Source organism: Manacus vitellinus, unplaced genomic scaffold (genome assembly GCF_001715985.3).
Source record: "Manacus vitellinus isolate BGI_N305 unplaced genomic scaffold, ASM171598v3 scaffold_82_pilon, whole genome shotgun sequence".
NCBI lineage: Eukaryota > Metazoa > Chordata > Aves > Passeriformes > Pipridae > Manacus > Manacus vitellinus.
In genome coordinates, this window is record NW_021940828.1 from 510,219 (window position 1) to 581,473 (window position 71,255).

General features: G+C 47.7%; 1 long non-coding RNA gene across 2 annotated transcripts; it reads left to right on the forward strand.

Annotated features, from left to right (window-relative positions):
- Positions 1–5,016: 5,016 nt before the first annotated feature.
- Positions 5,017–39,658, forward strand: LOC108641840. 2 transcript variants are annotated; one of them, XR_001922309.2, is made up of 3 exons: positions 5,017–5,105; positions 36,944–37,059; positions 39,397–39,658. It is a non-coding gene; the product is annotated as an uncharacterized LOC108641840 (long non-coding RNA). The 2 variants fall into 2 exon arrangements; XR_001922308.1 differs by lacking the exon at positions 5,017–5,105 and adding an exon at positions 12,895–13,063.
- Positions 39,659–71,255: the final 31,597 nt, after the last annotated feature.

Genomic DNA, 71,255 nt, shown 5'->3' on the forward strand with positions numbered 1-71,255 from the left:
TGGCAAGATTTGTCCTCTGGCCCTGAGATGGGCTGGCATAGTGTGGGTGTTTCTGTCGTGCTGAGCCTTCATGGCTTTTGGGAGAGGGTGGCTTTCTGCAGGATGCCAACTGGGAATGGTTCCAGCAGTGCCAAGATGCTGCTGAGGTGAGGGCTGGTAGGTCCCAGCCAAAATTGTGCCAGGGGTGATCCTGTGGTGGTTGAGCCACACAAATAACATCATACCTGCCTAATGGACAAGGAGGAGCCCAGAAGGATGCAACACACTGGAAGGAAAATACTCCCCTTACTTAGGGTTAGTTTTCATTTTTATGAGGATATGGTTGGTTTGGTTTTGGGGTGTTTTTTTGAAGGTGTATCCAGCCTATCACAGTCTCCAGGACACTCCACTTCTAGCTTTCAGATGTGGCCATATAGACCTGTTTGGGTCTATATCCAGTAGTGGGTCCCAGATCCATTCATTGGATTAGATTGTTGATGTCACCTTTGGGAGAGTTACATTCAGTGGGTCACTTTAGTATTAATGCATTAAGGGTGAATCCCAGGTGAGGTGGGGAAAGGAGAAATGCCAAGGCACGTCATAGGATCATGGAATGGTTGGGGTTGGAAGGGACCTTTAAAAGTTATTTCGTTCCAACCACCCCGCCATGGGCAGGGACACCTTCACCTCACCAGGTTGCTCCGAGCCCTGTCCAGCCTGTGCTTGAACACTTCCAGGGAATCTAGCAGAGGCTCAAATGAGTCCACCTAGCTGAGACCCGAATGTTTGTGTCCTTGTGGACTCATCCTGCTTGGATGCTGATGAGGGAGGATGTGGTTCCTTGCTCCTCAGCATCTCTGAGTGCTTTGCTCTGCAGTGAGGACCCAGTGGGGTTAAACTGGGACCATCTTGGGAGCACTGGACAGGCTGCAAGCCAGAAACTCATCACCCAGACCCATCCAACCTTAATTTGGGGGTTGATTTATTTTTAAAGCACACCAAGTAATTAACTGCTTTACTTTAAGACTCCTCGGAGCCCTTCAAACCAGCGCTTCAGAAATGGGTTGATTATTCCGCTCCCTTCAAAGCGCGGGGTATTAGGAAAAGTCGGCTCCCGCAGGCACGTCCCTCTGGCAGCCCACAGGCACTCCAGGGGTGCCACCACGTGTCACACACGCTCAGTGTCACAAATCACTCTCCTGGCAGTGCCACTTGCTCTAAGTGGGGCACGGCGGCTGTCAGAGGGTCGTCGTCCCGATCCGCACGTTCCCTTCGGCATCTCTTCCCGTTTCCCGGCGTGGCCAGGTTTGGGTCTTTGAAGCAGCTTTGCAATTGTGAGCTTTAGATCTGGGATAATAAAACATCAAAGTAAACCAGACTGTTGTGGATATAGAAAAAAAAAAAATCAGGACACTCAGTAGGACTTCAGGGAGTAATAAATTTGTTCTATATTTAATCTCGTATTTATCGCAGTGTCAGTATGAGACCACTTCATTTTACTACTTTAACTGTGTCTAAGAATAACTGAATCCTTGAAATATTGAGAAAGTGGCTGATACCTGGTGGTAGCTGATGGGATCCAGCTTTAATAGTTATTGATTGGTTTCAAAAAGCTCCCAGTAATATCACATCTGAGCTACTGTATGTGGGGAGTTCAAATCCTATCAGTTATTTAAGATTAGAAGTAATTGCAGATTTGCAGCTTAATCATCTCTCAGTAGGTGAATCCAGCCAGGACTTCAGGTGTCATTTATAATTTTGCAGAAAAATTATGGTTGATCTGGTCTGGTTTTATTGTGTGAAAATCTTGACGTCCCTAAGTTCAACTATTCTCAGGCATTTCCTCAACTGCTGTGAAATTGGTGTGGCTTCTCCAAGTGGGATGCAAAGCCCTGTTTGAAATCTGGTTGTCTAACAGGGAACATGAGGGATAAAAGAGCCCTGTAGGGTTGGTCTTAGTGCTTGGTCCTTTCTGGTTGTGCCCCGTGTCTCGGGATGTGGTGAAAAAACCCACACATCCTCTTAGAAAAATAAAAATTAACCATGAGTAAAGGGAATATTTTCCATCCAGAAATTCAGGAGAGCAAAAAATCAGATTAAACACTGCTTTTTAGTACTAAACCTCTGCCTGGGTAACCTGGCATTTACCTGTGCTTCGCTGGAGTGCTTCAGAACACCACCATAAATGATGCTTTATTATCATTTGTGTTCTTAGCCTTTGTTTTACTGCTCTGGAGTTTAATAATTCCATTTATCAAAACATTTGGGTTTTTTTCTTTTTTTTCTTTTTTCTGGTATGGCTTGTTGCACAATTAGAGGCTCATTATTTTTCTTGGTTGTGATCAAGCTCTGCCTGCAACGAATTTCCTATTTGAACACACAGATCTCCTGGAATTCCCCGCTGCTCCTTTCACCAGGAACCGGCTCTTTGCAGTTCCTGGGAAGTGACCAATTTTTTAGCAGGCAGGGCAAATTATTTCTAATTTTTATTGTTGGTGTTTCAGTGTGTTCTCAGAGGAAGTAAAAAAGAGACCACAATTGTTGGGAGCTGCGAAGCTGCGACGGGAGTTTGAATTCAGGGTTTAAATTGAATTTCTGATGTCTGTGCCGACTTCTTTGCCTGGGATTGGATTATTTCCCCCTTTCTTTCAGGGGATTAGGGGATTTGTAAACTAGCACTCCTAACAAAGGTGTGTAAAAACACTGGGAGGGTCAAAACTCTTCTGTTTGCATTGAATGAATTATTTTTACCGTCCTGAAACTGTGGTTTGGGGGGAAATGGTGAGGAAAGGCAAAACCATCCTGTTATTTTGGAGGGGAGCTGCTGAAGAATTTCACGTAGGAATTAATGAATGAGGAGGTATCAACTGAAAATTTGTTATTTTGTGCCATTTCCCATGTGGAATGTGGGTCTCACTAGAACAGAAAGCTGTTCAAGGCTCCTGACTGCTCAGGGAGCCAGGCTGGGATCAGGGAAGTGTTTCTGACTGGGACTCGATGCTGGATGCTTGTGTGCTGCTCATAAAGGACCACAGCCCTAATAAAGAGTTAAAATGCACATATTTATGGTCTTTAAGTCCCTTCCAACTCAAACCATTCCATGATGTGATATTTAGACTGGATATTTTGCCTTATGGTCAAGGAAGGTCCTTGCCTTGCTCCCATGTTCCACTGGGTGTGGTATTAATTGGTTGTGTGAATTAACTGAGGACTAAGCTTCATTAGGCTGCCATTATGATTCCATTTGTATTCTTCCTGTCCTAAATCCTCAGTGAAAACATCTGTTAGTCACTCAAAATAGAAGTCTGCATCCTTAGGAGCAATTTCCCCATCATAAAACTGGAGATTTTTACCCATCAGACACCTTTAATGGTACTTATTTTTCTTCCAGTGCCGGAGAAAACCTTTCAGTAAGACAGTTAATCTGTGTTAACTCCAGCTGCGAGTGTGTGTCTGTGTTTGTGAGGCCAGTGGGATTCTCTGATATCTGTAAAGAGCTCTGAGATGGGCAATGTCCTGTCCTCCCTCCTTGGCATTGCCTGTCCTTTACCCAGTTTCCTTCTGTAGGAGTGTGTTCAACTTTTCACAGAATGATTGAATCACTGAGGTTGGAAAAGACCTCCAAGGTCATCGAGTCCAACCTGTGCCTGATCCCCACCTTGTCACCCAGCCCAGAGCACTGAGTGCCACGTCCAGTCATTCCTTGAACTCCTCCAAGGATTGGGACTCCACCACCTCCCTGGGCAGCCCCTTCCAATGTCTGACCATCCCTTCAGTGAAGAAATTCTTCCTGCTGTCCAACCTGCAGCTCCCTGTGGCACAGCTTAAGGCCGTTTCCTCTTGTCCTGTTGCTTGTTCCCTGGGAGCAAAGCCTGATCCCACCTCACTGCCCCCTCCTTTCAGGGAGTTCAGGTTTCAGTGTTTCCTTTGATCCACACAGACTTTGTTGGGTCACTGAGACATGTTCTGAGGAAGCTCCTACCTGTCCCAGGCTGACTCTCCTTGCCCTTCAAGCATGAGCTGCTGGGTTCCCATCCAGCCAGGGACCCTCAGGAAGTCTCAAGTTTTTGGAGCTTGGGTCCCTTTGCCTTATTAATGAAAGAGAAGTTCGTAATAGAAATGCAACCTCAAAGCCTGACAACTTAAGGCTGGTTTTACTGAGAGTGCTGTTAAGCTCTGTATTAGATTTCAGAGCAGCTTCTTTGTAGGAGCAGGGAATGTCTGGGAAAATTTACCATCCCAGACATGGAATTTGCTCCTGCAGCCTTTGCCTGATGAATCTAATGATGACACCAAAATTATTTGCCCATTAAAGGATCTATATCGCTCTTCCTAATCATCTGAGTAGAATTATAAAAAGAAATTGCAGCTTTAAATTAGGCTGTTTTACCCACCTTTAAATTAGAACTGTTTACCAGCTCTGTGTGTAGCTGTTCCATTCCCCTGCACACCGTGTCCCATTCAGCCCACAGCAGAGGGGCTGATGTGCAGCCCTGAAGAGTTGGATACATCTAAACCCTCTGGATTCAGTCAGCAAAGTCAGCCTTTGTGGGTTTATGAGCTCATGCTCTTTTTTCCCCCCCCAGGGGAGTTCTGTTATCTGCTAAAGTTGTATCGCCTTGGGTCAAACCAGTGGGATTATCTAAATGAGGCTGTTTGCTACCAGTCCTTCCCGACTCAGCTCTTCTCCAGCTTTGATGGAGGCCCTTCCTGGGGTGTCCTGCAGTTGTTCCATCGTGCCTTTGGTGAATTAAAGATGTTAACTCCGTGTCCTGAACAGGTCAGAGCTCGGGGTGACAGGGATAACCAGCCATTGTGCAGCACTGCCTGTGATCCGTGATCATTGCCTGAGTCAAAGGAAGGAACCACAGAGCAGAAGCAATGTTTGGTGTTTCTAAAGTAGTTCCAATTTGAGAATAAAACACCTTTTTTTTTTTTTTTTTTTTTTTTTTGAACTCTACCAGTTACTGAAAACAGCTCACAATGCTTGAAAGAGCTTTTCTGGCAGTACGGAGAAGTATTTTCAGAGATCTCAGGCCAAAACGTCGCGCGGCTCATTATCGTCTCTCTGATGGCAAACAGAAAAGAGCACAGGTGGCCAAGGAAAAGGTGTTGGATCTGGGCAGGTGAATTGTGATTTTCCTCCAGGTTATCCAGCCATCACCTGGCATTTGTGGCTTTCAAAGTTCCCGAGCAGGAGGTGCCGTGTGTTTAACAGCCTGTGGTGGATGTTTTAGTCCTTGGAGGGATTTTGGAGCTTGGCAAAATTTTCTTCAGTGCTTGTTTTTTTTGTAATTTTTGCTTTGCTTGTTGTCTCTTTGCTGTTTTAATTAGGGAGATTCCCACATTAGGAAGGTTCCCCATGGCAGGGGGGTTGGAACGAGATGATCCTCAAGGTCCCCTCCAACCTAAACCATTCCGTGATTCTGTGAATTCTGAGGACATGAAACAGTTTTCCTGCAAATATTGAGAACAGGGCAATTACAGCTGTTTTATTGAGTTTTTTTATTATTTGTTTTGTTTTCATGCAAATTCCTCTGTGGAATAGGGATTACTTAAGCCTTAGAAACAGTAAATTGTCATGGAAGAGCTGAAACAGCAGGGTGAATTTTTGCCCCTTGCAGAGAGAGGAAGCATCTGTGGAACAAAAACCTTTCCACAGATTAATTGTGGATACTTTTATTTTTAAGTTGGGACAAGGCACTGAATATTCCAAGGTCAGTTTTCCAGCTTCTCTGTGGTGTTGATGTTGAGATGGACTCAATGATCTTAGAGGTCTTTTCTCACCTTAAGGAGTTACGATTTTGTGATGTGGAGGACCAGGTTCTTTCCTGGTGACTCAACAAAGTAATGACAGTTGGGAATTTCTCATATACTGGAGAGACTTGAAGATCCTTGTATTTTTTAGGGTTTACCTATGCAATATCTTCTGGCTGGGGTTCCAGGACTACCCTGGAAGTGCCCAAGGCCAGGTTGGATGAGGCTTGGAGCAACCTGGGCTAGTGGGAGGTGTCCCTGCCCATGGCAGGGGGTTGGAGTGAGATGAGCTTTAAGGTCCCTTCTACCCCAAACCATTCCATGAATAACTCTATAATTCTCTGATTCTCCAGTCAATTGAGAAGCTGGTGAAGGAGATTTGGAAAACTTGTGTTTGTTCTTGGTATTTTTATTAGACAGTTATGTTTTGTGTGTATTTATTGGGCTTTGGGAATAAGTTTAGAGAAATTACTCTTGCGTTGTTGGAGTTTTTAGCAGGAACGTGTTTTATTTACTTTGCAGTCGAAGTGTGTTTTAGTGTGAAGGATTTTACAGAATCACAGAATCCTGGGATGGTTTGAGTTGGAAGGAACCCTAAAGATCATCCCATTCCAACCCCCTGCCATGGGCAGGGACACCTTCCACCAGAAGATTGCATTTTAAGAATGCCTGTGGTCTCTGCAGAGAGCTGAGCCCCTTGGAGGAGGAGGGAAACCCAACTCTGAAAACAGGGCACAGACATTGTAATCCCCCCCTCTGGATCAAATCCCATCTGCCCCTGGGATACACATGATAAACAGGGTACCTGGGGTGATTTTACACAGAGATTCCTTGGTGTGAAACCAGGAATAGCTTCAGCAGCTCTTGGATGAGTCACTGAGCTGTGGTTTCTCTCATTTTTCTTATCTTTTACCACTTGGAGTAACTCGCCCCGGGGTCTGGTGAGAGTTGAGTCCCCACTGATTTCTCTGCAGCAGGTTGTGATTTGAAGGAAAATCCTGGAAGAGGGCAAGCACTGAGAAGGGAGCAAGGAGATATGTTGCCTGAATATTTCCTGGGAGGCTCCCAAGTGGTGCAATAACTAATCTCAAGGGTGATGGGTGTTTTAAAAGGAAAAGCTTGGGTCTGATTTCAGCTGCTGGATGATGTGGTTTGGCTCCTGCCTTGGAGCTATCGGTGTAGGAGCAGGTCAGGAAGAAGGTGAAGAGCTGGTGAGTGAATTGAGGAATGTCTTGGCTTTGACAAGAGGCAGCATGAAATCTTGTGTGGGGTTCTTCTGAATTCCTAAGAGCAGGAAACAAAGGGAAAAAGCAGTTGAATTCAGAATCCCGAGAGTTGTCTGTTATTCTGCCTTATAGGAAGGAGAATTCCAAGTAGCTGCAGCCTGTTCCTCTCATGCAGTGAATAGAACTTTATACTGTGATAGTACCCGTTAAAATCATTTATTTTCTCAAAGCAGAAATGGATCCGTAGTTTTGTTCACAGAGGTTACTCAGTGCATAAAATTTTGATGTCTCTTCATAGAATCATGGAATGGTTTGGGTTGGAAGGGATCTTAAAGCCCATCCAGTTCAACTCCCCTGCCAGGGGCAGGGACACCTTCCACTGTCCCAGGTTGCTCCAAGCCCTGTCCAACCTGGCCTGGAACACTTCAGGGATGGGGCAGCCACAGCTTCTCTGGGCCACCTGTGCCAAGGCCTCCCCACTCTCCCAGGGAGGAATTTCTTCCTAATATCCAATCTAAATCTTTCCTGTTTTAGTTTAAAACAGTTCTTGGCATCTCACCTGAAACATGAGCCATGAGCTGCACGATGCCTTCCCAGCCCTTCGGAGAGCAGAGCTGTCCCTTGGGATCCAAGCCCACTAATCCACCTTTCCTGCCTGAGCACTCCCGATCCCAGGGAGACTTTTCATCTCCAGCAGGATTTCAAACCACAGACCTCATGTTCTCCAGGATGTGAGCAGAGTGTAATATTGATTCTAATGCTCACTGTGGTTATTTATTATGTTCATTAGCAGGGAGGAGATGAGAGCCCATCGCGGGGTATTAAGTTGTCCCAGAGACACCTGGATAGTAAATTATAAATAAACAGTGGAGTAGAACTGGTGGGAAGCTGGGATGGGCAATGTAAGGATCTACCAGCCAGGCTTTTTAAATGAATAACGTGCAGGGTCAGTGTGGTTATTGCTTCCTGTGCCTGGGAATGCTGTTTTAAGGGACCTGAATGACTGGAGACATAACTGGACTGAGCTCATTGAGGTCCATCTTGAGATGACTCTTTTCTGTTGCACAGCACTGAGACTTCATATACTTGTCTCCACATATCCAGAAAACCCAAAACTGGAGATAAAAACCCCAAAACTGCCGTTTTGCTGTAAATATACACTTCTAACAAAGCAAAGATTGAGCTGAAATAATTAATGTCCCTGTAGTGTTGATTACTTGGAAAAGGGAGGTGAAAACCTGAGTAGAACAGGAAATGTTTGCTTGTGCTGCTCATTTCAATTCCTTCCAGTTCACCACCAAAGAGACCCTTTTTTATCCCAAGGGAGCTGGATGTCTGTGTGCAGGCATGGGATTGTAGCATTTTCTGACTTACTGGCTATTATGGACATAGTGGTTAACAATCTTAGAGGTCTTTTCAAACCTTAATGATTCCATGATTCCACAACCCATCATTCAGCTTTTACTGGAGGCTTTTGAACCCAGAACCAGAGCCCCATGGTGTCCTATTTCGTTAGAAAAATAAAATTTATTTGACCAATGGGGCCTCAGGAAAAGCTCAGTGACAGAAGGACCAGTTGAAAGCAGCGGAATTCAAAACATGGAAGAGTGGCCAAACTTTTTGGACTGCTTTTAATTGTATTAACTATTAAAAAACACCCAAACAAACCTACATTTCTGCTTTCCTTTAAGCAGCCGTGACTTGTAAATAAACTATTCAGCTCTGTGCTCACAACCTAAACCACTGGAGATGTATTTAAAGCCATAAACCCTGTTGCTGCACTTGTATTTTTGTTTTAAATCCTGTTTGTGCAAGGCTGTTAATTTACACAGGGCTTTACAAACACAGATAAGACACTTTCCCTGCCCAGGTAACTCATTCTTCCAGGCTTGAGCTTCCCAAATTAATGCTTTGGCCAGGTATTAGGGCATCCCCTCGCTTCCTGTGAGCAATCCTTGAGCCTTTTTGGGTGCTAAGATTGCTTCACCCAGGGGGTTTGATTCCCAGTTGGGCACTGGGCTCTGTTTTGATGCTGGGAATAATTTTGGGGTGATGAGTAGGGTTGTAGGAGCAAGTCAAGGCTTATATTAATCCCCAACTCCCTGTGTTTGTGCATAAAAAATATCCCCGTGTGCCAAACACTAGTTAAGACATCTAATAATGACAGTTCTTGGCATTTTTTGTTGTAGATCTGTCCCATTCCTCGATTTGGGAAGGATCCTCTTTATGTTTGGAAGCGTCAGAGGTTGCATCTCCGTCCCACTGTGCTTGTTCTCCCGAGGATTTTCTGGTGATTGCTCGTGGCTTCGAGCACTTCAGACAGGCTGAAAACCCTGAGCGTTTCCTGCAGGAGAGTGTTGTGTCCTCCCGGTGCCAAATGGGTCAGAATCTCTGCCGTGGTGGTGGCAAACTGCGAGCTGGCAGAGGAAGGAATAAATCAGGGACCGTAGGAAGTGTTGTGGGGAGATGATCGTTAACCAGCATTCATGTGTAAAACGCGGCGTCGAGACATTCAAACACTGCTAATAGCCTTTGATTAACCATTTTTGTTTTGTTCTTGCTCAGTGTGTTAATCACTGTGATTAAAATGCTTAGCCACCATGGAGCTAGGCGTTGGATAAATTAGGAAGTGAGCAAATCCAAACAGATGGGGCAGGGAAAATTAGTGTCTCTGGCAGGGCCGGCGTTAGACGAGGCAGGGCCAAGGAAGATTTAGGGGGGAGACCCTAAATAATCTAAGAAAAGCAAATTTGCCTTCCCAGTGGGGCTGCCAGATCTCCCCATCCTCCTCCTCCTATAAAGCTTTGCTTCCTCAAGCCTTTTTCCTCTGCCTGTAGAACCCACTGCTCTCCTTACCCATCAGATCCCAGGACAAGCTGGGGCTCTGCCCAGGATGCTACAGCCAGGTTTGGAAGCCATTCTTTCCTTTAGACAAGACTTATTAACATCCCAGTGTCTTTGTGGGGTGGGTGCTGCAAATCCCTGCAGACAGGACCTGGGGAGAAGGATCAGCCACTGAGTTCTAGCTCAGGACTGGCCCAGCTTTCTAGGTATTTGGGGTTTTTCTTCTTTTTTTTATAACAAAAGCAAAGGAATGCTGCTGATGTTCAATCCCTCCAAGTGGCTGTGGTGCTATCCCATGTCAATGGGAAGCCATTCTCCCCAGCCTGTCCTTCCAGGCCCTTGTCCAAAGTCCCTTTCCAGCTCTCTTGGAGCCCCTTCGGGCACTGGAAGAGACTCTGAGGTCTCCCTGGAGCCTTCTCTTCGCCAGACTGAACACCCCCTTCAGTGGGACGAGTGACTCATTTAAGCTGTTGGGTTTAGGGCTAAGTCCTTGTCTGATGCAGTTTTTCAGGGAAGAAGGGGAGCTGGGAAGGGTGAGAAAGGCACCTTGTGAGATCAGGAGCCCTGATAGGTGTCGAGATGCATTAAAATCAGCACCAAGTCATGTCATCCCTAAAGAGACATCACAGATAAACCAGGTGAGAGCAGGGGATTCTCAGGGGTAGCTTTGGACAAAGCCAGAATTACCTGGAGCAGGGAGGTGGTGGTGAGACCACACTAACAGCCCTCTGTGTTCCTCCTTACCCTTCATCTGGTTTTCTGTGTAACTCATTTTCTGGTAGAGCTGTGGAAAAAAAAAATATGAAATGGGTAGTTTTGGTGACAGCAGGTTTTTCCCTGTTCTGTGCTGGGATCTGTAGCTGGGATTTCCAATTTCCCTTCTAATCAAAAGGCTTCCTAAACCTTTCAGAAGTGCTCTCCTGGGATGACTGAGCTCACAGAAATGCAAGTGCTTTGTTTCTGCTGGTGTCAGTCTCTTCAAAGGTACCTGAAACACAGCACAGCCACCAACCCAGTCCTGCTCCTGTCACTGAGCATCACAGGGCTGAGTATATCCAGTATATCCCTTTTCCAGCTGTTCCAGTCTAGCCCTGAGTACTTAATGATCCTGGGATATTACGGTGGGAAAAGTTGGAAAGTCTGGGAGTTTCCTTACTTATATAAAATGTTGAATTTAATCTAAACTGGTGCTGAATCAGTGCCTATGTGTCCTTTTCAGGTCAAGTTGAATTTTGGTTTTTTGCTATACCAGAGGGATTTTTACTGATAATCCCAGAATGGTTTGGTTGGAAGGGTCACAGAATCCCAGAATGATTTGGGTTGGAAGAGAACTTAAAGGTCATCTTGTTTCACCCCCTGCCATGGGCAGGGACACCTCCCACTATTCCAGGTTGCTCCAAGCCCCATCCAACCTGGCCTTGGACACTTCCAGGGATGGGGCAACCACAGCTTCTCTGGGCAAACCCTGTGCCAGGACCTCACCACCCTTGCAGCCAATAATTTCTTCCCAATATCCCATCTATCCCTGTCATCTTTCAGCTTGAAGTCATTCCCCCTTGTTCTGTCTCTCCAAGTCCTTGTCCCAAGTCCCTCTCCAGCTCTCCTGGAGCCCCTTTAGGCACTGGAAGAGGCTCCAAGGTCTCCCTGGATCCTTCTCTTTTCTAGGTGAACACCCCCAGCTCTCCCAGCCTGGCTCCAGAGCAGAGGGGCTCCAGCCCTCAGAGCATCTCTGTGGCCTCCTCTGGACTCTCTCCAGCAGCTCCATGTCCTTGTGCTGTTGTTCCCCAGGGCTGGAGGCAGCTCTGCAGGTGGGGTCTCACCTGAGGGGTCAGAGGGGCAGAATCCCCCCCTCCCCTGCTACCCACGCTGTGGGATGAGCCCAGGCTGGATGGGGACATGTGTTTGGGGAAGGAGGTTTCTGCTCAGAGCTCAGGAATGAGGTGTCAGCACCTCTGGGATTCAGGATGAGCCGGTGCAGCTCAGACCCATAAGTAGCAGGAGATGAAATCCCGACCTTGTTGGAGTCACTGGGAGCACTGATGTTAACTGGAATTTGTCCCATAGGGTCAGGTCACAAGAAGTCACAGGAGGCCACCTCTGTTGGGCTGGGCTTGGGTTGAGTTGAGGATTCTCCATCCCCCAAAAGTGCCAAAAGCAGCTTCTCCTTCAGTGAGAGCACCGAGGAGATGAGTTACTGGTGTAGTTACTGGGGGGGGGGCACAGTCAGCAATGGGTGGGTCCTCAAAGCCTTGCAAGGACAGCATCCAGAGCTCCAGCTGGACAGAATTCCATGGAGAAATCACATGCTTGAACTCTGAGGGTGCATTCCTGGCTCCTGAACTCTTCTCTGACCCTTGGCAATTCTATAACTCATTTAAAAGGCAGTTCTTCTCTGCTTGTTTGTTTGGGTTGGGGTTTGTTTGTTTGTTTGTATTTTTTATTTCTACTTTTTTTTCATTTCCCCATCCCCTACATTTAGTGCTTTCCCTCCTCCTTATATGATCATCCACTGCTTTCCTATTATTTCTGATTTCTTTCCTGACTAATCTCAGCAGATTTCAAGCCTCATAAAAAACTTTGCTACTGTATCTCCTCCCTCACACTGGTCTTGCTTTCCTGCTTTCATCTCCATTTTTTGCACCTCGGGTCATATCCCTATATGCAGGAATGCATAGGTAGAGCTAAATAAAAATGTCTTTTATACCTGAAATATATAAGAAGACCTTAAACTCACCACTGTGTATTTATATACCTAAAAAAGTGGCCTTATTCAGCACTTTGTAAGGGGATTGAGACATGTGAGTCTCCAGCTGAGTGTGTTAAGCTCCGCAGTGACCACAATTCCAAATATTTTATTTGCAGCGTGTTAAGGTTTTTTCAACAACTGCTCTATTGTTATTGCCAGGAAAATGCTGACATATATTTTATGTAACACATCAGATGTGATCCAGGCTCGCTTTGCAGGGCTGAGTAGCATTGCTACGGCCAATTGTTCGACACAGCATTTTGCTACGTTTCCTGACATGCTTAATAAAGATATTTCCATGATTCTCGAGTCAGCCTGAATGCCATTAACTGCTGGCTTTCTGAGGAAGCAGAAATGCAGCTCCCAGTGCCAGGCTCTGCAGGTTTGGCTCGGCAGCCACCAGGTAGGAATCTAGAGCAGCTGAAAATTGAAATAAAAGCAAACCTGTGCTGGTTGGTGTCACCTGGGCCCTGCTCTCTGTCCTGCACATCGACTCTATCCGTGGATTAGGGTAAGGCAGAGCTGGGGGTCATTTCCTCAGGGAGGGGGGTGGAGGTGGTTGGATATTTTGGCACACAGGAGAGCTGGCAGAGGATGTAAGAAAAGGTCTGCTGTCAGCCTTTGTCAGGTCTCTGTGATATCCGTGTGTTGCCTTGGCAGAGTCCAGAGCCTGTGGATGTGCCGACCTTGCAGCCAGAACATGGATTTGTTATTCCAGGAGAAGGGAGCTGGGTCTCATTGTCACAGATGTTTCTTCACTTATAACTTGCAGTGGATAAGTGGGTGGGAGGGAGATGGGAAACCTGAGTTGGACCCAGAGGGATGGGACACCTTTCCTACAAGGAAAGGCTGAGAGAATTGGGATTGTTCAGCCTGGAGAAGAGAAGGCTTTGGGGTGACCTGATTTGTCCTGTACCTGAAGGGACAAGAGGGAATGGGTTCAAAATGAAAGAGAATAGGTTTAGATGAGATATATGAAGAAATTCTTCCCTGTGAGGGTGGGGAGGCCCTGGCACAGGTTGCCCAGGGAAACTGTGGCTGCCCCATCCCTGCAAGTTCAAGGCCAGGTTGGATGGGGCTTGGAGCAACCTGGGCTAGTGGAAGGTGTCCCTGCCCATGGCAGGAGGGGTCAAACAAATTGGAATCTTTAAGGTCCCTTCCCACCCAAACCATTCTGTGATTCTGTGATTCCTGATTTTCCCTGTGGTTTTGATATGCTGGGAGAAGAATATTCTACTTTTTGTGTTTCAGGGGGTGGTGTGGAATGACACGGGGTTCCTCAGGATGTCTCTCTACATTTAAGACAGTGCTGCATCACTGAACATCCCAGTGGGAGGGGATCAGGCTCAAAGCACATCCCTTCCCACAGGGGGTTTACCAGTTCCTCAGGCACAACCAGTTTTTTCCCCAGTTTCTTGTATTTTTGTGCAGAGCAGTTTTCACTAGAAGAAACAAAAACATTCCCCTTTAACTTTTGCCACCCTGAAAACTTCAGGAGAGGAAAGAAGAATATTCTGTCATGATAGAGGTGTCCTCTTGGACCATGTGAGCTTTAAAGAAACCAGCAGTGCAGGGGGAGGATGGAGACCAGGAGGAGTGTGGAGGAGGAGGTGGGATCTTGAATGCTCCCTAAACAGATCCCAAGGATGCCCCAGTTTGGTGCAGAAACTAAAGCAGGGAGTTGATTTGCTGTTTTGCACAGATCTGAACAGCTTCTAAGCTGCTTAAAATAAGCACTTGGAAGGTATCATGTTGCTGAGGAGGTAAATGGTGAAGGAATCACAAGTTGGGGTGTGGGGAGAGATGTGTGACAGAGCTGAGCCCAGGATTTGGGACAGAGGGGGAGCTGGAGTGGGAAGGTCCAGGCTGTGTTTGTACTGTGGCAGAGTGACCAGAAGAAGAGGGTGTTGTGGTCAAGTGAAATAAAAGGATTTATAAAGTGAAATGAACCCAGCACCTGGTGAGAGCTTTGTCACTGCTGTCACAGTGTCACCTGCTGTCACAGGAGCTTTAGGACACACAGATTTGCTTCCAGCACAAGGAGAGGAGTGAGGCTACTCCTCGCCAGTTTGATTTAGTTTTCCTCAAGTATCTGCAGAACGGGGTGACTAAGAAGAAATAGTGGTTGTATTTATGCTGCTGCTTCAAAAACTTTGGAGCAAACCTGATTAGTGTTTTCTAGTGATCTTTAGCTTGTTGTCTTGATGTTCTGAATCATGAAATCAACAGAGCTGAATCATGAAAAAGCATAGCATAAAACACTGGATAATTAGTCTCTTTTGAATATTAGATTTAGATTGGATATTAGGAAGAAATCCTTCCCTGTGAGGGTTGGGAGGCCCTGGCACAGGTTGCCCAGAGAAACTGTGGCTGCCTCATCCCTGGAAGTGTCCAAGGTCAGGTTGGAGGGGACTTGGAGCAACCAGGGATAGTGGGAGGTGTCCCTGCCCATGGCAGGGGGGTTGGACTAAAATGATCCTTAAGGTCCCTTCCAACCCCAGCCATTCCATGATTCTGTGTTTCTATGAAATTATTTGATAATTATTGTGGTGTTTAATGTGTGCAGGAAACACAGAGCCTGTCCCTGTAGTAACTTTTGGATTTGACCCATTTCAACCACATTTTTCAGTGTAGATTTTTCAGATAACAAATGCTTGCGGAGTCCATGAAAACAGAGGAGAGAGAAAAACCTGTTCCAGTCCCCAGGGAGTAAAAGCTGACACATTGTGTCAGAGAGTCCACAAGTGAGTTCACCAGGAGACACCAATTATTCCAGCTGACAAGGTGGTGATTGTTCAAAGGTTGGACTGGATGATCTTGAAGGTCTTTTCCAACCTAAATGACTCTGTGATTATTTTTCACTGAGCTCCATCACCCCTCTGCTCACAGGTCTGGCCATCCCTGAGGACATTCCTCTTTTCCAAGTAAGTCTTTGGCAGAACTGATGCCATAATCTGAGTCCAGGGCTCCGGTTTTCCTCCTGCAGCTGCTGATCCCAGCTCAGATGGCACTACGGGACGGGGTGGGATAGATCTCCACGTGTTCCGTGGATCTGTGGGAGCTCCCCGTGTCTCCTGGTTACGGAGATTTTGTTCGATTGTGTTGGTTTAACTCAGTGGGAGGTTGTTTGAGAAGGAAATGAAAGGCTCAATGAACAGCGAATGCTTGAAGAGGTGTTAAGAGGAAATTCCAGGCGTCTGAGCTTTAGGTTCTTTTGTTTTAAGGGGTTTTTTTGCTGTCTTTTCAGCCAGGTGGGTTTTGAGCAGTTCTGTGTCAGGATGTTGGGGACAACTCCTTCTGCAGACAGAAATAAGTGGGAAGCCTGATCCTCTCAGGTGAAAAAACAAGAGGTTTTGTCCCTTTAGATAATATTTTTGTGTCTTTAACTCTTATTTATATTGATTACCTGAACATTGGCACTATTTTGAATTTATTTTCCTAGAAAGGAGTATTTATATGGGAAAAAAATCTGATTGTATAAACAAGTGAGTCTGAAGCAGTGCAGGAAAAGAGGACCAAGATTGGCTGTGCTAAAAGACAAACTTTCCTCACTGTTAGAAGTGATCATGACAATTATATCAGAAGCCTGATAGCAGTGAGGTGATGAGAGGGAGATCTGATTACTGAAACAAGTGAACTTTCCACAGCATTATCTGCCCAAAACTTCATTCTGAGGCAGTGGAATTCTTATTAGACAACTGTGATTTTCCCCATTTTCCTATAGACACACAGTCTTATTACTATTAAGGCCAAGGAGGTGCAATAATATCTCACTTCCTGTAATTTCTGTCCAAGTTACATCAAAGCATCTGCTTCCAACACCCTCAATAATTCTGGCTGCTGGTTTTTGCATACTTGGGATCAATATACTGGGAATAGTGTGAGAATGGAGAGCTCCACTTTGCTTTAAAAGATTTGAAAACTGATCCCCACCACGTTGTGGCAGAGGCTGAAAGTGGAAGGCTTTGTGGGAGGAGGTGTTAAGACTAAGTGTTGACATCTTCCTCCAGATTTTATGCAGTTCAAAAAACGATCCCTTCTTAATTATCCCTTTGATTTATTCATCTTTCCCGAAGTTTTTTTCCCATTACTGAAAGGTGGCTGCATGTGCCTGTCTCCTGTTCTGAGCAGGATGCTGTGTTGCTCTTACATCCTTCTGCATCCCCCTGCACATCATTCTCCAGTTCTTGAGCATTCCCTGTTAACATTCCTGCCTGGGAATGTGTGAGTTTGTACAGTTAATATCATACCTGAAGTGCACTGTGAGATGAGACGGTTTAGGAAAAGGATGATAAAAGTCTCATTTCATGAAAATGAATCTTGTGAAACCGCATCTGTAACCTCTGAAGTGACCAAGAGTTCTCCTGGAGAGATGGATTCTGTGAAATGGCACGGCTAAGACACAGAGGGGAATCTCTCTCCTGGTTCCAGGGTGTTAAAACTCATCCCCTGATCTTGGTACCATCTCAGAGATGATGTGATGGGTCAAGAGCTGGCACGTAATTTCAAGCCCCCAGTTGTGCTGGGTTTAACACAGGTTTGGTTTGGCAGGGACTGAACTGATGCACTGGGATGGACCCTGCGGGTGGACGTCGGTCCAACATCTGAGACAGTCCCTGCAGTGGGGACATAAAACCCAAGGGAAGCAGCCAGACCTCCCCCAAAGGAGAAAGCAGACCCTGGTTCAGCTCTGTCAGTGCTGCTGATGCTGCAGATGGTCTGCAGGGTGGTTTTGGCAGAGCCAAGTTTGGCACAGGAGCAGCATCACCTTCCTGTGAGGACAGGCTGAGGGAGCTGGGGGGGCTCAACCTGGAGAAAAGGAGGCTCAGGGGGGATCTGCTGGCTCTGCAACTCCCTGACAGGAGGGGGAGCCAGGAGGATATCGGGCTCTGCTCCCAGGGAACAAGGGACAGCACAAGAGGACAGAGCCTCAAGCTGTGCCAGGGGAGGTTTAAGTAGGATACCAGGAAGAATTTCTTCACTGAAAGGGTGATTAGATACTGGAATGTGCTGCCCAGGGGAGTCCCCATCCCTGGAGGTGTCCAAGGAAAGACTGGACATGGCACTCAGTGCTCTGGTCTAGTTGACCAGGTGGTGTTCCATCACAGGGTGGACTCAATGATCTCAGAGGTCTTTTCCATCCTAATTGATTCTGTGATTCCTTGATTAAACCTTGGCACAACCCATCTCTGTGAGCTGCTGCCTTAGGTCCTGCCCCCAGAGTTCCTAATCTGGGGCAGGCAGCAGTGAATGAGGCTGTAGTACCACGGTGCTGCTTTTCAGCAGCAGCAGATTCGGGTTAAGTTTGGCCACAGCAGCTGTTCCAGGGCAGAGCAGGTGGAAAATGCCAAACCTTGCATGACTTGAGAAAAGATGTTCTCACTCTGCTCACCAAGGAGCGTACCAAGTCGAATTGTGGAATATCCTGAGCTGGAAGGGACCACAAAGATCACTGAGTCCAACTCCTGGCCCTGCACAGACACCCCAACAATCCCACCCTGTCCCTGAGAGTGCTGTCCAAACACTCCTTGAGCTCTGGAAGCCTTGGGGCTTTGAATTGCTGAGGAGGGTCTTTATGTGATTTGATGATTCCAAATGGGTTAAAAAGGCTTTGTGCCTTTGCTTGTAGCACAGAAGCAAGTTAGGAACAAATTCCTCCAGCTTCTCTTCCAGGCTGAAGGCAGTTTCTAGTAATTGTCCTCCACAGAGGGAAGCAGGAGTGGCTTAATGGACTTGTCCCTTTGCCATCTCCTGTAGGGTTTTGGTCCCACATCATCCAAGGTGGACCCCTGGTCTGATATCACAGAATGGTTTGGGTTGGAAGGATCATTTAGTCCAACCCCCTGCCATGGGCAGGGACACCTTCCACTATCCCAGGTTGCTCCAAGCCCTGTCCAACCTGGCCTTGAACATTCCCAGGGATGGGGCAACCACAGCTTCTCTGGACAACATGTGCCAGGGCCTCCCCACCCTCACAGGGAAGAATTTCTTCCTAAAATGTCTGATCTATACCTACCCCCTTTCACTTTGTTTATCTGACATGGATTAATGCCCCAGGAAGGCACATCAATTACACCAAAAAGTCTTCCCATATCACCTCATCCCCAACGTAATTTAGGTGAAGATTTGAAGTTACCAATAATAGGAGGAGGTTTTAAACTCCAAGCATTGAAAAACGTGGTTTGAGGTGGGATCAGGGAAGAATTTTGCAGGAACTCAAGTAAATGGTTTTATGAAGAAAAAGAATGACCAGTAGAGCTTTTTAGTCTTATGTCTTGGTGCATTTTCCAGTATTCCAGTAAAGTTCCAGCTCAACCTGACTCACCAGCTGATGTCCAGTGTCTGCTGTTACTCTGGGATGGGGGGATTTACAGCTGGGGAGATTTTTGTCCTGCATTTTTTCCCAGGAGAAAAAAAATAAACAAAGCAAGGCAGCTCTGTGCTGGTGAGAATATGAATGTGCTCATTGACAGCTTCATTTAGTGTTTATAAACATCAGGGATCACAGGAATGTTGTAACTTCAGGTTAGTGATTTTTATTTTTATAAAAAAACCTGCAGTTGAGGCACTTTGAGGCTTCTGAAACAGCCAAGAAAACATTTGTAAGTTTGTAGGAAATCTGTGTCACGCTTCTCAAGTTTATAGCTGGGGGTGGGATTAGAAGTGTCAACTTATCTCCAGGAACTAAAACATCCTGATTGTATCACATGGAATCAGCTTCCAAAACTCATTCCTGCACGGAGAAACCCAGTCAAATAAAATTGGCCACTTTTAAAGAAGGACTTTGAAGCTTTGTGACCACTGGCATTTGTGTCAAACCAGGGTTATTTACAGGCTGCTGTGAAGGGTCTTAACTAATCACTGCCAGCACTATCCAGTTTTTCATGCTTAGAGAGAAGAACTATCAAAGCCTTGAGTTTTGAGTGGGGTCAAAGAGGTTTTTCACTCGGAGGCACCATGTTATGATCTCTGCTAGAGGCACAACAGAGCAGTGGGGTTCATTTTGCTTTCAATATGCAAAAAAAAAAAAAAGGAATAATCAGGAGGTAGAAGCAGAGTCTGGACGTTAGAAACACCATCCAGGAGTGTTGGGTTTGTGTTGGGAAAGCCAGAGCTCACCTAGAGCTCATAGTCTCAAGGGGATGTGAAGGACAGCAAGATATGTTTAAAAGTCATGTAGATGTGGCACCTGGGATATGGTTTAGCACTGGGCTTGGCAGTGCTGGTTAAATGGTTGGACTTGGTGATCTTAGAGGGCTTTTCCAACCTAAGTGATTCCATGAACATCTACTCCTGTGTTTTGGCCTCTGTGATTAGCAAAGGTTTTAGAGAGACAGAGCAACATCAGCAGCACCAAAGGGTTGAATCAGGGAGTGCCTGCAGGTCCATGAGACCTGGTGGGTTCCATCTGGAGGTGCTGAGAGGTGGCTGATGTTAAAGCAAGGCCACTCTGAAAATCCATGGAAAGTGGAGAAGGCCCTCAGAGATGGGAGAAAGGCAAATATTGCACCCATATTCCTCAGTCCACAAGGGCAATCCAAGGAGCTACAGGGCAGTCAGCTCCATTTGGACCCCTGGGGACAAATTTCTTGGGACAATTTTCTAGGCATTTGCAGGGAAAGAAGGGGCTTGGGAACAGTCAGCATGGATTTAACAAGTGGAAATCAGGCCTGACCAACCTGAGGATCTTGTAGGTTAAAGTGACTGGATTTGTGGGTGAGGGGAGGACAGTGGGTGGCAGCAACAACAACCTGGGATGGTGGAAGGTGTCCCTGCCCATGGCAGGGGTTGGAACAGGATGAGCTTTAGGGTCCCTTCAAACCCAAATCCTTCTGGGATTCTGTTCCATGATTCACCTTGACTGTAGCTTTCCAAACTGTCTCCCACTGTATCTAAGATGGGATGTTACAGCCAGAGCTGGAGAACCATTTTCCGGGAAGGAATTGTTCCTAATTTCCATTCTAAACCTCTCCTGGCACAACTTGAGGCTGTTTCCTCTCATCCTGTCCTTTGTTCCCTGGGAGCAGAGCCCGACCCCCCTTGGCTTCCCTCTCCTGTCAGGGAGTTGCAGAGCCAGAAGGTCTCCCCTGAGCCTCCTTTTCTCCAGGCTGAGCCCCCCCAGCTCCCTCAGCTGCCCCTGCTGCTCCAGCCCCTTCCCCAGCTCTGTTCCCTTCCCTGGACAAGTGAATCCACCAACATCCCAGGCTCTTTAAGCAGCAGCACAACCTGTAGGCAGAGGGAGTGACTTGACCTCGTTTGCTTGGGATCCACAAAATCCTTCATCAGTTTTGTGCCCCTCCCTCACCAAAGCAGAGGGAGTTCATCAACAGATTGACAGTGTGGGGGTTTTTGGGGGGGGAAAAAAGCATTTCCCTGTAATCTGCATATATTTTCCATAAGATCTTAGATGCTGTGATAAAAAATAAGGTAGATGAAGTGGCTCATCCTCTCTGTGTCATGTCAGAAGCGTGTTCAGGAGGAAAAGCCAGACCAGGAGCTGAGCAAATCGACAACTTACCCTTCCCGGAGCGATGCGAGGGGTTTTTTCACTGCTGAGTTAAGGCTGAGAACAAGGAGCATGTGTTCTCCCTGAGCAGGGCTGGGGCTGTTGGCAAAACTGTTACAAAACATGTAACAAAACTACGGAGTGGGTTGAACTTCCCGGGTTTTACGTTTGTAGGAAGAGGCAGTTGAGATTTTTTTTTTTCCCCCCACCAGCAACAGATTGCAGCAAATCCGAATTATGTGGCTGCCATCTGCTTCCAAACAGGCTTGGAAAACACGGGCCAGCCCTCCCCAGCATGGGTGAGGAGGGTGGTGGGGAGTGTTTACAAGTCTGTGTTTACGGGATTTGGGATTAATGTGCTGCTTTCTTATTTTTAGACAGAGCAAAATTGAATTAAACAGTGAGTTAAACACTCAGTGCCACCAGCTCTCAGCATCGCAGTGTGATTTAAAAAAAATGAGCTTCTGGAACCTTTCTCTACCAAAATATTGTGAAACCACCCCACCCAGTTTGGTAGGATAATCCTGGAATGTGTATTTTGACATTTTTTTTCTGCTTTCAGTCCATTATAACAGGCTTAGATGCCACATTCTGGAGTCTCAGTGGTGAAGCAGAATCCTTCAAAAAAAAAGGAGAATTATAGAATCATAGAATGTTAAGGAGTTGGAAGATCATCCAGTGCCAACCCCCTCTGCCTTGGGTGGGGACACCCCCCACTAAACCAGGTTGGTCAAAGGCTTTATCCAGCCTGGCTTTGGACAATGCCAGGGTTGGGGCATCCACAACCTTCCCGGGCAACCTGTGCCAGTGTCTCCCCACCCTCACAGAATAAGGTAGAGAATATTAGTAGAGAATAAGGTTTTATGGACTGTAAGGCTGGAAAACTGTGATTTCTGGGGTAGGATGTCCATGTCACCATCCCTGGAAGTATTCAAGAAACACGATGTGGCACTTGAGGACATGGTTTAGCAGTGAACATGGTATTGGTGCTGGGTCAGTGGTTGTACTTGGGGATCTTAGAGGTCTTTTCCAAGCTGATTCTATGATTCTGGGATTCCCTGATTCTATGAGTTAGATGTGAGACATTCCAGAGGCAATAAATCACAGGATGACTTGAACTCGCACCGCTGCTGTCGGGACATGTTGTGTATGAGCTGCACAGGTACATCTTCTGTTTTTAGTTTTATGTGTTTAAAAAAATAACAACATGAAAAAAACTGATATTAACAGTAAGGTAAAATGATATTGACAGTAACTCCAGGTTCTGGAGTGAGCACCTTTGGGAAGACATCAGAACAAGGTCCTTGTGCCAGGCTATTCCTTCTACCCCAGTCTCCTGCATCCCTGCCAGCCCATCGTTGTTGGGGGCTTTTGGGGTGACACTGTCCCTCAAGGGGTGAGTTGCCAGGTGGTGACCCTGGTCAGTGCAGACTGGAGGTGTCACTCAGTCTGCAGAATGCCCTGGGAAGCCAAAGGAATAACGGGCCTGAAGTCAAGTGATGTGACCTGTGATGGATCAGGATACTCCGTGATGGAGCAGAGTTCCTCGCCTGGTTATTCCACTTGACTTGGCTGATTTAACTGATTTCACCTGATTTCACACAGAGGGACTTGGCTTTTTTCACTCTGAGGGCCTTTTCTCAGCTGTGGGGATGAATCCAAGAGCTTCCCAGCAGCAGGTGGGCTGGGAGAGGATTTTTATTCCAGTGAAGGTACAGACACAGTAAAAGGAATTTTTGGGTGGTTCATTTATTTGGTGTTTCCATGTTTTCTGTGCCTGGTTTTTAGTGTCTCCTGTGATGCTGCAGCTCCCAGGTGCTGCTCAAAAGAGAGCTTAGCAACTCAGGCACACACAGAAAGCAGCACTTGCACAAGGCACGAGGCAAGGAAACATCTGCACTCCCTGTTTCCTTTAGTTCTTAACTGGAAACCTTCAGCTGGATCATCCTTTTCACTCCAGCTCGTTCACGCCGCTGTTAGAGGAGATGTGGGTGTAATTTATGCTCACATTTACACTGCTGGGGTGGTTTAAAGTGGGAAGTGAGAATCAGCCCTTCGGTTTTTGGTGGTTTCTTTGTGTTCTAACAACAGATGCACAGCTGGATGCAGTAGCCTTTAACCAAGCCCTGGAGCATCTCCTCATTACTCTTAATTCACAGCAGTGCCCGGGAGACCTGTTGCGAATAAGTCACCGGAGGATAAAGAACAGCAGAGCTCTCAGAGCTGCTTTGTTCTTTTATTTGATAATTACGGTTTTGTTTTTCATTATTTAAGCTGGTTTAGTCTGTATTGTGTCATCCTGGGTGTGTGCACTGTTATGGATGGGACAGCTCAGCCGGGGAGGGAGGGATTCCTGGATTCCTGCTCAGAGCACACTCGGATTTACTGATTTGCTTGTGTGACCTTTGGACACAGAAGGGGGTTGATAAATCTCTGCTGACAAGCAAGGAGGCAACACCCCTTCAGGAGGTATCACCACTTGGAATTTGCAAATGCAAACCAGCAGCAATTAGGGAAGAGTGACTTTTGTATTCCAGCTCTAGGAATTTATCTAAGGGAAGATGCCTTTGGTGTGAGGTGTTGACTAGGAAGGTTATGTTTTTGCCAGGTTCCTGGAAAGCTCTTTTTAATAAATTGCTGATCTTTGGAGACCTGTAAAAAATACCATGGATTGCCTTTTATCAGCCTATAATGTGCTTTCATCACTCCAGAGAAGTATGTGAGAGTGATACCCAGTTGGTCCCTGGAGGAAGCAGAGGAGACACTGCTAAAGGCTCCAGATTTCTGGCATTGGAATGGAGTTTAAATTTCCTTGTTAGCACAAATATCCCTCTAACCTGATCACCAAAGTGCTGCCGCTCGTTTCTCACACACAGAATTACTCTGCTGTAATGCTACAAGTAATTTAACTCAGTATACTGAGTCAAAAACAACTCCTGTCTGAAATGTTATGATTTATTGCTTCTCGAGGCTCTTAAGATGGAAATGGCTTTCCAGGCTTGGAGCCGTAAAACATCTAAATATTATACTCTGCATTTACTGAGAGGCAAAATCTATGTGGCATTGATGGCATTGGGATAATAAAGATGAGATCCTGAATGGCCATTTTGCAAATGTTTTCTGAGAACAACATCAAAAAAGTAACCAGGTGTTGTAACCCTGCCTTAGAATCACAGAATGGTTTGGGTTGGAAGGGATCTTAAAGTTTATCCCATTCCAACCCCCTGTCATGGGCAGGGACACCTTCCACTAGACCAGGTTGCTGCAAGCTCCCTCCATCCTGGCCTTGAACACTCCCAGGAATGAGGAGTCCACAACCTCGCTGGGCAACTTAACTCTGGGAAAACTTCTGAAGCAGTTTGCTCAGGAATTTGGATTTTTAAACTCTCACCTCCTTACTTCTCAAATCCTGTGCAACATGCACCGGTGCTTAAGGAATAAAAAAAGATTAGACAATGATTTCTTGGTTTAATCTACCATTTGAAAAAAAAACGGTAACGCTGGAGTTCTTAAATTGTTCCTCTGCTTTCATTACCAGTGATGAAATGCAATTGGTATGTGATGTGTAAACCTGTGGAATACCCACTTGGGCAGTGAGAGAATGAAGGTCACACAACTGTCACTGGAGTGGATTGAGTGCCAGTGAGTGGACTGAAATTAAAGGAATGCTGGTTGCATTGTTGGTGGCACATGGACAGACGCTCTCTCTGCTCCAGAGCAGGAGGAATGCAGCCTGTGCTTTTGCATTTCCACTTCCCACTGACACACTCCAGCCCTGTTCCATCCGTGCATCATTACCTTGGGCTGGTCCAACATTGTCCATCTGAGTGTGTTGTTTTCAGAGACTTCTAATGGTTGCATCTAGTTCCTGTGACACCTCACAGAATCATGGAATGCTTTGGTTGGGAAGGGACCTTAACCATCTTCTACTTCCAAGCCCCTGCCAGGGCAGGGACACCTTCCACTATCCCAGGTTGCTCCAAGCCCCATCCAAGCTGGCTTTGGACACTCCCAGGGATGGGGCAGCCACAGCTTCTCTGGGCAACCTGTACCAGGGCCTCACCACCCTCACAGGGAAGAATTTCTTCCTAATACCCATGTAACCCTGCCCTCTGCCACTTTGATACCATTCCCCCTTGTCCTGTCCCTCCAGGCCTGTGTAAAAAAAACACCCACCAGTGTTTTTACGGGTGGGGATCTGCCAGGATCTCCAGAGGGTTCCAGCTGAGCTCTGAGCAAGGCTGTGTGTTCCTCAGCTCCTGGAGCATCTCTGGGTTGGGCCCACAGCTGGTTAAGCAACTGCTGCTGGTTTAGAGGTGGCATTTTGCCCTGTAATCAGCAGACACATCCTCTTCTTCCTTCTCCCCGGGTCAGAGCTGGTTTTTGACAGCTCCCATGAAGCAACTGAGACCCTCTGTCTTGCTCTTCTCTGTACAAGAAGGTCCATTGCAACCATCCATCTGCCAGCAAACCCTGTGCCTTGCCAGCCAACTCTGGGGCTCACCAATGTGCACCTGCATTTTTATTTAACATTTTAGCTTCTATGGCCAAGTGGAGCTGAACTGGTGTTTGCCTCCAAGGCCAGTTTGTTCCCCTTCTCCTTCCAGTCACTACTTAACTGGCTCTAAAAACTGCTGACAGTTGTTTTAGGAGCTGGTTTTTGGGTCGGGCCTTTTGTAACTCTGCAGCAGGAGGAGGATATTGTTAGAAACCAGGGGAATGGAAGGGTTGCTGTTGCTCCAGGCAGGAGGAGAGGGTGCTTCACTGCTGGAGAATCACACTTTCACTTTGAAGTGCTTCTCCTGCTCCTCCTGTGAAGGCACTCAAAGCCCCTTTGGCAGCACTCCAGCTGCCAGGGTGAGGTGTGTTACTGGGAGCAGGGCAGGAAAACAGGAGGAGTTTGTAACAGAGGTCATAGAATCATAGACCAGAATGATTTGGGTTGGAAGGGACCTTAAAGCTCATCTTATTCCAACCCCCTACCATGGGCAGGGACACCTTCCACTAGCCCAGGTTGCTCCAAGCTCCACCCAAGCTGGCCTTGGACACTTCCAGGGATGGGGCAGCCACAGCTTCTCTGGGCAACCTGTGCCAGGGCCTCCCCACCCTCACAGGGAAGAATTCCTTCCTAATATCCCATCTAATCCCTGTCAGTTTGAAGCCATTCCCCCTTGTCCTGTCCCTCCATCCCTTGTCCCAAGTCCCTCTCCAGCCCTCCTGGAGCCCCTTTAGGCACTGGAAGGGGCTCTCAGGTCTCCCTGGAGCCTTCTCTTCTCCAGGTGAACACCCCCAGCTCTCCCAGCCTGGCTCCAGAGCAGAGGGGCTCCAGGCATCTGAAGTGACTTGTCACCTAGAAACCCAGTGTGCTGGGGGGGATAATGAATGGCAGAACTTTTGCCAGGTACTTTGGGAAAAATAGCAAGGAGATTATAGAGGGGAGTATTCCCACAATGAACACGCTGTGGCAGGGATTTATTTTTTCCCACTGAGGTGTAAAAGCAGGAGGTGTGTGAGCGCTGATTACTGAGGGGAGCGAGTTTCAAACACTCCCCTAATTTAGCACCTCCTGAAATAACTCCGAGCCCGTTAAATGAACGACATTGCTGAGAGTCTTTCTGTCTGAGCACGCCGGGAAAGCAGTGGATTCTCCTGTTTGCAGGGAGACTGAAGAGCCTGAACAAAGGAGGGCAGTTAACGTGCTCAACAGCGGACAAAAATACCTCCCAGCCCACAAGGAGTAGCAATGAATGGTGTGCTGGGAAAAGAGGGCAAGTGCTCCTGCTTTGTGGTCCCCAGCCCTGTCCTCACGAGGTCACGTCAGGCGAAAGCTGCCGGTGCATGGAGGCAGCTCAGGTACAGCTTTTTAGAAGGGCACAGAGTGAAAAATGAGCAAGAAGAAGGATTAACTTGGCTCTGCCTGGCAAGCAGGACCAGAGCCCTCACTGGGGGGAGCACAGAGGAAGGTTGGGTTTAAATTTTGGCAGCCACAGAAAGGTGAAGCAGCATCTGGCTTGTCTTTTTTGGCACTTTCAGATCAAACCCAGCGTGCCTGAGTGTGACCTCGCTCCTTATCCTGCACCACACGGGCTCTGTGTGTGTTCTGATGGGATCTTTCACCGCATCCCGTGCAAAACTTGGTTGAATATTCCGAGATCCTGGACCGCTTCCATCCCTTGGCATCGTAGTGTTTCAGCAAGCACCAATTTTCTTGTTTTTCCCCCGTGCAATTGGAGAGTCGAAATCTGTGATGAATATATTAGTCTTCATTGAATTACAGAACAGACATTTAGCATTTTTCCTGAAGGATCCTAAAATGCTTTACAGGCACTTTAATGTATCACCACCCAAATGCAGCCGCTTTTCATGCTTAGATTTAATTCAAGATGGAGGGAGAGAATTTGCTCTGTTATGTCACAGAATCACAGAACGGTTTGGGTTGGAAGGGACCCTAAAGCTCATCTCATTCCAAACCCCTGCTGTGGGCAGGGAACTTTCCACTAAACCAGGTTGCTCCAAGCCTCATCCAGCCTGGCCTTGAACACTTCCAGGGATATCCCAAAGTTTCTTTACAGGAGGACAGATCGTGAGTATTACAAAACACAGGAGATGGCTACAAGTGCACCCAATCCCCCTCTTACACTGCTGCTGGCCTCAGGCTGAGAGGTGGCACCTCGTGTGGTTTGTTTTATCCAGGATCCAGCTGCATCTTTGGGATTTGGAGGTGCAAGACAAGATCCGTGGCTCTTTATGAACCAGCTGGATGCCCCATTGTGTGTTGCTGGGAGTTTCCATCCTCCTTTTCTCCTGAAATGCAAAACCCTCCAAATATTCAGGGTGAAAGCCAATAAATGATTCATCTATTCTTAGACTCGTTAAGGCTCTGTAATTGGGTGTAGGCACTTCTTCCACTCTCCCAGCACTGTCTCACTCCTGAGCCAAGATTCATTTCCACAGGCAAGTCTCCGCTCTCTTTCCTCACGGATAACGGGTGTGTGAAGAGTCCCTGTAGCTCATCTCTCCTGGAAAGCAGCTCCTACCTTCCTTCAACAACTCCCAGGGATGGCTTTGCTCACTGATGCTCCTGTTGCTCCAGCCCTGAGCAGAGATTTTTAATCAAAGCCACAACCAGCCTCTTGCAGGTCTTTTGTTTCCCAGACTGGTGTTCTGTGGTTTCCTCTTCCTCTGATTTTTTTCCTGTTTCCATTTGAAGGCTCCTGCTCCATCTTCCCCTTTCTTTAAGATATATTTGTGCATTTTTTTCCCTCTTTTGATCAAAAGAATCTCCAGCCCCTGCCAGGATCGGGGTCTCTCTGGGTGTTTTCAAATGCACAGCAAGACAGATTTGGTCCTAAAGAGACCTGACTTGTAATTTGCACTCAGTGGAAGCCCTTGAAATGCAAAAGCTGCCTACAGTGTTTGTACTGGATGTTAAATAGCCTGGACACCAGGCTGGAAAAGGTGAAACACCACTTTTAGAGGGCTGGAACAGCTGAAATCTCCCCCTGAGTCTACAATCATGGCAGTGTCTGAAGAACCTGGCACAGGTTGCCCAGAGAAGCTGTGGCTGCCCTATCCCTGGAAGTGTCCAAGGGCAGCTTGGGCAGGGCTTGGAGCAACCTGGGCTAGTGGAAGGTGTCCCTGCCCATGGCAGGAGAGTGGAACTGGATGATCTTTCAGGTCCCTTCCAACACAAACCATTCTGGGATTCTGTGGTTGGTAGCAGAGTGAACTCCTGACTGCAATTAGAAACCAAAATAACCTGAGGCAGAAGGACAGAATTCAAGTTTGTGGTGCCCCAGGAGGTTTGAGATAACTCTTAAGTTTCCTGGTGGATACCATGATTCCTGCAACCCAGATGGAATCACTACAGAGCTGTCAAGGAAAGAGGAGGGCATGAAGGAGCCAGAGGATAATGCTCCAGCATCTTGGAGATGCTCCACATTTGGAGGAGCCTTCAGGCAAACAATTCACTAATTTTTAGCATCAAATTTCACTTACTTTGCAGGCTGCTGCATTTAGGGAAAGCTGCCATTGAGCAATTCCAGTTTTCTTCACAGCTCCCAAATTTTGTAAACACTGTCACTACAAAAGGCAGAGCCATTGAAAGGACTCTTCCTAAAGTCACAGTGTGGGAGTTAACTCACATTTAAGGTTTGGGTTCATCTCATTTGGGCTGATCTTGTGCAAGTGTGAGACAGGGGGTCAGACCTTGATGGGGTGGTGCTTATTTATCACCTGAGAGCAGAAATACTCCTTAAATGTGATGTATCTGGGACATGGTGGCTTTCAAGAGGGGTTTAACCATTCACAGCCCTCCCTGAGCTTTTTTGGGGACAGTTTGGATACTTTCATGTATCCAAAGAGAATTGTAAATATTAACATGCAGTTCCAACCCCTTAAAGAAGTGTTGCTTTGAGGCTGGAATTTGTGTGTTGGAGACAGATGGGTGAACTGCTGAAGATAATCAGGGGTCAGCTGGTTAAGCCTTATTTTTTGCACAGCCTTGTTGGGGTTACAGAGTGCTCTCCTAAAGAGCATTTACTGCATAATCTGGGGAGATGAGTGTAAGGGAGCCTTTGAAGGAATTAGGGAAATTCAGCTGAGACTATTTTGCATTCAGGCAGGAGAGAGCTGTACAGGAACCTGAACATGGAAGAGATCCTCTTCTGCTCCCCCAGTGATGTCGACCTTAAAAACACATTAAAAACTCCTTTTCCACCTGCCAGGCTGATCTGTGACTTCACTGTGGCCTGACAAAGTGGAGTTGCTGTGAAATGTTCTCCAGCTTTTGGGAGGGGGGAGTTAAGATCACTGTTTTTCCAGAAGAGTGATAAAAAAATGCTGACACTGCTCATTTTTTGAAGGAAAAATCCTGTGTGTCACAGCCTTGTGAGAACTAATGTGGTGTCACAGTGAGCTGGGCAGAGATGAGTTTCCTCACAGTAAGAATCTGTATCAAAATGTGAAATGATGGAAGCTGGAGAAATCAGGCTGGAAAAACAGCTCTTTGGTGTTCCCCCAGCTAATGCCGGGATCGTGATCCTCGGGATGTGGAGTGCAGTGTCCCAGCAGGGCAGCACTTACAGTCTGTCTGCCTGGAAGACCCTGTGGCATCTGTGACAGAACCACAGAGGTGCTGATTTGCTCCTTACCTCTGCTGGGGATAAGCAAATGGCACATTAATAGAGGCTTGGAGGAGTAGTTTGTGCTCTGGAGGGCTGCACTGAGGAAAATATTCCCTTAGGAAAGGGTTTCAGGGTGTTTAGGTGTCAGATCAGGCTTAGGAGGAGTAACTTCAGCAGTGTGGACTATCCTGATCATGGGATAGCTGTGTGGAGCTGTACAAGGGGAAGAATCATCTCCTGAAGAAAGCAAATGACAGGAAGGATTTAACTTTGCTTTCCTAGAAGTGATGCTGTCGCTCCCAGAGGAGCTGGGATGCAGGAAGAGATGTCCAGAACAGACCCCATGGCTCAGGGTGGAGCTGCACAGTTGTCCCCATCCCTGGATCCAGAACAAATCTGACAGTCCTGCTGCCATTTATTTTCCCATAAAAATGGAGCCATCTCCATGAAGACAGGCTGGGAGAGCTGGGGGTGTCCCGCCTGGAGAACAGAAGGCTCCAGGGAGACCTTCCAGTGCCTGAAGGGGCTCCATGGGAACTGGAGAGGGATTTTGGACCAGAGATGGAGGGACAGAACAAGGGGGAATGGCTTCCCACTGCCAGAGGGCAGGGCTAGATGGGGTATTGGGAAGGAATTCTTGGCTGTGACATAGTAACTGATGTGTTGGTGGCATTCCTAGACGTGTTTGCAGAGGATCCCTGTTTAATAGGATATCCAGATGTAGGTGTGTTTCTCTGGATGTTCTTGGGATAGATCTCCTTATTCTGAATTCTCATAATATGAGTGACCAAAAAACCAGACAAACCCTAAGTGCTGGTTTGGTTTTACTGTTTGTTACCCTGAAATTCCTTGCTGGGATACTGGCCTGACCTCAGCAGTTGGACTTGATGATCCTAAAGGTCTTTCCCAACCTTAACAATTCTATGATTCCATGATTCTCTGTAATGCTTGTGAACTGGAGAAAAAAATCTGTTAAAATTGGCATGTTCAGTAGCCAGCAATATCCAAAAAGCCCTTTTGCTCCTCTCAGGTTACTTTTGTATATCCAAAGAACCTGATTTGAGCCATGGATTTGATGTAGAAGATACTGATATGCTGCTGGAGGTCCTTCACATTCCCATGCCTTGGCTTCCCTACACCTTTCCCCAAAAGCTTCTCTAACCCCCTGGAACACCCCTTGGCACAGGGTAGCCCTGCTGCTGGATCCCCCTCTGGAAGCTGCTCTAATATTAACCCTGAGCAGCTAATTTTGTCCTTTCTGAATTTAATTTAGACTTTCACAAAGCTCTCCCTTGACCTCAGGAGTTCAGGGGAAGCTCTGTAGAGGAGTGGCTGTCTGTCTTCCCTGGCATGTGTTGTTCCCAAACCAGGTTTATCACCAGCCTTTCCCAGATTTCCATTAAAAGCACTGATGTCCTGGTGTGTAATATTCTGGATAAATCCAGCTGTATTAATGTCTTATCTGATTTCTCCTGTGACTTTCTTGCTACCCAGAAGAAAACCAGGGAATGACCTCCCTCTGATGTGAGTATTCTTGCCATGAGAGGGAAGAGGAGTACGGATCATGCTTAAAATTTTCCTTTTGGAATACCAATCCAGGTTGATGGAAATGATTTGTTATTGCTCCCCAAGGCATAAACTTGTAGTGGAGGTGCTGGACATAAATAAATGCTTTAAGCAGTTTAACTGGAAGTCTGGATCCTCACCATCCCCCTTTTCCCTCCTCAGTCTCCATTCCTCTCTCCTGCCTGGCACCGTAATGACTCAGAGGGGTTTGTATCTATTTCCACGTGGCTGCCTTGGAGATCTTTTTCAGCCAACTTCCCTTTGGACTATCTACAAACATTAAAAGATGTTTGAAATTACTCAACCTCAACGGTGCTTGAAATCGAGCCACATTCTGTTGTGTCAACACAGTGAGTGCTTCAAGTGCTGGTTGTGGAGGCAGAAGAAAGGTTTCCAGCTCTGGTGCTGCCCACAAAGCTCCCTTATTAAGTGATGTTTCCCCACCTGGGAGCTTAAATGTGCTGCTCTGGTTGCTTGTTTGTCCATCTTCCTTTATTTTATTTGCATTCTATGATCAATGAACAGCTTGAAACAGTCCCTTCAAGACCTGCTGCAAGATTTCCACCCCCCCTGCCGTGGCCAAGGGCACTTTCCAGTATCTCAGATTGCTCCAAGCCCCATCCATCCTGGCCTTGGGACACTTCCAGGGATGGGGCAGCCACAGCTTCTCTGGGCAACCTGTGCCAGGGCCTCCCCACCCTCACAGGGAGGGATTTCTTCCCAGTATCCCATCTAACCTTAGCCAGGTTCAAGGCCAGGTTGGACAGGGCTTGGAGCAACCTGGGATAGTGGAAGGTGTCCCTGCCCATGGAATGGGGGTTGAAACTGGACGAGCTTTAATGTCCCTTCCCACCCAAACCACTCTAAGATGTTTCTATAGTCCTGCTGACTGATAGGCTGGTTCTGTCTGGGTCATGAGGACAGGTAAATTTACTCTCTTAATTTTGAAAATGATGTATTTCAGTGTGTACAACACAGTCCCTCTGCTTTTCCTGGCTCAGGATTTCTTTCCTTCACAGCTTTGATATTTTTTTAGTAAATGTCTGCTTACAGCCCACTATAATCTGATGTCTAAAGGCATCTTTTAAGTAAAAATGAGGCTTGAGTTTATTTTTCAGGTCAGGCAGTGGCTGAGTGCTCAGTGAGCTCTGCTGATGTTGGATCAGATGGTGAAAAAAAATCCTCTCTCTGCTGGTTCCACCTCCCAGCGAAAGCAGCAGATTTCCCTCTGAGGTCAAATTAAGGAAAATACTTAAAAGACCTATGATTTCACAGCAAAGTCCTGTGATAGTGTTGGAGCTGCAGAGGGGAGGTTGGTAAAGGCCTGTTTTGTTGCCTTCCAGTTGGGATGTCTCCTGAGCAGTGCTGTGAGTGCCAGACTAATGAAGCCTGGTGTCCCGGGGGCTCGGGGCTCACGCTCGGCTGCTCCGGACCGAGGAGGGAATTGCAGAGCTCTGGAAGGTTTTTCTCTCATTTCCAGGCCTCTCCTCTGTGCAGAGCCCAGGAAATGAGAGGTTCACACTATTGCCTTTCCCCAAGGATGAGAGTAAAGGAGGCCCCACTGCCCCCATTCAGCATCAGGGTGAACTTTCGTGGCTCCAGCGGATTTTAAGCATTTATGTTCTATGGAAACTCAGGGTCTAGGGAGTTAAATCATAAAGGGGGGGCTGAGGGACCAGGGGGGGCTCAACCTGGAGAAAAGGAGGCTCAGGAGGGACCTTCTTACTCTCTCCAACTCCCTGACAGGAGGAGGGAGCCAGGTGGGGATTGGTTTCTTCTCCCAAGCAACAAGCGACAGGATGAGAGGAAACGGCCCCAAGCTGTGCCAGGGGAGGTTCAGGTTGGACATCAGGAGGAAATTCTTCATTGGAAGGGTTGTTAAACATGGGAAGGGACTGCCCAGAGTGGTGGTGGAGTCCCCATCCCTGGAGGTGTCCAGGGAATGACTGGACATGGCACTCAGTGCTCTGGGTGGGGGGACAGGGTGGGGATTGGGCACAGGTTGGAATTGATGATCCTGGAGGTCTTTTCCAGCTCAGAGGATTCTGTGAGTCTGTGAAGAAGGGTAGGAAGGGTCTCAGCTGCAGGGAGGACACAAGGTCATGTTTCCATGGGTGTCTCTAGTCATGGACACTGGGCCTGAGCCCCAAATTGGCTGTTAGAGGGCAGAGGGAAGAGACACCCTGAAGGTTCCTGTTCCTCCTAAGGCTTTGTTGAGAGAGGAGATAGACTGGAAATCAGAGAGGACACGTGGATGTGGGAAGCTGAATGAAAGGGGTGTCTGAAAAGGAATGACAAAAGTGGATTTCAAGTGAGAACGTGGGAAGGGATGGTGCAGGGATGGCTTTGCTTTGTAGGCAGGTTGCAAGTCTTAAATCTTAGAGTTCCCAGGAGATGTTTGAGGATAAAATAGTAGGGGAAGAGAAGAGCATGGCAGCTCAAGGTTGTTATAATATCCAGTATCACTGGCTTGTCCTAGGGGAGATGATGCCTCCTGAAAGGGGGTGAAGTTTGCAAAGGGTTTGGGAACGGTAAAAAACCTCATTAAAATGTTTGTTGAAGGACAGCAGGACTCACTCTCCTAATAATTGCAGGGATTCAGGAGAAACTTCCAAATGCAGCTTTGAAAAGAAGTATTTAGGAGAGAAAGTCCCAGACCACTGGATGTTTACTCCAAAAGAGCTGTTTTCCAGAGGCTGGATGGAGATCCCTAGAGGTGTGTGTGCAGTAAGTGCCAGAGCACTGGAGGTTTGGATGTTGTCTGCTCCCTAAGAGCTGTGTTCCAGAGGCTGGATGGAGGGGGTGTGTGTGCATCCCTGTGTGTTTTGGAAATCATGCACATTTTTGAGGTGACTTTGGTGTGATTGTCACATGTAAGGAGCTTGAGGTTCTTAGATACCTTCTGCAGTGGGACAAGTGGGGATCATGGAATTGTGGAATGTCCTGAGTTGGAAGGAACCCACAAGGATCATCCGGTCCCACTCCTGGTCCTGCCCAGGATACTCCAACAACCCCCCGTCCCTGAGAGCATTGTCCAAACACTCCTTGAGCTCTGGCAGCCTTGGGGTCCCTGACCACTGTCCTGGGGATCCTGTTCCAGTGCCCGACCACCCTCTGGATGAAAAATGGATGCTCAGTCGTAACCTCATGGCTCCTAAAGATCTTTGAGCGCTCCCAGCAGCTGAGCTCCGCGTTCCCTCTCTCAGCGCGGGCGTTCCACGTGCCATCTCCATTTGGAACGTGCCATTCATCTGGAGCATTCATTAACATGGGGAATTATTTGCATATTATTAGCATTATTACATGGCAATAAAGCTGCCGCTGGTTCTCCCCTCCCTCCGTGTCTCCTTCATCACCCGCCTTTAGAACGCTCTGAATCCCGTTTGTTGTGTGACAAACTGGGCTGATAAATCTCGTTACTCACTTGAATGGCTGGGAGACTTCACTGCACATTACTGAATTTGGTGAATTATGTAATAAATGCATAATTAAAATTAAACCCAGAGCCTCTCGTGGAACCTCAGAAAATGCCGTTCGTGATGAATTACGGAGAGGCGTTCGCGGGGTACTGAAATTGAAGCCTAATTATTTGGATTTATTTTTAATCAATATTTAATGTGCTACCTGTAAGGTCCTGCAGACCCACAGCAATTCTGCTGTTGTGGCTTTGCTGGAAAGCACAGAAAGTGTGTGTAGAATAAGATGTTTGTTTTCATGGGGCTTCATATTTTAATATTTGATTACAGAAAAGGAAACTCCCCTGAGCGCAAAAATTTCTTCAGCCAAGCGAAATGTCTGTGAGGGGTCGGGTTTTGCCCAAATCTTTTCCCACTTGATCACCTTTGAATATTGCCCAGAGAAATTGTGGATTCCCCATCCCTGGAAGTGTCCAAGGCCAGGTTGGAGGGGGCTTGGAGCAACCTGGCATAGTGGGGGTTGGAACTGGGTGATCTTTAAGGGCCCTTCCAACCCAAACCATTCCATGATGGTGGTTTATCGAAGGAGAATCACAACAACAGGAAATAATTTACTCTAATGAAGCTCTGCTTGATTGTTCACTCAGCAAATTGGCATCAAAATCACCTGAAAATCTTTCCCATGTTGTATTTCTGTCGTCCTGGTTCTTATTTCAAGGCAGCTGCCCAAACTGCTGTCAGGTCTAAACTTGAGATGTGCTAAAAAACTTCTTTTCTCTGTGCTTGAAACGGGCTTTGGAGATATTTTCTTGGGCAAGAGGAGCAATGTTTTGAAGGCAAACAGCCTGCAAGTTTAATTTTGAAAGGTTTGTCTCTTAAGTAGGAAATTGAATAGAAGGGATTTGATTCCTTTAAATCCCCGATTCTAGAGAAAGCAGCTTGAGATCTCAGTAAGAGAATTAACACACGGGTTAAACTCACAATAAGAAGCAGGACTTGGAAAATGCCTATTCAGACGCCCGTTAAGGAAATAATAGGATTAGTTCTTGTCGTGTCAGTGTGGATTCCTCAAAGTGGGGGCTGTGTTGGTGCCCTGGCCATGAAATTGGGGACAATGCCAATAAAGATGACTTTTTTTGGAGGCAATTCCTTTGAATGTTTAAGCTGGTGCTTGTGTACACACACAGCACAGGTAATTCAGGGTGACAAATAAGCCACTGATAATCCTCCCCCCTCCCCAAATGGGTTGTTTGGGACGGAAACCAAAAATCAGGAATACACTGTGGCAGCATGTTTTAAGTGCCTGTAAACAAATTTTTATTCATTTCTATCATCTGTTGGAAGGACACCATGTATTTCCATTGTAGGTGTATATATATGTGTGTATATATATATGTATACACTATTCTATATACTATTATATATGTATATATACAAATATATGTACTATATTACTGTATATTTCCATTATATACGGTATTATACTATATACTATACTATTTATACATATATATACACTTACACTATTCCATTATATGCTGTATATTTCCATTATATGTTTTTGATAAGCCATGTGTTCCAATGTGTATATATTTTAATGTATATACTTATATCCATCATTTAAGATGAAGCACATTTTTGTCTCTTGTTTTATTTGTTTGTTTGTTTGTTTATTTATTTGTTTATTTTCACTGTTATTTTCCAGTCCAACAAACCATTCTTTTCAGTTTCCTGTGCCTGCCATTCCATAATCATCCCATCTGTGTCTTTGTTTTTAGCTTAAACCAGAGAGAACGAGGCGTTAAGGCAGAATTGGGGTTGGTTTGACGTCACCTGATTCCATCATAGAAGGTGCTGTAGGAGATCAACGTGCTGGAAAACTTCCAACAAAATGGTAAAGAGAAAAAGAAAGGCTTGTGTTGTGCTCTCACTCCTCTGCTTGTCTTCAGACGCAGCTGCTGCTTCTCTGCAAAGCTCCTCTTTACTTTTCTTTGGGGTTTCCGTGGTGTGTAAAGTCCTGGATATCCTGTAATTCCCTAAAAAGTGCTTTGAGAGCAGAGGGGAGTTTTACCAAGCAAAAAACTTCTAAGAAATTGTGGATTTCCCATCCCTGGAAGCGTTCAAGGCCAGGTTGGACAGGGATTGGAGCAACCTGGACTAGTGGAAGGTGTCCCTGCCCGTGGCAGGGGGGTGGAATGAGATGGGCTTTAAGGTCCCTTCCAACCCAAACCATTAAGTGATTTGGGTTGCCATTAAATGACTAAGAATGAAATCAAGTTCTGTCTAGGCAGATAATTGGCAAATGCACCAAATCTGCCTGTGAATTGTCCCCAGTGGAGGAAACAAGGCAGGCACAGTGCTCGGGTTGATATTTCACAGCAGAGCTTTCCCGAGTACTCCTTGAGCTGCAACTTAAAGAAGCCAAAAAAAAAAAAAAAAAAGCTTCACAGATTGGTCTATTACAGAGAGTATTTGCTGTGTTTTGGCAGAGGGTTTATTTAGGGGGCGTGTGTGAAGCTTTTGAGAGAAGTCTCTTCACATTTTGAAGTGCCAGACTCGTGCCTCTAACGCTGCCTGCTCCGAGTCGCAGCCAAATCCGTGCTCGTTCCAGCTCGAGTGTGTGTTTTAGCAGAGTGTTACTCCACACAAGAGTAATCTTTTAAAGCTGAATAATCTTACAGTTCTGGAGGACAGCAATATATCACATTACTGAGCTTTCAATTCAGGATTTTAAAGAAAGGAGTTAATTTAGAAGAGCTGCACTGAATGCACAAACACATATGTGCATATGTACCGTACATTTTTCTCATCCCTGGATTGCTCTTGCATGAAATTCCTCATTCTGCTCTCTGAGCTGTTCCTTTCTTACTCACTGACAGGAGTTGCTCTCTTCTAACCAAAAGTGCTTATCCATATTTTAAGTACATGTCTTTTTAAATGTGTCCATTTAAATTAATATTTAACAGAGCAGAGTCATGTCTGTGGTGTAAAGTGTCCACTTATGGCTGATCGTTATTTGAGGTGATTGAGCCTCCTTGTACTTAATTTTTTGTGCTTTTTATCCAGCAGGATCGTTTTTAGATGAGTTGATTTACACCTCAAAGCAGGCTATTTCTCCTGGAGTACTGGGTTTCTCAGTTAGCAGCATCCTTTTAGCAGCACAAATGGTGCACTGAGTGCAGAAGGATGTCTCATCCCAAGCTAGATATCCCAATTCCTGTCCCAGTATTAGGTGGAGTTACCAATCTGTTGGTACCCACTTGTACAACATTTTTTTAAAGCCTTTGGAATGGTTAATTTACCCTGCTGGGATTTTTTTTTTTTCCAGCTGACTTCATTTATCAGTCTCTTCGCTGAAAAGGTGCTCAGACATTAGAACAGGCTGGAGCCGCCGTCCCTGGAAGTGTTCAAAAGATGTGGCACTTGGTTTAGTGGTGGCCTTGGCAGTGCTGGGACAGTTGGACTTGATGATCTCTGAGGTTTTTCCAACTTAAAGGATTCAGTGATTCTAAGGGAGGTGTCCAGTCAGAGCTACTTGTCTTGGCTCCCTCTCAGTTGGCAACACTCAATGTGTCCTCTCCTAGAAATCCTTCTTTTGTTTCCAGCTTTGACTGGATACCCACCTCAAACAGCAGACCTTTGGTGGGATGAGCTTCTCTACCCCATCAGGGATCCTTGAACATCCTCTGGTGCCTCTGGCATTTTATTCCCTGGGTGATAAGCTACAATATCCCACTGAGAGCTGCAAAACTTCCCTGCTGCACAGGATGGCCTTGGCCATGGATCAGGGAAGCTGGCTTGCTGATTCCATAGAATCCCAGAATGTTTTAGGTTGGAGAGGAGCTTAAAGCTCATCTTGTTCCAACCCCCTGCCATGGGCAGGGACACCTTCTACTAGACCAGGTTGCTGAAATGCAACACCTTGTCCTGGATCTGAGCCCTGTGACCAGTAGTCATAGAATTTTTAATTTTGTCAAGCAAATACTGTATTCCTCTAGTTCTGCTGAATTTTTTCCACTAATAAATAGGAATGTGAGAGGACACCACGTGGAAAAATACACCTGTTGTACTTAGAAGCAGGTTTTTGTCAAGTGGTTCAGTTCCTGTTTGTCTAAAGCATTATTTCAATTTTTATTTCACTATTTAAGCTTTAATTGATAGAAAATGGTTTATTTAATATTTGAGCATTACTATTTATTCATTTTTTTTCTTTTCTTCTTTTTTTTTTTAGGTCTGAAAGGTTTTTATGGGTGGTGAGATGTTCCAGTGCTTGGATCAATGTGTTTCATTAAATATCGGGAAGGAGTGGATTCTTTTTTTTTTTTGTTGTTTTCTTGGGTTATTTTAAGTTGCTGTAATTATAAGTCAGCAGAGCTGATCCAGGTGAGAGAATCATGTAATGGTTTGGGTTGGAAGAGACTTTAAAGCTCATCTCATTCCACTCCCTGCCATGGGCAGGGACACCTTCCCACTATCCCAGATTGCCCCAAGCCCTGTCCAGCCTGGCCTTGGACACTTCCAGGGATGGGGCAGCCACAGCTTCTCTGGGCAACCTGTGCCAGGGCCTCACCACCCTCACAGGGAAGGTTTTCCTCTCAGTATCCAATCACATACAAATAAATGTGCACAGAGCAAATTAAACCATCCCAGGCAGGAAAAGATCTGGAGGAGCTGCCACAGAAAACAGCAGAGGGAAGTGGGAGGGTTTGACCAACGAGTTGTTCAAGCTCAGTTGATCTCAGGAGTGGGATGGAAACTGTGATATCCTCATGGACCAAATGAGGCTTCTTTTAGCAGAGAAGGTTCCACAAAAGAAACTGGGACTTTTGACAAGGGTAATCAGTGATAGCACAAGGGGGAATGGCTTTAAACTGAAGGAGGGGAGATTTAGATGAGATTTTAAGAAGAAAGCCTTCCCTGTGAGGGTGGTGAGGCCCTGGCACAGGATGCCCAAAGAAACTGTGGCTGCTCCATCCCTGGAAGTGTTCAAAGCCAGGTTGGAGCAACCTGGGCTAGTGGGAGGTGTCCCTACCCATGGCAGGGTGTGGAACTGAATGATCTTTTTGGTCCCTTCCAACCCAAACCATCCTGTGACTCTGTGACTCCATAAGAGCTTGTCAGAAGTAACTCTGCTCTCCGGGATATTTAAACTGCTCTGTTCTCACCGAGCCGCTGCTGAACCCTCTAAAAGAGCAAGGCTTTAACTCCCAGCCTGGTGTGTCTCCCGAGTTCAGACATCTCTGCAGAAGATTAAGCAAGTTAGAGAAATTAGCTTTGATCCCTTTCTGCCAGCATAGGATTATTCCACATCACGCTGGGTTTGAAGTTCATGTCTAATCCAGTTTTACACGTCTCGGGGGACTCGGCTTCTTACGGCTCCGTCTGCGCCGCGGCCGTGTGGTGCAGCCTCTGATTTAGTGCTGCTCACTTGATACTGAGATTCAATTTGCATTTCCATTACTGCCTCCCATTTCATCCCCGTGCCACGTACATAATGTCCCTGCTTTGTGGGATATGGCTTCCAAAGGCATATGGATCGTTATCCCTGTGCTATCTTAGATTCTCACTACGCGCTCAGTCAAGATATATATAGATGGATATTTAAAACACCCTCTTGCAAGCAACTCTGGGTGTTTTGTGTGTAGGTTTTCAAGCTGTAGAACATACTTACCTACAAAAAAGGTTTGTAGTGTCCACCTTGGATGGAAACAACTGGTGTGAAACAGGATTACAGGAGCCACATGTGCGGAACTAATGCTGAGCAAGGCAAAGAGGAGGCTCCTGTTACTGTTTTCCAGAGGTTTAATCATCAATCCTGAGGGTTTTTTTAATGCACTGCATTTTATTTATGATGTTTGTAAACCCATAAGTTTTCTTTTTAATAAATGTGTATTTTCAAAGCTGAAAAAATCCTTGTCTGTGATCCTTTGAAGTGCTTTTTTACGGGCATTCAGCATTCCAAACGTTTTCTCCTCACACACACCAGGGATCAGGGTAACAGAGCAGCAGAGCAGTTCAGCCCATGAGCTATTTTAAGTCCCCAAACGATGCATTTAGAAATGATAGAGTGTTTTGCTGGACTGACAAAAGCTTGGTCAGGGCTGTGTTGGGTTTGCACCCACATCACTCCCAGGGACCCTTCAGGAACTGCCTTCTGGAGTAGAAAGTATCGGATAGGTCAGAAATACAGTTTATACACCAAAAATGTGTTTTATAGGTCAAGAATTAAAATTTCCAGTTTCTAGGGGTGTCTGTATTTTAATGGGAAGCCCAAGAGATCCCAAAAATGAATCCTTCTCTCTCCCTGTTCCTTCATTTCATACACACCTTGTAGTAGTATTTCATTTTACTTAAAGAAAAGAATGCAGCATTCACAGAAAACAGAGACTTTTAAACACTCTTGTAGCCTGGATGGGGGAGAATATCCTTGTTTTTCCATGCTGAATCTCTTGGACAGCCTGTGCTATTCCTTCACTGGCAACAGCTCACTCAGAGCCCAAATCCACCCCAATGACATTTTATCACAGGATCACAGAATGGCCTGGGTTGGAAAGGGCCTTAAAGATCATCTCATTGCAACCCCCTGCCATGGGCAGGGAACCATCCTCCTCCCCCAAAGCTGTTCTTGGCAGGAAAGTGCCATTAATCCTGATGGGAGGCAGCATTTTTAGGGATTTCACATCACCGACGCAGCAAAGACGGGTTCGGAATCCTCCTCCTCCTCCATCCTAAAAAGGCTTTAACCAGACCAAGGAGCACCTCCTATAAAAAAACCAAGATGTTTTTAAGCAAATGAGTGCTGGAAGGTCACAAGGCTGTCAGAGTGACTTATCTCCTCTCCCTGGGAATGGCGTTTCTGGGAGGTTGTGGCGGACGCTGCGTGCGCAGCCGTCTGGGCTGGATCCTGCGGAAGGGCTTCGGGAGATCCGTCGGATGCCCCACTTCATTTAAAACCTTTGGATTATTTAATTTTTTTTTTCTTTATTATTTTGTTTTCTTCTCGTCACTGTAGTAAAATTCTTTTTACGACCCCTTGGGTATCACCTGCTTTTATAATCTTTCTATAATTAAATTTCCAAATCCGCCTGCGAGCTGGTGATGTGTTAAAACCTCGCAAACGGGACCCTTTGTGTGTTAACCTATATTTATGTTACTTTTATTCCTTCTGGCAGTAATTATCCTGGCTCTAGGCCTAGGATTAATGTATAAGATGCTGAACATGCTTGATTTTTTTCTCCCCTTCTCTGTGGCAAACTCGTCTTATGCAGAGCAGGGCATTTTTAAAACCACTTCCTATGAAGTAGTTTAACTGTTACCCCTCTTAAGTGATTCCCTGGAGAAGCCAAGGCAAAGGTTAATTGATCCTGTGCCATGGATATGAAAAAGAGAAGTGATTCAGCCTCTGTCATGGAAGTGCTTGGCTGTTTCTGAGCTTGATGTTGCTGCACGGCCAAGAGACCGTCACCCCTCGCTGCTCTGTAGGACTTGGGGGGTCTGGATGTAAAAAGATTGGATGTGTTGGACAGGGAAAGGGTCTGGAGCACCAGGAGCAGCTGAGGGAGCTGGGGGGGACTCAGCCTGGAGACAGAGAGGCTCAGGGGGAATTTCTGGCTCTCTGCAGCTCTCTGAGAGGAGGGTGGAGCCAAGTCGGTCTGTTCTCCCAGGAAACAAGGGACGGGACAAGAGGAAATGGCCTTAAGATCCCCAGAGGGGTTTCAGATTAGATACTGGGAACAATTTCTTCCCCAAAAGGGTTGTCCAGCCCTGGCACAGCTGCCCAGGGCAGTGGTGGAGTCCCCATCCCTGGTGGAATTTAAAAACCATGTGGATATGGCACTTGGGGACCTGGGTTAGTGGTGGCCTTGGCAATGTTGGGTTGACATTGGACTTGGTAATCTTAAAGGTCTTTTCCAACCTAAATAATTCTATGATTCTGTTATTATTTTGCCATGGTTTTATAACTGTTGGGCTTGAGGACATGGTGCTACAAGATCCTCAAAGAAATCATGGAGGGTTGGCACCCACCTTAAAATACCCTGGGGTGACATTTATTCAATGTCTTACCATATAAGAATTAAGGGACATCAGAGAGGTACCAACAGTTTTTTGGAAACAAGAAAGAGGGTTATGTAAGAAATGAGCACAGCCCTTGGCACGGGCAAACCACAAACTGCAGGCAGATGGGGAAGGGCAGTTCTGGTTGCCCAGAGAGGTGGTAGGTGCCTAATCCCTGGAAACATTCAAGATCTGGATGGATGGGGCTCTGAGCAACCTGGTCTAGTTTAAGATGTCACTGCAGGGGGCTGGAACTGGATGGTCTTTAATGTCCCTTCCAACCCCAAATGTCACATGTCCTCTCCTCCCAGTGTTGGCCAGGTTACTGATCACCTGCTTTATCCCTTTGTAGCATCACATCCTTCTTCCCCTCTGTGGGTTGACCGGGAAAGAGGTTGGGAAATACTCGATGGTGTTTCTGGGCTGCTGGTGGATCATCGTCCTTTGGGGGTGTTCCTCATGGCTGAGCTCCCCTTGGGCACACACAGCCATCTCCAAACACTGCTCAAGGTGGCCCCAACAAGTCTGTAACTTGACTCTTCAGCCTTCCTGGAGCCCTGGATCGATGCAGTTCCATGGGCTTTGCTGCTGTGTCAGGAGAAGTGCCGGGGGCTGTAGCAAACGTTGCCCGTCGGGAATTTTTCCTTAGAAAACCTTTCTGGAGTCATTGATTTGCAGCGTGTCTGAGCCAAATTTAAGCATGGAGCCACATAGATCTGGATTTAGCCGTGCTGGCTGTTTTCCCTGGGAGGAGGGATCACAGGGATGGATTTGATTGCCTTGGAAAATTAGTGTTGATTTCAGTGAAGAATATTTTATTACAGTGTTTGCATTGGCATTGTCTTCACAGGATAATGGCTGAGAGTTTCCTGTGTTTCCTGTGCTTGTGTGTATTTAATGATTTAATCTATTCCTTCTGAATACAGGCTTGGACCAAAAAAAAAAGAAAGGTCTGGCTGCCTCTTCTTAATATCCCATCATAAAATAAAATCACTAATCCCAAAGGTGGAGTTGCAATTAAAAAGAAAAAGAAATAATATTGGAAAGTATTGAAACGGAATAATATGCTCTAAATAGACTCTGGCTGAGATGTTGCTTTAGTTGTGGAAGATGACAAGGTTGTAGTGCTTTCAAAACTTGGGATGCTGTTAGAGAATCATGGAATGGTTTGGGTTGGAAGGGACCTTAAAGCTCATCTTGTTCCACCTCATGCCATGGGCAGGGACACCTTCCACTATCCCAGGTTGCTCCAAGCCCCGTCCAACCTGGCCTTGGACACTTCCAGGGATCCAGGGGCAGCCACAGCTTCTACCAGGAACCTGTGCCAGGCCTCCCCACCCTCACGGCCAGAGGTCCTGCCATATCCCATCATAACCCTGCCCTGGCAGTGGAAGCCATTCCTTGTCCTGTCCCTCCAGAGCCCTGTCCCAAGTCTTCCAGCTCCCTTGGTACCCTTTTAGGCACTGAGGTGGCTCTCAGGTCTCCCCTGATCCTTCTCTTCTCCAGAATGAACACTCCCAGCTCTCCCGCCTGTTATTTATTTATTATATTTATTTTATTTATTATATTTACTATCAGCCAGTTATTTCCATCTCTTGGTGTGGATGTCACAATCTGGGTTTAACCTCACTAGTTTGAAGCTGGTGGCAGCTGAGGGGGTGCTCAAACTTCCCTCTGGCACATTTAGGGCATTGAACAGCCCATGGTCCCCTGCTCAGAGAGGACAAGTTGGAATTTTCCCCTGCCTACAGCCCTTGGGAGGCTTGGGATTCTGCCATGATTTTTAGAGTACACAAACAGCCTTTGTTTGTCCAAGTGCAGTTTTCCAGGGAAGAACCAGTGCAGTGTGATGACAAAATGCCCAGAAATGAGCCCTAGGAATTACTGGTGCTCTCCAGAAAGGTGCTGAAGCCTCCTTAGGCATCAGCAGGTAACAAAGGCTGTGTCTCCAGCCCTTCCAGGGACAGGTCCTAGCTCCCTGTAATTTGCAGAATCATGGAGTATCCTGAGTTGGAAGGGACCCACAAGGACCATCCAGTTCAGCTCCTGGCCCTGCACAGATGCCCCAACAATCCCACCCTGTCCCTGAGAGTGTTGTCCAAACACTCCTGGAGCTCTGGCAGCCTTGGGGCTGTGCCCACTGCCCTGGAGGAGCCTGTTCAGTGCCCAACCACCCTCTGGAGGAAGAACCTTTTCCTGAAATCCAACCTAACCCTCCCCTGGCACAGCTCCAGCCGTTCCCTCAGGTCCTGTCCCTGGTCACAGAGAGCAGAGATAGGAACGGCCCCACCACTGCCCCTCATTAGGAAATGGAGGATCCATCATGGAGATTCCTTTTCCTCTCCTGTTTTACAAATGTGAAGTGATGAGTTGACCAAGATATTGACCTTTAAACCTTGCTTTCCCCTGTGTGGGCCCTCAGCACTCCCTCTCAAGCTCCCTCCAAGCCCCTCAGGCCCTGTCTCCACACCAGGAAGGTTCCCCTGCCCTGAGGACCCAACCATTTGCTGCACACACTCACAGTGCTGTTCAACAGCACCAGGCAGCTCAGTCCACTTCAATTCGGGCTCTGATTTGCAAAGATCAAGGCAGGTAAGAGTTCTTGCTCCAAGTTTGTGTCTGGGAGTCTCCAGTATTCCTTCTGCCTGCTTCCAACAGAGGCAGAGAGCTCCAGGACAGGGCAGGTGTGCAGTGAGCTCAGTATTTGGATATTTTAACCTGCCTGTGCTTAAAACTCAGTTCTCCCTCCTCTCCCTTCTCAGCATCACTCCAGCCATGGGATGTTTTGGATCAAGAGGAAATACCTTCAGACAGTAATGAAAAGGGCTGTGTGGTGCTAAAGCTGCTCATAAATTCAGTGCTGGACTTGTTAAACCAGGCTCAGTCTGGCACCGGGGGAACGAGTGCAGTCACATAAAGGTGTCACAAGGACACAGGTTTGGCCCATTAAAATAACAGTGATATGTTAGAACTAATGAGACAGAGGTGATGCTTTATGGAGGCCAGGGTGTGCATCCACCTGGCACAGGTTGCCCAGAGAAGCTGTGGCTGCCTCATCCCTGGAAGTGTCCAAGGCCAGGTTGGACAGGGCTTGGATCAACTTGGTCTAGTGGAAAGTGTCCCTGCCCATGGCAGGGGATGGAATGAGGTGGTTTTTAAGGTCCCTTCCAACCCAAACCATTCTGTGATTCTGTTTGCAGAGTTTCTGGTCAAGGATGTTCTTCCTGCTAAGGACTGGGAAGAGGAATAGAGAGATGGATAGGAGGGGAGGGTTGAGCATCACTTAGAGGTTATTTCACATTTGGTGTAAGACCTGAGCTTTGATTCACAGAATCACAAAATGATTTGGGTTAGAAGGGACCTTACTGACCATCTATTCCAATCCCCACCATGGGCAGGGACACCTATCCCAGGTTGCTCCAACAAGGAATTGTATCTGGGATTTACAGCAGTGTATTTCTGGATCAGGAGCACCAGTCAGGCTGTGCTCCCTCTGAGCATCTCCCTGAGCTGCTTTTCTTTATGAGGGGTTGGAAAGCAGGAGCAAAGGAGCCCAAATGACCCATCACTGTCGTCCCCTGACTTCACAGTCTCTCTGTGAGCAGCAGAAGGGTCATTTAAACAGCAGTGGTTTGAACCATGCTCTTGAAATAATTTTTCTCTGTCTGCAGCCCAGATACCAACCTCTCCTCTGAACTGAACGACTCTCATGGTTACTCAGATGCTTTCAAGGTGCTGTCATTCCCTTTGTAAGCACCTGTGACATTTGGAGCTGCCCAAATGGTTTCTACAGCAGGAATCCAGCATGGACCAGACCCTGCAGGAGAAACGCAGCATTTATAGAAGCATTGTAGACACTGGGGTTCAGGCTGGATGTGCTGTATGAAATTATTTAAACTAGATATTGGGAAGGAATTCTTCCTTGTGAGGGTGGTGAGGCCCTGGCACAGGTTGCCCAGAGAAGCTGTGGCTGGCCCCTCCCTGGAAGTGTCCAAGGCCAGGTTGGATGGGGCTTGGGGCAACCTGGGCTGGTGGGAGGTGTCCTTGCCCATGGCAGGGGGTTGGAGCTGGATGATCTTTGACATCACTTCCAGCCCAAACCATTCTATCATTCTATGATAAGTAAGTTGCTTTGCAAACTGCAAATGTGATTATTAAATGAATCTCGGTTATTTTAAGTGAGTTTTGAAACCTTTTGATGTGGGAACAGTCCCATCGTGTGATTCCATGGCCACAAAAACCCGCTTTTTATTTTCAAAAGGAAAAACTCAAAACCTGGGGAGAAATTCCCAGGAGGGATGTTTAGCAGCGTTCAAAGCTCTCTGCAGCTCTGTTTCTTTGTGTGTGGGCAGGAAGATTTCTCTCCCCTCAAAACAAGCAGGCTCCTCTCCCTAAAATCCCTCTGGGCTTTGACGTAGCCTCCGGACCCGTGGTGCCTTCTGATGGTGTGTGAACTCACCTGAACCATGGGAAGCCACCAACACTGGGATCCAGCTTGACAAGGAATTTTCATGGTGGTTACTTAGCTGTGGTGGTAGCTGGGGTTTTCCTGGTGTTCAGAGGTCCCAAACATACCGTCCTCGGAGTCCACCTCTGATTGCCTAAGACGGTGTGGAGCAGCTTGGGGAGATGTTTGGCCCTGATTGAAGCACCTCTTGGGATTCAGGGCACAGCTTGGAAACCTCTAGAGGCCGGTCTAGGCAGCTGTTCCCCACTGCTTGCTTTTCCATGTGCTGCCTTTTCTCATAAATAAATAACCACCTATTCCTGGGCTGAAATTCCCAAAGGTTTCTGGCATCTCAGAGAACCAACAGGACCGACCGGGGTGGCGGAAGGGAAAATTCCCCAGTGTCATCTCATGCAGTCACTTCCATTCACAGTTCCACGGCTCCAGTCAAGCAGATTAAGACATGAGAGCGTGTGGGACTTGGGACTGGTCTCTGGCTGCCAGGAGAAGAGGCCTGACAGCTCTGCAGATGGAACAGCAAACCCAGCTGTGCTGCCCCTGCTAAACCTCCACCTCTCCTTGTCTGCCAGGGAGCAGGACAGGCTGTGGAACCCGGGCTCCTCTCTGTGCTCAGCTGGGATTCTCAGCTTCCTGGAGGAGAGCAGGAGCAGCTCCAAAGCTTGGAAACATCCCTGATTCCCTTATAGGATCACAGGATCCTTAAGATTGGAAAAGCCCTCTAAGATTATCAAGTCCAACCATTTCCCAGCACTGCCAAGGCCACCACTAACCCATATCCCCAGGTGCCACATCCACACAGCTTTTAAATCCCTCCAGGGATGGGGACTGCACCACTGCCCTGGGCAGCCTGTTCCATTGCCTGACCACCCTTCCTTGAAGAATTTCTTTCCTAATATCCAATCTAAACCTCCCCTGATGCCACCTGAGGCCGTTTCCTGTTGTCCTGTCCCTTGTTCCTTGGGATCAGAGCCCAACCCCCCCCTGGCTCCACCCTCCTGTCAGGGAGTTGCAGGGAGTGAGAAGGTGAGAAGGTCCCCCTTGAACCTCCTTTTCTCCACCCCAGCAATGCTTGGATTATGTTAGGATTTATCGGTCTCCAGCGGAGTTTGCCAGAGATCACAGACTGTGCCCCAGAGCCAATGCCGGAGCAAGTGTAGCTGTCACTGAGCTGCCAGGTGGATTTTGGTCCCTGTGGTCCCTTCACTCCCAGGATTTCCCGATTCTGAGGCCTCCAGGGACAAGATCACTCGCTAATGCAATTTGAGACCCATCACTCAGGGAAACCCTGTGGGAATCCAGCACCAACTCACTCCCACCTTTGCTGAGCCCATTGCTTTTGCTGCAGGAGGAACTGCTGTGCTCAGGTGTTTCCTCCCATCTGTGTCTTGCACCAAAATACTTGTTTCCAGCGAGGAAATGCCCTGGTGTGTGAGGGAACCCCAGCTGCCCTCAGCACCAGCACGGCATCCAGGCCTTTGTCCTGCTGTGAACCACGGTCCCAAAGGAGGCCCCTCCAGGGCAGGGAGCAGCCAGGTTGGAGAGGGGAGGATCAGCTGAGGAAACCTCCCAGAGCAGGAGTTGTGTGTGAATTTAAAGGTTGAGTGAGGATAGAAGAGAGGCTCTCAGCCAGGCTGGGATTGTGTTCATCTCCTCCCATGCCTACACGGAGGAAGCTGCTCCAGGGAAAGGAACCACTGCAGCCTCCTCTGGATGCCTGGAGATTTCTCCATGGGTTGCAGGGGAAGCCTGCAGAGGGGGCTTGGACATGGATAGGTGTGTTTTGGTGGGCTGTGACCATGCCTGGGAATTACATCAGCTGGCTTTGGTGAAGCCCCATCCACAGAGCATCATCCATGCCCAGAGAAGCTGTGGCTGCCCCATCCCTGGAAGTGTTCAAGGCCAGGTTGGATGGAGCTCAGAGCAACCTGGGCTAGTGGAAGGTGTCCCTGCCCATGGCAGGGGGATGGAGCTGGATGAGCTTTAAGGTCCCTCCCAACCCAGGCCATTCTACGATTCCACGATGGATTTAGGTGGCAGAGCAGTATCCCATGAAAACCACGCACAACCCGCTACCTGTGCAGCCTCTCTGGGGTTTTGGGAACCACCAGCGAGCCTCACAGTGAGGGAGAGATGTGGGGGGAAGCAAATCCCAAGTGGGAGTGTGTTTTTGTAGCAACACTGAATTCAAAAGGAGCCATGAGTGTGGAGACAGCTGAGTGACGGCACAGCCTCCGCTCTCCTTTTACACCGGGAATTATTTCCGCTAAAAGGGCTGCTTTGCATTTTTATTTAATATTAATTTCCCACTTAACAGTGTCACTCATGTTGCTTGAATATAGAGTGGGATTATTCACATCTGAGTACAGAAGGGCAGGCTGGGCATTACACTTTCCTGAGGTAGAAGTTCCTGCCCGGTTGGTTTGTGGGCAGGAATAGCTTTTTCCATGTTTCTGGGAGAATCAGCACTGACAGAGGATAAAATACTTCCCTGGGTCCTGGGACAGATGGATCTAACATTCAGCTACCCACTAACCTCCTGCTCTGGGGACAAGATCTGTTGCCTCAGATGTTTGTGCTCTGTCTGGCACAGCAGGGCAGTCTGGGGGTTATTTTTATAGCAGTGCTAAATAACTGTGTCTACAGGGTTTGGGAGGTAGGAGGGGAAAGACTATCAGGGCCTTTTAAGTGTGACTTGGTGGTTTATCTGTGTTCAGGGTCATGTAACACAGGAGATGTTGTGTGATTCTGCAGCCTCATGTGTGGTTTCATCCACCCCCAGAGCTGCTCATCTCCAGTGTCCTGGTGTTGGACAGATCTCCCCTATGGAGACAGGCTGGAAGAGCTGGGGGGGTTCACCTGGAGAAGAGAGGGATCCAGGGAGACCTGAGAGCCCCTTCCAGTGCCTAAAGGGGCTCCAGGGACTTGGGACAAGGGCCTAGAGGGACAGGACAAGGGAGAATGGCTCCCCACTGCCAGGGGGCAGGGTTAGATGGGATATTGGGAAGAAATTTTTGTCTTTGAGGATGGTGAGGCCCTGGCACAGGTTACCCAGAGAAGCTGTGGCTGCCCCTGGATCCCTGGCTTGGAGCAACCTGGGCTAGTGGAAGGTGTCCCTGCCCATGGCACGGGGTGGAACCAGATGGTCTTTAGGGTTCCTTCCAACCTGAACCATTTTGTCATTCAATGATGATTGTAAAATCAAGTATTCCCTGTTGGAGAGATATGTTGCCCTTCTCTTAAATAAATGATTTATTTCAAATGGATGTGATCCCTGAAGCCTGTGCTCCTTCTCAGTGTCACTTCCTCATTTTAGATTACTGCCAGTATTCATTGAAGAATTCGTATCTGTTGACCCTGGCTGTGTTCTGTGCCACCCATTCCTTCCAACCCTTCTGCATTTCACTGCTTGTGGAATTGCAAAGCACAGAGGTGGATATTGGGCAGCCACTGCCCTGCAGCCTGGAGAACCTGTAACCTTGCTTTACTCAAACCCCACACCCCTGCTTTCAACTGAGCACAGTCTTAGAAGGAACTTCGTTAGGTAATGCTTCTACTGGTGAACCTTTAGCACCTTCAAACACCTTTATCTGAGGGAAAGTGATTTGCAGGAAGTTTCCCATCCCATCTTGAGCCAGGTGTCCCACTCCACTTCCACCCACTGACCTTCCTGCTCTCATGTCCTACTTCACAGCTGGCCTCAAAATGGGAACAACAATCCCTGCAGGTTCCCACGGCCCCGTCACCGTCCCCCAACCTCTGCAGCACTTGAGGGTGGATGTCCAAAAGCTCTTGAAGTACTGACTTTGTACCTGCTGCTGTTCTCTCTCTGCTGGGAGCTGTCCTGTCATACAGGCTTGGGAAACAAAGCAAGGACAGCCAGGTGCTGGAATGGCTCAGAAAGCCTCTTTTGTTTGCTTTTTGCCCTTGAAAGGCAAAATGATGTCATGGAGGAGAGATGAAGGCACGAGAAAGCTCCTTGTGGTGTTGACACCCGAGTTTAGGAAGTTAATTGCATAATCTGCCTTGCCAGACTCCCAAATCCTGTGTCACAGTGGTGTGGTGTTGAAAAGGGGAGTATGCAGAGTCCAGAGTATCATTCAGAGGTTTGCAAGCTCTACTTGAGAGGAGAGCTAGAGCCCCATTCCTAGAAGTGTCCAAGGCCAGGTTGGATGGGGCTTGGAGTAACCTGGGATAGTGGAAGGTGTCCCTGCCCATGGCAGGGGATTGGAACAAGATGATCTTTAAGGTCCCTTCCAACCCAAACCATTCTGTGGTTCTCTGGAGCCTTAGGGGCAGGTTGGCGAGGAAGGGATGAGCTTAATCAAAGAGAAAATTCTAATAAGATGTGGAATTTTCTGGTTGCTGGTTGCAATGGGGATGTGGCCCCAAACGAAGAAACTCATCACGTTTTAAACCTCCCATACAAGAATTTCTGCAGGAGGGTAATAAAGGCACAAGCTTGACAAAGTACAAGGAGATGCTGTGAGGGAAACAAACTCCCACAGATAGCAGAGGACGAGGGAAGAAAGAGAAGGGGAGAAAAAAACAGCTGGGTTGGAGCAGAACTGACTCCTGGAAATACTCCAGCCTGTGGAAATCGTAGGCTTCTGGTTCTTGATGGATCCCTCATGGAGCTTAACAAAGACTGGAATATAAAGATATGTTAATACCTTTTCTTTGCCTCTGTTGTGGTCTGTGGGACTTTGCCCTCATGCCTAAAAATAGAGATAATTGATGTAATCCTAAACCAAGGGAACACACCAGCTGACTGCACACGTTATAAACCTGTCTCCTCAACACCTGGGGGTGTGGGGTGACATGCAAAGAGGATGTTTTTTGAATGCTGCCCCCCTGATCGTCATGTGAGATGAAACAGCAGCAGGTGATGTGAGTGGGGGAGGGATGGACCATCAGCCATCATGGGAAGCACTCTGGGGCTGGATTTCAGGAAGCAGAGACCTTCTCTGGAGGTCAGCCCACAATCGTGGGCTGCTGAGGGAGATAACCATCCACAGGGGAAGGAGGTGACTTTTCTGTCTGAATTTAAGGTTTCTTTACCTACTGCTACCTTCTGGCTACAGATCCAACCAATGCAGACTCAAGCTGAAATTCCTGCTCAGGGAGGTGGTGAAGTCACAATCCCTGGAGGTGTCCAAGGAATGACTGGACGTGGCACTCAGTGCTCTGGGCTGGGGGACAAGGTGGGGATCAGGCACAGGTTGGACATGATGGGTTTGGATGTCTTTTCCAACCTCAGTGATTATGTGATTATGTGAAAGAGGACTTCTCCACCAATATCCTTACAGTAGGGGTGTCCCTTGTTGCCTCTGAGAGCCACTGGAATGCTCTTAAATCCTGTGCTCAGGTTTTCTCCATGGTGACAGGATTATTTCTCTTTTATCTGTGCCAGTGGGATCAGAACAAGGAGGTTGTGGGGTTTGCAAAGAGCCTTCATCAAGGAAGAAGAACTCTGTAGGGCCCTGCTGGTCACCAGTGCCTGGCTGCAACTGGGATCTTGGATACCATCCAGGATGTGTGGAGATCCATCCTGCATTTGAGGGTGGTGAGGCCCTGGCACAGGTTTCCCAGGGAAGCTGTGGCTGCCCCATCCCTGGAAGTCTCCAAGGCCAGGTTGGACAGGGCTTGGAGCAACCTGGGATAGTGGAAGGTGTCCTGGCAGAGGGAGCCAGTTTGGGAACACAAAATGGGCATCAGGAGCACTCATGGCTGCACAGGGGACACTGCTCCGTGCCTGGACCATCCGATGGCTGGGATGCAGGTCAGCAGTGACCCTGCCAGCCACCAGGGTGGAGATTTTAAAACTCTTCTGGGCAGAGTCCTCGTGCACAGAGTAACTGTGTCTTCATTATGTCTGGTGGATGCTGCTGAAAAATTAATAATGCACTTACAGGCCTTAGTTAAGAGTCTGCTCCGGGCAGGGAGTGAATGTCCCTGCTGACGGGGCCTGGAAGCCTGGAGAGCCAAGTGTTGCTTGCTATTTATTCCCTTTTATTTAGCATCTATATTTAATGCTTTGCCTCTTTCGATGCCTTTGCAAATATGAAGGAATTAATTGGGGAGTTAGTGCAGTGCACATAACGAGGAGAGCCCTGCTAATTAGTCAGGGTGGGGTGTTGATGGATCACTGTTCAACAGGCTGCTGTTAATTCCCTCCTTCCACTCCAAGTTCTGGTTTCAACTACACTCCACTGATGGGGGAAATCCAGGATTCAGCAAAAATGCCTTCTGAAGGATTTTTCTTAGAAAGGAAAAGCAGAACCTCCATGCTCTGGAAGGAGGAGTTACACTCATGCATTTCATTTCCTGATTTAACTCATTTTAAACTTGTCCTTTTTTCCTTCCTTTTTCTTTCTCTGCCTTTTTTTGGAGCCTGATCAGATGGATGGCATTAAAACTGTACCTGGCTGGGAATGTGTCTAATTAATTACTTTGCAGCAAATGAGACCATTTCAATAAATCCTCCATGCACATTTTAGATCTTAATCGAGTGGTAGGGTATCTGACAGTGCATTGCAGTGAGCAAGGTAATTCCACCTCTGGAATTCCATGGAAATAACTTATTCCATGGAACTCATTCCTGAATTAGGAGGGTCATTCTGTTACCACAGTCACTGGGAGGTGTGTTTCTGTTTTGCATCCGTATCCAAGTAACAGTTTTCCAAGGGTCTTCCCCTCTTGGATAACTTCTCACCTCTCAACCCTATCCATCCAAAAACCCCTGTAATGGGAACATAGTGGAGCAGGGAATGATTGCAGGAGAAAATCAGGTTTCTTTTGCTCTGTTTTCCTGAATTTGTGGCCAAAATGTCCCTCCAGTCATACAAAAATTGATGAGAACTGAGCTTGCCTTCTCCATCCTCATGGCTTCAACCTGCACATGGCTTGTGAAGGCTCTGGTGTGACCTTATTGTGGCCTTCCAGTGCCTAAAGGGGCTCCAAGAGAGCTGGAGAGGGACTGGGGACAAGGCCTGAAGGGACAGGACACAGGGAATGGCTTCCCACTGCCAGAGGGCAGGCTTAGATGGGATTTACAGGGCTTGGATCAACCTGGGATAGTGGAAAGTGTCCCTGTCCATGGCAGTGGGTTGGAACTGGATGGTCTTTAAGGTCCCTTCCAACCCAACCCATTCTGGGATGCTTTTCTGTGGTTCTGCACTGGTCACCTGGGGATGATTCAATGAGTTTTGCCCTTGAAACGACAGGAACTGGTCAAAATAGTCCATGTCTCCTTTATGTCTCTGAATGGACACCTCCAGTGTTCCTTAGTGACCTTAATGGGCAACCCTACAGCATCTCCCTTGCTTTGTAACTTGGCAGATCATCTGTGGTTTGAGGATGATATTGTGTAATTTAGCCTTGGTGGTGTAGTCTTCTATGATTCCATGATTTCTTCATTGCTGTAAGAGTTTCAGAGTCCTCTCGTCTCTCCTTGTGCTGGAGTTTCCTCCAGCCCTTTAGTTCCATATGATACCTTGCCTTCAACTCTGCATAGCAGCAGAAATAGGATTGAGTTGAATAGTAGCAAAAATGAGCCTAAACAACCAAAAATAGTCCAAATAAGAAAGAAAAGGAAATGCAGGAGAGGAAAAAAAATTACCCAAATCCTAGTAATTGTCAGAGGTGGGAGTTGAGAGGGTGAGGGTCTTGGTTGGTCAGTTGTGTCTTGCCAAGATGGGGGAGAATTTCTCCAGGAAGGTCTGGGGAGTGTCTGTTCTTGATTCCCTTGAGGAAGGACTTCTTTACTGTGGCAGCGATCACCACTGGAACAGATTGTCCTGAGATGTGTGGAGTCCCCTCACTGGAGATATTCCAGAACTGTCAGGACACAATCCTGTGCCATGTGCTCTGGGATGGCCCTGCTTGAGAGCAGGGAGGCTGGACCAAATGACCTACTGTGGTGCCTTCCAACCTTACCTACCCTTTATCCCCTGGCTTTGCTCCTGCCTGGCTGAAAGGGCAATTTTCCAGGATCCTCCTGTATGGTCACATGTTCAGTATTTCCCCACTACTCATTTGTGAACCAGCTCACAGGTCCAAGTGTCTTGTCCAACAGCACAGACATCTCTATTTTTGCTGCTCTGCAGACCCATCCAACACTCTGCCCAACGTGGAGGGTGTTGTTCATGCCCCAAATTTCAGCTGTGACCTCCAAGTCCTGGAGAAACAAGTCTCTGGTCCCATCCTTCTCCTTCCTGCTTCCTCTTCTCTCCTGCCATCCCAGCAGCAGGAATTCCTCTTTGACTCTGCCCTTTTTGTCATGAAGAGACCATCGGAGTGTTTCCCCTCTGAGCACCACCACGGACCCCTTGGATACTCCTTTCCAGCTCTCCTGGCCCTTCCATCCCCTCTGAGATGCCATCTCAGCTTGCTGCCTGCAGGGTGATGCTGATGCTCTGCAGCCTCCCGGGAATTCCACGGTTTTGGGTTCATCCTCAGCACCAAAATGTTTGCACACTGCCCCTGTGGAGGCTGGGGAGATGCTCTGCTGGAGGCAAACGTGGCCAGCACACATCAGCTGCTCCACAGCCGCCGCTGCTTTATCCGGCATCAGGCTCGGATAATCCCCTGTGCCTTTAAACGTGATGCACATCAAAGCCAGGCAGTGCAGAGGAATTCCCTCTTCCCGCCTCCCTCCTTTTTCGTTTAAATTTTAGGAGCTGGAGAGCGGATTGCAGCTGACACAGATTTGTAGCCGTCTCCATGACGACGGAGACGGGCAAGTTGTATGTGGAGCGTGTTCATTGTTAAGTTTCTAATTTCAGTGAGGTCACTGGATGGTTTTTCTCCTTTTTTTTTTTTCCCTGCAGCTCTCAGATACCCTGGAGAGGGATGAGAGCTGGCAGTGCCCCTGCCTCCCCCTCCCTGCTATCCTGGGAGCCAAAGCACTGGGAAGGAGCCTCCAGTTTTTAAAGCTTTGCTGGTTTTTAACCCCTTCTGCCCGTTCCTGGAGGTGTTCGGCTCACGTGCACCTCGGCAGTTCCCGCTGCTCCCTGAATTTCCCGGGTGCTTTCTGAGGTCTCTGCCTTGAAAGTAGAGACCTCCCTGGGCACAGAGCATCAGTTCACAGCCCACGGGATGGTGTGCAAAGGTGAAGGTACAACAGACGTCATGTGCACACACTCACACCGTTAAAGACACCCTGAATGCAGCTGTGCTGCCAAATTCTGGCTGAGGATGCAGCTTTATCCATGTCTTGGATGGAGGAGAAGTGGGACACAGCCCCTGGTTTTATGGAGTTTGTGGTTTCACTGGTGTTTCAAAAGTTTTTGACCTTCCAGTTTGACCTCCTGCTACCAGGCAAGGTTTAAATTAGATACTAGGAAGAATTTCTTCATGGATAGGGTTGTAAAACACTGGAACAGACTGTCCAGGGAAGTGGTGGAGTTACCAAGCCTGGAAGTCTTTAAAAAATGTCTGGATATGGTACTTGAGGACGTGGTTTAGTGGTGAACATGGTGTTGGTGCTGGTTGATGACTGGACTTGATGATCTTAAAAGGTCTTTTCCAACTTTAATGATTCTATGATTCTGTAGTTCTTTCCTCAACTGGAGAAAAAAATACACCTGCACTTAGACCTGGGGACATTTAAAAATCTGTGCCTAAAATGAGATGGAATTTGGTATTCCAGATCAGGGTTAACGTTGCTTCCCCCCTCAAGTCATCCTCTAACAGGTTGGAGGAGAGAGATGGTGCCCCTTGTGCAGATGTTTTGTTGCTAAAGTGACCTTGTTTGTATTTCCCCAGCAGTGTGGGATCTCCCTCCCTCTTTCCAGAAGACATACTGGAATTCACTGCACTCAGTGCCAGGCCCTGGGTCTCCTCAGTGACAAAGTTGTGGCCATGATGTGCTGTAACCATCCTCTTTGTGGGCTTTTGTAGTCAGTGTCTGGAGTGACCTCAGAGCTGTATCTGTGGGGTGAAGCTGAAGGTGTTACATCTCCCAGGGAAGGTGAAGGGAGAGCTGTTTTAAACTGCCAGGGGGCAGGGTTAGATGGATATTGGGAAGGAATCCTTGGTTGTGAGGGTGGTGAGGCCCTGGCAGAGGTTGCCCAGAGAAGCTGTGGCTGTCCCTGGATCCCTGGAAGTGCTCAAGGCCAGGTTGGACAGGGCTTGGAGCAACCTGGGCTAGTGGAAGGTGTCCCTAATGGACCACTGGTATGATCAAGGTCATGAGCAATCCCGTGGGCATTGCCTTGTCCAGCTTTTGGTTTGTCCTGTACAGAACCCTTGTCCCCCAAAGAAAACAACCCCCCTGTGACTGACCCATGTGAGGACAATGTCACACTGCAAAGCAGCTTCTCCAATGAGTTGTCAAGAAAAGAAAAGGTTGTTTGATCTCTTGTTGTCTTTTGATCCCAATACAAGACTCTTGGGATGCTCAAGGCCAGACTGGGTGGAGCTCTGAGCAACCTGAGATAGTGAAAGGTGTCCCTGCCCATGGCAGGGGTTTGGAACTGGATGGTTTCTAAGGTCCCTGCCAACCCAACCCATTCTATAGTTCTATGATTCCATGATTTTACTTTCTCCTTGTTTTATGAATGTCACTTGCTCGAATATACTTTGAAAGCCTGAAGAATTACACACCCTGGTGGGATTTTTGAGGTTGTCCTGCACAGGGCCGGGAGCTGGACTCGATGATCCTTACGAGTCCCTTCCAACATGGGATATTCTATGATTCTATCACAGCAACCAATATTCCTTGCCTTTAAAACTTCAAACCCAAACATTGGAATGTTCCTTCAAACAAATCCCACTCTGCTGCCATCACTGGCGTCCCTTTTTTTTTTTTTGGCTCAGAATGGAAAGCCGGGGAAGATGGGCCATTTGAACTCCAGTGCCTTTGTGCTACTTTAAATGCCTGACATCAGCAGGTCAGTGGCAGCCTGGCTGAAAACCCTGTGGGTTTGCTAATTGAATTAAACTCCTTCCTATAAAGCACTAGACTCTTAAGGTCAATGTGCAGTGGAACACGGAGCCGTAATTGAGGTATTGGCTCACTCGTGTGCATGCTGGAAGAAGGACTCCTCTGATTGATGTACCCACCAATATGCTCCTTCAGGAAGGATTTGCCTGACATTTCGGGCCCAGATGGTTTGCTTGGGATGGTCTTCGTGCTTCCTACACGCTGTAAGAAATTTCCTGTATCTGACTCATTCCCTTTCCTTGTAGCTTCATTTGAAAATGTGTCTTATCCCATGTGTTTGAAAATGAAATATGATTTTTTTCTCACTAGTGATGGAGGCTCACATCAGTTCCTCACTTCAGCACTGTGGGTTTTGTGTAGACCAGCCTGCACTGACCTCCTCTGATTTACCCAAGGAAGCAATTTATCCTTCCTTTTTCAGTATTTGGACATTTTCCTTTGCTTCTGCACCTCTCAAAACAGACAGTGAGTAGCTCCCAGGGTTTCTCTTAGTGGAAATGAGGGAGCAGCTGACCAGAGGAGAGGTCAAATCACATCAGGGGAATGAGAAATAAAACCCCTTGCTGGAGAATTGATGTTCTGGTTGGGGTTCTGCAGGATTTGAAAGACTTTGGGTGGATCAACCCAAACAGCAACACTTGCATGCTCCAGCATATCATGATTCCTTCTGCTTTTGGAGAAAAAACACTGTGTTTCTGACCAGGATGGGTGTGATTTCTGGAGAGGGACTGATGCTGGACAAGATGCTGGGACTGATTGCTAACAAGAAGAGCTGTGGGCACCTACAGGAAATCCGTGTGGTTGTTGTGCTGGGTGACAAGGGAAGGGGCTCCTCCTGCTCCAAAGAGTGAGGAGAGATTGCTCAACCACTGCAAGAAAAGCAAATAAAACGTTGGGAACATGGCCTGGGCTCCCAGCAGGAGCTCTGGAAGCAGCAGATCACAAGGGATAAGTGGAGATCACTGTCTCTTGTCTCTGGAGCAGCTCAGAGCTGAGGGTGGATAAAACCTGACTTGCCACAGCAGAAAACCAGAGATCTTGTCCATTTTCTGCCAGTTTGTCCTTTTCTCACTACTTGTAGGCTACAAAAAGGTCATATTATAAGGACAAATCCAGTCCCCAGTCTTAGAGAAGGGCTGTTATTACTCTGAAGTGAAAACAATAAAATCAAATAATGGCAGACTTTGCAGGAGTCCCTCTGTACTGAGAGCTCAGGAGGCTTTGCTGTCTCCCTGGGAAAGAAATTACAGTCTGGGGGTTAACTCTTCTGCTTTAGTCATTTTTTAGAGTTGATTTTGGCTTTGCTGTGGAATATCTCCTCAGATTTTTTTGTTTGCCTGCTGACATTTTAATAAAAATACTTTATTTCGTGTCCATAGTACTTAAAAAATAATTGGGAGGGAAGGCAAGGGGATAGCTTTTCATCAAGTATCTCATTTTCCTAAGCATCTTTGCTTGGAAAATATGTTCTTTCCGAGGAAGTCTGTGTGCTGCAGGAGCTCAGGATGGGCACTGCTCCACCAGGAGAGAGAAGTGGAAATGCAAAGGATTTGCACAAGTTCAAATTCCCCAGAACAAAGAGCAGGAGGTTCCAGCCCTGCTCCGAAGTGGAGACACCAGCACGTGCTGGTGTCAGAAGAAAAGCTCAAACCAGGTGCTTTCCCAGAGGCTGCTGCTGCTCTTTTTGCCCTTTGGCATCTTCTCGACGATGTTGGTGCTGCCACCCTGCTTCAAAAAGTATTTGCATTACAAGTTTCCTAGGAATTAGTGGTCAGAGAGGGGAGATCTTCACACAAAGACCTGTTTTAATGCAAATTCCCACTCATGGAATTATTTCTGTTGGCCCCACAGAGCACAGGTTCAGCTCCAGACCTGGCCTTGGGGCTCCCATGACATGGATGCAGGGAGAGGAGCAGAGGGACATCAGGTGAGCCTGGCTGGCCTTGAGGAGCAACGTGTGGAGCAGGTGGAGTTGGGAATATGGACTTGATGGACCCACACCTGGGGACTCACTGTGGTAACTTCTGCCAAGGTTCAGGGGCTTGTCTTGCAAACAGCAGGAGAAGGAAAGAAAACCCAAGTGTGAACTGATCACAAGGTGGAAAATGGAAGTGGAAGGAGGAGGAAGGGTCTCTGGCAGAGACCAGCTCAATCCCATCTGATCTTGGAGACCTTGCTGGAACATGGCACCTATTTCTGGTCTTCCTGGTACATCAAGGGTGAGTCCAGGCTGGATTGGGCAGAGTTCAGAGGTGGGGTCCAGAGGAGGGAGTGGACTAGATGACCTTAAAAGTTCCCTTCCAACCCAAGCTATTCTATGACTCTATGATCTATACCCAGATCACCCCAAATCCATCAGCCAGTGGGACAGAAGGAGCTTGGGGTACCAGCTGGAAGCATCCTGTGTATCCCCATGGGCTTGAAGCCACCAGCAGGGAGACAACTGTGCCTTGATCCTGGGGGTCGAGGTCTCCCTTTGCTGGGTCACTGCAAGGAGACCTGGCACGGTTGAACCCAAAGGTTGAACTTGATGAACCCAAGGGTTGAATGGCTTTTTACAATCACACCCTGTGATGGCCAAAACCACACCAGGACAGCTGCCCCCTCCAAGAAGCTGAGAGAGAGGAAAGAATAATTAATCCCCCTCATTAGCAGTACAGTCATAAAACTGTTACGTCCCCCAAAGGTTTGCAGGATTAATCACAGCTGGAGCAACAATGACTGAAGAGTCCACCAAGAAAGAAGGGAAAGTTAATGGCACACCTTGTCTTGATGCTCCCCAGCATGTGCAGACCCACAGTCATGTTTTTGCCTGCCCTCCTTCCCAAAAGTGGTGTTGCAACAGTACCCAGAGGCCCCAGCTGAGAATTCCCAGGTGCTGAAGGTGCTGCCCATCCTTACTCAATGGTTGCTGCTCTGAAGAAATATTCCAGCCTGACAGAAGGGTTATTCTTCAAGAGGAAGGTGTACAGGACTGGCAAACATGACACAGGTGCCTCTCTATGGGCAGGAGGGGTCTGGACAGGCCAGAGCAAAGGGCTGAGGCCAATTGTAAGAAGTTCAACAGGCTGGTACTTGGGGACACATTTAATGATGGCTTGGCAGTGCTGGATTAACAGTTGGACTTGATGATTTTAGGAGGTTTTTTCCAACCTTAATGATTCTGTGATTCTGTATCAACCAATTCAGTAATTTCTTTTTCAGGTCCTCCTCCCAAGGCACATCCACCACTCTGCCAACAGAGCCATTCCCTATTCCACATCCCTAAGCACCATCCCTACACATCTTTTAAATCCCTTCAGGGATGGTGATTCTGCCACTGCCCTGGGAAGCCCGTGCCAGTGTTGACAACCTTTTTCTGTGAAGAAATTGTTCCAAATATCCAACATAAACCTCCCGTGGCTCCACTTGAGGCCGTTTCCTCTTGTCCTGCCACTTGTTACTTGGGAGAAGAGACCAACACCTGAAACAAAACCCCCAATGAAACACCAGTATGAAACAACCTCCCCTCCTTATAATCCTCCATCTGTCTCAGCTGGGTTGGAGGAGAGCAGGAGAAATTTGACAGCAGGTTGTCAGGTGGCTTGGCTGGGGCTGATTCATCCCATCACTTAGGTGTCCATCGGTTTATAATGCTCACAAGGCAATGTCCTCTGCTTTAGAAACACTTGGGGGAGTGCATTCAATTCCCTGCTCAGTGCCAGACCTCCTAGATGTCTCTGGGGATGCTCCTCAGCTCCTCTTGCTGGTTCCAGCGCTGCAGGATCAGTAGCACTTCCCTGCCCAGGAAAAGGTGGCATGCAAAAAGCACTCAATGCCTTTGTGCATGGGCTGTTTGTCTGTCCCTGAGCTCCTCACAGGGGATGCTGCTGCAAGTTTGGATTCCTAATGTTCTGCCAGGATGCACTGGAGCTTTTCCATCACCACCACTCGGAGTTAAGTTAATGTGATTGTGCAATTTTGCTCTTGTAGTCTCTGTGTTCACCTGACAGGGGTGGCCACGTGCTCCCAGCTCTTGGAAGCATCCTCTGAAACCACAGCCTGAGATGTGTTGGTACTGGAGGCTGACATTTGATTTGGGAGGAGGATTCTCTTTGGCTTCTGTGCAAGGAAATCCAACCCTTTCCAACCTGAGGATCAGATCAAACACTTGCCAGGCCACTAAATGCACTAAGTGCTAATTTGGTGGGGTTTTTTCATCTGCTTCGTGTGCCTAAAATACCCCCCCTCCTCTGGCAATCCTTGGGAAGCCTTCAAGGAGGTTAAAAATACAAATCTGAAAGCTGTAATAATAAATATCCTCTCAGGACTGACTTAAAGCCTTTCAGATGTGTTGTGGAGCCAGGGCAGAAGACCCAGAACTAAAGCTGTAGCAGTCCCACAGTTTTTCCAGTCACATTTCTATGGGATTTAATAATTTATTCCTGCAGGGATGTGTTTGTGGTGTGAGTTGAAGTCAGGTAAAGCCTGGCTTAGTAAAGCCATGCTGGTTTGGCTCCGTGGGGGTTCCTACTGGTAAAACTCTCAAAAAAAGAGGAAATGTCCTCAAGTTGTGCTATGGGAGGTTTAGGTTGGATATTGGGAACAATTTCTTCCCTGAAAAGATTGTCCAGCCCTGGCACAGTTGCCCAGGGCAGTGGTGGAGTCCCCATCCCTGGAGGGATTTAAAAGCTGTGTGGATGTGGCACTTGGGGACAGGGGTCAGTGGTGGCCTTGGCAGTGCTGGGGGATGGTTGGACTTGATCTTAGAGGGCTCTTCCAACCTAAATGATTCTGTGATTCTCCTATGGAGACAGGCTGGGAGAGCTGGGGGTGTTCACCTGGAGAAGAGAAGGATCCAGGGAGACCTGAGAGCCCCTTCCAGTACCTAAAGGGGCTCCAGGAGAGCTGGAGAGGGACTTTGGACAAGGCCTGGAGGGACAGGACACAGGGAATGGCTTCCCACTGCCAGAGGGAAGGGAGAGATGGGATATTGGGAAGGAATTGTTGGCTGTGAGGGTGGGGAGGCCCTGGCACAGGTTGCCCAGAGAAGCTGTGGCTGCCCCATCCCTGGAAGTCTTCAAGTCCGGGTTGGACAGGGCTTGGATCAACCTGGGCTAGTGGAAGGTGTCCCTGCCCATGGCAGTGGGTTGGAACTGGGTGAGCTTTAAGGTGTTTCCCAACCCAAACCATGATAGGGGTCTTTGATTCTGTGATTCTCCCTATTCTGCCATGCTCGTGTCTGTCATTTCTTTGGGATTAGGATAATTTGGAGTGGGAACATACCCCACCCATGTGTATGGACCAGATGGCTACTTCTACCTTCAGCATCCTGTAGGATGCAAGGCTGCCTGTTCCTCTGATTTTTTTCTGGGAAGCAGTGGGTGGGAAGGTGGGAACATGGAGGATGTATCCAGCTGGGGAGGGTATGTCTGTACCAGCAAATTAAACACAGGACCTGGACACTGGAGTTCAGGTATTTGCAATTCTAAATTTTAGGGTCCTCTATTGTTTGATGTGCCATGGATGGAGCTGTCCAGCTCAGGGTGATGGCTCCCTGCAGGAATGGTCTGTGTGTCCAGGCTGGAAGCTCCTCAGGTCCATGGCTCTGTGTTTGCACTGACAAACCAAGCAGGGGAAGAGCACAACACTGATTCCTGCTCTGGGATCATCCGTGCCACCACATCATTCCCATGATCCCAAACACAGGTTTGGCCCAGACCAGCTCTCCTGCTCCCAGACAATATCTGGGCATGGCTGAGGGTTTAGCAGGGATGTTTTCCAGCCGGCACAGAGCCAGCCTGCTCTGGAGGCCGGGGAGCTGAGCCATATGGATGTGAGCTGTGCCTGCTGCTCTGCCCTCAGAGAACTGGCCCTGACCCATTTCATTCCCTAACAGGGAGGTGGGCCCTGTGTCCCAGGGGCATTGGATTTGTGTGCTGGGTTGTCAGGCTGTGCAGGCAGAGCTGCCCTTTGCCAGGTGTCTGGAAGTTTTAGGGACTGTTAGTGAGAGAACTAAACCCCACTGGCTGCCACCCCTTCCCAGGAAACCTGTGGTGTGATCCAACATCCAGTGTTTTCTGTGCAGAAACAGCCCCAGATCCAGAGTATTTCCAGTCAAAGCACAGGGGAAACTGAGGCACGGGACTCCTTTGATGCACTGGGATCTCACAGGATCCAGATACTGGATCCATACTCTGGAAATCACTGCCAAAGAGGGGCTGTTTGGATGTGGATGGTGACTCCACCACCTCCCTGGCCAGCCCCTTCCAATGCCTTACCTTTCCAGGAAGAAATTCCTCCTGATGTCCAACCTGAACCCCTTCTGGCCCAGCTTGAGGCTGTTCCCTCTCATCCTGTCCCTTATTCCCTGGGAGCAGAGCCTGACCCGCCTTGGCTTCCCTCTCCTGTCAGGGAGTTGCAGAGCCAGAAGGTCCCCCTGAGCCTCCTTTTCTCCAGGCTGAGCCCCCCCAGCTCCCTCAGCTCTTCCTGGTGCTCCAGCCCCTTCCCCAGCTCCGTTCCCTTCCCTGGCAGTTCCTAATGTGGAGATTGCCAGAGACTGGGAGGGCTGTGGGAAATGTTCATCTTAGCCCATCCTTACACTTTCCCTGGGAATCTGTTATTGGCTATTGTTGGAGCCAGAAAATGGATGAGTCTAACCCAGCAGTTAACCCAGTTAACCCAGTTAACAGCAGTTTCTGAGATCCTACAGGATCTGATCCAGCTTGAGTAATTCAAGGGAGTTTGGGTTTGTGACCCCACTGTGGACCTCTCCTGAATGTTTAAATTATGGGATAGCACAGCAGCTTACAGTGCACAGCCTGCAAAAGGCTGTACAGAGCCTTGGGAGGAGAAGGGTTTGGGCTCCAAGGGACCCCAAATATCCCAGAGACACCATCACAGCTGCTGTGTCACTTCAGAGCCGTAGTGGAGACTCCACCTTGCCACCAAGGTGACATGCTCCATCCCTCAGGACACATCCATTGGAATGCAGCCTTCCCTACAGGGAGCCTGGCTCTACCTGATGTGTTGCAGGCCACAGAGCTCCTAAAATTACCCTTTTCCCCAGCTTTCAGTGTCTACCAGAATGGCTCTTCTAAGTGGGGGATGGATTCCCTGGCTGCTCACAGGATGTGTTGGGTGTGGATGAGATGTGGGTGTGGATGAGCAGCCCTGCTGAATGAGCAAAGAGCAGGGCTCTGCTGCTCTCAGCAACGTTGATGTTAATGCAAAATGGCACAAAGTGGAGCTGGAGGAGCTCACCAGCTTCCTGGAGAAGCTTCACCTGGTGGGAGCAGAGGCAGGAACTGACCTTGAAGCAAGATCAGCTCTGATTTGGGCATCTGGGAGCCACTGGGAATGGCTGTGTTGCTGCTTGGCATTGTGGCGACAGCATGGGAATGGTGTGTGCACCTGGATGCACAACTGGAAGGGGCTGGTCCAGGAGCTGAACAAGCCTCTGAGAGGCAGCTGCTGAGCAGCAAAAGGAGTCCCCTGACTCACATTTCCACTGATTTCTTCCTGTGGAGAGAGAACTGTGGAACACAGAACTCCACTGGAGTAGGAGGCTTTTTTTGATGTGTATACACAGCTTCTGTTTGAGAACACAAAGCACAAGATCCTCCCTTCTCTCTGAGTGGAAGCTGTTGTCACTTCTACAAGGTTTTGTTCCTGTGAACATCCTCTCCTGTCCCACTCCAGCCTCACAGCCCCTGCCTGTTGCCCAGATTATCTGACCCCTCACTATGAGACAATGGGGAAAACCAGCACAGGGATATTTTCTTCCTCTCCTCGTCAATCAAAGAGTGTGATTCCCTCCACCCATCAAAGGAGCATTTTTATTCCCTTTCTCCATGTCACTCCTGAACTGCTCCCAGCCAGAAACTCCCTGCTTGAAGCAGTGTTTGATTTAACCAGAGGCAACTTAACACTGTAGTCATGAGTCAGTTCCTGACACTATCAAGGCCTGGGAGATAAAGGAGTGAATTAAAAGGGAAGGGAATAAAAAGAGAGAGAGAATAATAATAATAATAAAAAAAAATCCTGTCCCCTAAGATGTGATTTCATGTTAAATGTTTTCATCTTTGGAGTGAGCATTAACAGCTGATCAGCAGTGTCTGCTCTATTCACTCCCTCCTAACATGCAGTTGTTCAAAGAGACAGGGAATGCCATCTCCTGCAGGAGATGAAGGGCTGGTAACTGCCTGGATCTGGCTGCCATGCAGGCTTGCCAGCACACCACAGGCTGCAGGAGAGGGTTGGCTGCCTCTCTGATGTCACTGGAGCTTAAAAATTGGTGTTCCTGCATGGACACACCGAGCAAGAGAAAACTACAGCACAGGGGAGCATAAGGGAGGAGAGGCTGGCAGGGCTTTCCTGAAGAGGTTTCTGGTGGGACTGTTTGTCAGGGAGAAGATCCCTGGCATGTGGCTGGGATTTCAGACAGTCTGAAACAGGCAGTTGCTGCAGACAGGTCAGCCAGGACTTCAGAGCAGTTTGCCAGGGCTTTCTGCAGGCAGGAGTTGGGATGGAGCTGTGCCATCTGCCTTCGCATTTCTAAGTATCCCTACCACTGTTTTTGTAGTCCCACTTGGCCCCCTGCTCATGCCTGAGCTGGAATACAAGCCAGATCTCCCATGGATGGAAAGAAAGGCAAATTAACTGACCTTGATGGAGCAGCTTTGATTTACAACAGTTGTGGTTGCCTTGGGCATCAACGTCACGGCCACTTGTTGATCCGCAATTGTGGAAATACTCAGATTGAAGAGGAAACGGCCTCAAGCTGTGCCAGGGGAGGTTTAGGTTGGATATTGGGAAAAAAATTCTTCACTGAAAGGGTGGTCAAGCGCTGGCACAGCTGCCCAGGGCAGTGGTGGAGTCAACATTCCTGGAAGGACTTAAAAAGCCTTGTGGATGTGGCACCTGGGGACAGGGGTTAGCGGTGGCCTTGGCAGTGCTGGGGTTGGAATTTGATGACCTTAGTAGAGGGCTTTTCCAACCTTAAGGGTTCTGTGGTTCCATGATTGCATTTCCATGTGTTGCCACATGTGCCCAGCAGTGGCCAAGTTGGAAGAAGTCAGGGGAATACCTTTAAAGGTTCATTGACTGATGTCTGGCGCCTAAAATATCTTTCTCCTGGGACTTGTTGACCACGTTGGATAAGTTTCCAGCACAGCAAGCACCTGACTTCCTATTTTATAGAATCCCAGAAACTGGAGCTGGGAGAGTTGAGTGCAGTTGGTCCTAAGGAAACTCTCCCTGCTCTGTTCCCTGGTTTTTAAATCCTATCCCATGAATTTTATAATCAGAGAAAACTTGGTTTCCTCCAGTTGACTTCAGGACACAATTGCTGGATTACCCTAAAATTCCTGTTACCTCCAAACCCTTTTTAGGGTGGAAAGGGATGGGGAGGTAGTTCCTGGAGACCCAACTTATGTTCTCTGAAGGGCATCACCTGAGACGAGGCTGTGTCAGAAGTGCAAGGCCCCTGATTTTTGAAGCAGAGGTGGCCTCAGCTGTGTGTGCAGACTTCCCAAAATGCAGCTGCATCCTCCTGCACCTGCTTCTCAAAGGATTGTGGAAATGGAAGTATGGATCAGTTAACAACACATCTTTAGAGCTCTGTTTGCATCATCAGGCACTTACGAGCGATGACCTGACATCCTGAGGGCTGGGATGCTTCATTATCCCTGCTGTGATTAAACACCTCTGGAAAGGATTCGGGGGCTTTTTGTTTAATGTTTCTGTGTAAAATGGACATGAAATTCCAAGCAGTGCTGTCTGATGGGTATTCAGGCAGTGATGGTATAGCAAGAGCTATCCAAAGGGGGAGGAAGGGCAAAGGAGATTGTCTCACCTGGAAGTCACCTGTGGCTGCCCCATCCCTGGAAGTGTCCAAGGCCAGGTTGGATGGGGCTTGGAGCAACCTGGTCTAGTGAAAGGTGTCTAGAGGGGTTGGAATGAGATGAGCTTTAATGTCCTTTCCAACCCAAACCATTCCATGGTTCTGTGGCTGTATGACATGGATGCACCTCATGTTTGGGAAAGCTTGGGATCCCTCTAGGAATGGCAGCTCCTCCTGGGAATTGTTTTTTTCTACCTTGTGCCTCTCAATATTTCCTTGTTAAGGAGCAGCTTTTGGGTTCGTTCCTCCCACCACACATTTTCAGAAAGACCCAGTCTGCTACCTAATAAACTCAGTGTGTTGGCAGCCAATCATCTGATACTTCTGAAGCAAGAGCCTCTGTTTCTACTAACACAGGCAACTTGATTTGTAAACAGATACTTAAGTGGGTGTTTTTAGCGGTATAGCAGATGGTCAATACAGCTGCCTCCTCTCCCTACTCTGCATTCCCTCCCCTCCTCTACAATTACAGTTTCTTGCCATTTTTCTCTGTAATGTGAATTTGGGGTTTTTTAAAAAAAAAATAAAAAATTTAAAAAAAAAAAAAAAAAGAAGATTGCAAGAGGGAGAAAATTGCTCAGTGAATTTCGAGAGGGAGAAATGGATGGCAACCTCAGATGTTACCTTAAAAGCACTGCGAGAGCTACCCACACATCCTCACTTTGCTCGACTTTCCCTGCTTGAGTAACTCTGGATCTCAATGGGACTGCTTGTGTGGGAAGAGCACAACACTGGGATCGACTCTCCTCACGCACAGGAACTCGTGACTAATGCTCCAGTATGCAGCTCAAGTGTTCATTTTCCTCTCTGCTTGACATAGTTACTCACTGGGGCTTGAGTAGGTGCCTCCCTGAATCCTGCATCCAGGCTTGGAGGTAACCTCAGGATGAGGGGATGGTGTGCGTCGCTCTCCAAGGGTTTGCTTGCTGGGGTCCAGAGCAGGACTGGGGGCTCTGTAGGTGTTTTGGTCTTGCTGTTGCGTGTCTTGCCTTGTCTTAGACTCACCTTTTCTAAATTTACTTCGCTGTCTTCTGTGGGATCAATGATTTGGCCAAATCAGCCCCAAGTGGATGGTGGGATTGAGCCCCCCTTTGCTCCCGGGCACTGCACCACAGACCAACCTCTCTCTCTCCTCGGAAGTATCTTCACAAACACTCTAAATCTGCCTTTTGCTTGCTTTCAAGCTGTCATTTCTACTCCCCCTTCCAGCACAGCCCCACTGCATGTTTGACACCTCCAGGAATCAGCACTTAACCTTCACAGACACATTAAAGCACTGGAGTGAGACTAATCCAACACTAGTCTGGGGGCTGGACCGACTTAAGCCACTGCTGCAGCTTTGGAAACAAACCAACCATCACCTCTCTCCTACAGCAGCTTTGGCTGGGGATCAAAGTCCAGGTGGGGTCACACTGAAGAGTCTTTTTGTCCTGGACAGGTTGTCACTCCCTGCAGTTCATCCCTAAGGACTGGAGATGTATCAGTGAAAGCAGGAGCTGTTCAGCCCATCCAAGCCTGGGTCCTCCACGTGCCTTCTGAGAGAGGATTGTGGTTCAGTTCTTATCCCCACAGCTTAAAATATTATAGGGTTGGCTGTCAGGTCTTCTGACCTGACACTTAAAACCCATTGAGGAGAGACCCATCGCTGCTGATGGGTCAGATCAGCGTGTCCAGCACTGCCTGAGGCTACTGGGAGGGTTTCCTGCCTCTCCATCCCTTTTCCAAGCAGATTTCACTGAGGAGTAAATCATTGCCTGCCCAGGGTGGTGGTGGAGTCCCCATCCCTGGGGGGATTTAAGAGATATCCAGGTGTGGCTGGATATCTTGGGGACATGGTTTAATGGGTGACTTGGCAGAGCTGGGAGAATGGTTGGACTCGATGATCTCAGAGGGCTTCTCCAGCCTTAATGATTTTATGATTCTATAAATCTCCTGGGAAAGCTGTACAGGAATTTCTCAAGACAAACTTTTATTTCCCTACTGGAAAATACCAGTTCAACCAAAAAAATATTTCATTTTCTAGGAGGGTGCTTATTCCAGTAATTTCTCCAGCAGGAATGATCCCTTTGAACTGATCCTCTGGTGACCAGGGAACTAATATAGAGGTTACTATTTCCAGGTTTTCCCCTGTGATTGGTGTCCCAATGGTTGTGATATGCTCCAGTAGCCCATAGAATCATGGAATGGTTTGGGTTGGAAGGAACTTTACAGGTCATCTCATTCCGACCCCCCATCTGCTCCAGGTGCCTTTTCCTCTCCAGCAGCAATTAGGAAAAGCTGGAAGGAGCAGATGTAATTTCCAACATTGGAAGCATCTAGGAGAGCTTGGGCGCACAGGAGAGTGTGGGAATGCACAAGGAATATTTGCAGCACAGGAATCCCAGACACCCAGGGACTCCATCCTTCCTTGTCCTTTCCTGTCTTGCTGGTTGCTGGTTGCTGGCTCTAAATCCCACTGGGAAAGCAGCACTGCTTGGGTTAACAGTGCCAGTGGAGGGATTTGCACACAGGGAGAAGGACATGACCTTTCCCAGGGAACAGGGTTTTGCTGAAGGGTCTGCTCCTATTTCCCCCCTCAAGGAGAATTCCTGGCCCAGGACTCCGCTGCCTTCCTGGTTTTTTGGCTGGAATGTCATTGTGTGGGGATGGCCACGGCTCCTTCCCGAGCCTCTGGCCTCCATCCATGGCTATAGGAGGACTCTGTGCAATGGCCAGAGCTGCCTGTGCTTCTGTTCCCTG